At 36.4% G+C, this 72,089-nt stretch overlaps 4 protein-coding genes, 1 long non-coding RNA gene and 1 other non-coding gene across 18 annotated transcripts; 3 read left to right on the forward strand and 3 right to left on the reverse strand.

The window, feature by feature from the left end:
- Positions 1 to 12,466: 12,466 nt before the first annotated feature.
- Positions 12,467 to 15,765, reverse strand: LOC104596344 (uncharacterized). Of its 8 annotated transcripts, none has more exons than XR_016080694.1 (6): positions 15,457 to 15,763; positions 15,135 to 15,308; positions 14,896 to 14,947; positions 13,923 to 14,034; positions 13,746 to 13,805; positions 12,467 to 12,800 (listed from the first exon to the last, which is right to left on the reverse strand). It is a non-coding gene; the product is annotated as an uncharacterized LOC104596344 (long non-coding RNA). The 8 variants fall into 8 exon arrangements; XR_735030.3 differs by having other exon boundaries at positions 14,896 to 14,996; positions 15,457 to 15,762; XR_016080692.1 differs by having other exon boundaries at positions 13,923 to 14,947.
- A 693-nt stretch (positions 15,766 to 16,458) lies between these two features.
- On the forward strand, positions 16,459 to 28,231 carry LOC104596343 (uncharacterized). 6 transcript variants are annotated; one of them, XM_010257435.3, is made up of 10 exons: positions 16,460 to 16,666; positions 17,478 to 17,570; positions 18,140 to 18,264; positions 18,852 to 19,690; positions 20,394 to 21,817; positions 25,239 to 25,318; positions 25,404 to 25,499; positions 25,585 to 25,658; positions 26,074 to 26,206; positions 28,011 to 28,231. In XM_010257435.3, the coding sequence occupies exons 1-10, from the start codon at positions 16,582 to 16,584 to the stop codon at positions 28,089 to 28,091; spliced, it is 3,030 nt and encodes a 1,009-aa protein (XP_010255737.1). In that variant the 5' UTR covers positions 16,460 to 16,581; the 3' UTR covers positions 28,092 to 28,231. The 6 variants fall into 6 exon arrangements, 4 of the variants coding, with proteins under 4 accessions (XP_010255737.1, XP_010255738.1, XP_088751456.1 ...); XM_010257436.3 differs by having other exon boundaries at positions 16,461 to 16,666; positions 17,478 to 17,844; XM_088895330.1 differs by lacking the exon at positions 16,460 to 16,666 and adding an exon at positions 16,820 to 17,052.
- Positions 28,232 to 32,974: 4,743 nt separating this feature from the next.
- Positions 32,975 to 37,563, reverse strand: LOC104596342 (urea-proton symporter DUR3-like). Its single transcript, XM_010257434.3, has 9 exons — positions 37,156 to 37,563; positions 36,463 to 36,570; positions 36,260 to 36,355; positions 36,058 to 36,140; positions 35,593 to 35,813; positions 35,223 to 35,485; positions 34,825 to 35,063; positions 33,550 to 34,199; positions 32,975 to 33,383 (listed from the first exon to the last, which is right to left on the reverse strand). The coding sequence occupies exons 1-9, from the start codon at positions 37,339 to 37,341 to the stop codon at positions 33,109 to 33,111; spliced, it is 2,121 nt and encodes a 706-aa protein (XP_010255736.1). The 5' UTR covers positions 37,342 to 37,563; the 3' UTR covers positions 32,975 to 33,108.
- On the forward strand, positions 36,665 to 36,745 carry TRNAL-CAG (transfer RNA leucine (anticodon CAG)). Its single transcript has one exon. It is a non-coding gene; the product is annotated as a tRNA-Leu (tRNA).
- A 6,722-nt stretch (positions 37,564 to 44,285) lies between the features above and the next one.
- LOC104596627 (uncharacterized) lies at positions 44,286 to 47,265 on the reverse strand. The gene is made up of 2 exons (XM_010257891.1): positions 47,038 to 47,265; positions 44,286 to 44,855 (listed from the first exon to the last, which is right to left on the reverse strand). The coding sequence occupies exons 1-2, from the start codon at positions 47,263 to 47,265 to the stop codon at positions 44,286 to 44,288; spliced, it is 798 nt and encodes a 265-aa protein (XP_010256193.1).
- A 13,718-nt stretch (positions 47,266 to 60,983) lies between these two features.
- On the forward strand, positions 60,984 to 62,779 carry LOC104596341 (ubiquinol oxidase 2, mitochondrial-like). Its single transcript, NM_001302854.1, is given in 4 exon segments — positions 60,984 to 61,364; positions 61,442 to 61,570; positions 61,660 to 62,148; positions 62,638 to 62,779. Coding segments are annotated over 4 exon segments (1,035 nt in total). The 5' UTR covers positions 60,984 to 61,007; the 3' UTR covers positions 62,698 to 62,779.
- Positions 62,780 to 72,089: the final 9,310 nt, after the last annotated feature.

Raw genomic sequence — 72,089 nt, forward strand, 5'->3', positions numbered from 1 at the left:
AACATGACACCCTTATCTTTATCCTCAGTTTTGTATGTCCCTAAATTTCCGTTTAACCTTATGTCTATTAGTAAGTTGACCAAGTCACTCAATTGCTCTATTACTTTTTACCCTTCTTTGTGTGTTTTTCAGGATCTCAAGACAGGGATGAAGATTGGTGGAGGGCATGAAATTGGTGGATTGTATTATCTTGACGGTCGTGGAAGAACATCAACAACTCTCCAATCATCTCTCTCCTCTCCAATGGCACTGTCGATTTGGTTATCCTTCACTAAAAGTTTTGAAGTCTTTGGTTCCTTCGTTGAGTTAACTTTCTGTTTTAGATTATGAGTCGTGTCAGTTGGGGAAACATCATCGTGTTCCCTTTAGTCCTAGGGTTGATAACCATGCGTCGAGTCCTTTTTCTTTGGTTCATCCAGATGTTTGGGGTCCTTATAAAGTGATGTCATACAATGGATATAGATATTTTGTCATTTTTGTTGATGATTATTCAAGGATGACGTGGCTCTATTTAATGAAAGAAATGAGTGAATTATTTACCATTTTCCAAAAATTTTATGCTGAGATTCTCAACCAATTTGGTGTTCACATTAAAATTTTTCGTTTCGATAATGGCGGTGAATATTTCTCTTCATCATTTCAAGAATACTTGAACCAACATGGCATTATACATCAGACCTCATGTACCTACACCCCACAACAAAATAGGGTGGCTGAGAGAGAATCGTCATCTTTTGGAAATAGCTCGATCCTTCATGCATCACATGAATGTTCCCAAACCCTTTTGGAGTGATGTGGTTCTTACTTCTTGCTTCTTGATTAATCGGATGCCCACGTCTATCCTTGATGGTCATTCCCCATTCACTACCTTGTTTTCCACCTTGTCTCTGTTTCCTCTTTCTCCTCGGGTTTTTGGGTGTGTCTGCTTTGTCCATAATCTGAGCCCCGGGAAGGACAAGTTAGATGCACAATCCATTAAGTGCATCTTCCTTGGCTATTCCCGGACCCAGAAATTGTATAAGTGTTATCATCCTAGTTCTCGACGTTCCTTTGTGTGTGATGATGTTACCTTCTTTGAATCTACTCCGTTTTTCTTGGGGTCCGATGATGTTTCTTCCTCCTCATCACCTCCTCCTCTTCCTCTTCCAGTTGCGGATTATGTTCCTCTTGTTCCAGCTATGACCAAGTCCTTGCCTCCAGTGCCACCACCTGTTGAACGGCCACCTATCTGTCAAGTGTATACACATCGCCCACAGGTACCAGCTGCTCCTCCTCCAGCTCCATCAACGTCGACAGATCTGGCAGTTGTCCCCACACCAGCCCCAAACCCAGTATTTGATCTTGATCTTCACATTGCCTTGCAGAAAGGTAAACACACTTGTACCCTTCATCCTATTTCTAATTATGTTTCACTCACCCACTTTTCTGCTTCCCATCACCAGTTTATCTCTTTGTTATCCTCTGTTCTTGTCCCTAAGGATGTCCAGGAAGCCCTTGCCTCTCCAGGATGGCGCCGTGCAATGGAAGAATAACTCTCAGCTCTAACTCATAATCATACTTGAGACCTCACCACTCTTCCTCCTAGGAAGCAGGTTGTCGGTTGTAAGTGGGTTTATACTGTTAAGTATTTACCTGATGGTAGTGTAGAGCGACTGAAAGCTAGATTGGTTGAAAAAGGGTATTACCAAACCTATGGTATTGACTACACAAAGACCTTCTCCCTAGTTGCTAAGATAGGTTCGGTTCATGTTATGATCTCTCTTGCTGCTATATATGATTGGCCCCTCTATCAGCTTGATATCAAGAATGCTTTCTTGCATGGTGATTTGCTCGAGGAGGTCTATATGGAGCAACCACCGGGGTTTTTTGCTCAGGGGGAGGATGGTAAGGTATGCAGACTAAAGAAGGCTATTTATGGGCTTAAACAAGTCTCCTCGAGCATGGTTTGGTAGGTTCAGTGAGGTGGTAAAGAAGTTTGGTATGAAACAGTGCCAAGTTGATCATTCAGTCTTCAGACTCTCAGGCAGGAAAAATCCTATTGGTGGTGTATGTAGATGATATTGTTATTACCAGGAATGATAAAATGGGCATTGACAGGTTGAAGACTTTTCTGAAGGAACATTTTCAAACAAAGGACCTTGGTAAATTGAAATATTTCTTGGGGATAGAAGTAGCAAAGTCTAAGTATGGTATTAATTTGTGTAAGAGGAAATATGTGCTTGATTTGTTGGAAGAAACAGGTTTGTTAGGTGCTAAACCAGCTAAAACACCTATGGAAACAAATACTAAGCTGAGCAGTGATATGGGTGAAGTGTTTGAAGACCTTAGAAGATACTTGCGACTTGTAGGTAAACTGAACTACCTAACCATTACTCGGCCAGATATTTCATTTGTGGTTAGTGTGGTAAGTCAGTTCATGCAGAAACCTCTGGTTCCTCATTGGGATGCGGTTCTAAGAATTGTAAGGTATTTAAAAGGGGCTCCTAGTCGTGGTTTGATATACAAAAGTGGTGGAAAACTTGAAATAGAAGGATATACTGATGTTGATTGGGTCGTTCTATGTCTGATAGAAGATCTACCACAGGCTATTGCACTTTTCTTGGGGGTAACCTGGTGACATGGAAAAGTAAGAAGCAGATAGTCGTGGCGAGAAGTAGTGCGGAGGCAGAATATAGAGCTATGGCACATACTACTTGTGAATTAGTGTGGTTAACGAACCTTCTACAGGAGATATGATACAATGTTAACACTCCAATGAAGCTCTACTGTGACAATCAGGTTGCAGTTCATATTTCTTCTAATCCGGTGTTTCATGAAAGAACCAAGCACATAAAGGTTGACTGTCACTTTGTGAGAGAGAAGGTGCTAAGTGGAGTGATAGACACTGCATATGTTAACACAGGGAACCAGTGGGCGGACTTATTTACTAAAGGGTTGAGTCGGGGAAGAGTGGACTACATATGTAACAAGCTGGGATTATATGATATATACTCACCAGCTTGAGGGGGAGTGTTAGTGTCGAGTATGTAGGGGTATTTCTATCTTTATACTTATGTTGAGGTTGCTGATGTGTAATATTATGTTAGAACTAGTGTCCCTCACTTAAGTAGGGCAACATGTGTCTTTTCCATTATGTAAGTAATATAAAACACATTTGGCCGAATGGGAGAGGTAATTATTCTCTCATTCAAACCAGACTTTTCTTCTCTCCTTTTCTCCTCCTTTCTCTCTTTCTCTTTCTTTCTTCTTTCTTCTTCTCTCTTCTTGGCTGTTATCAGACTAACAGAACTCAAGGGCAGGCCGAATCATAATAAGAACATAAGGTAACTCGTATAAAAAAATCTAGGAAAACAAGTTTAACGAAGTTTTTTAATAAATATTGTTGCCTAAGCAATACTTAGGTGGGTGCCTAGTCACCTAGGTGAGATGTTCCATGTGACCCAACCTTGCTTTAGTGCCTTGACAACAATGTATCATACTATCATAATTTAGTTTGGACATGAAATATTAAAATAATCAATTTACAATAAGCTAAGAAATTAAATTCAAATACCAGTAAAAAACAATAAGCCGATTTATATAAAAAAAGTAAAACATATACTGTACACAAAAAAATAGTTGAAGGATAATAGACATGTGATAAATCATTATTCCCTAAAATAGAGATGTTGACCTGACACACAAGTACAGTATTGGATCAGAGCTGGCCTGGTTTCAAAATGAAATGCCCTTCACACATTCTAGGGAATGTTCACCTCAACTGGTAGGAAATGGATTGTGTTTCTATAATTTCAATAACAGATATTCCCGGTGGCAGTTTTCTTTTAAGCCAAGTTTATAATTGTTTAACTATCAGAATCAAGCACAATTTAGCTATTTATTTACATCCCAACCATAGTACCTGGTAGTTGTTTAAACAAAATCGGAGCTATTCAAATATAATAACCAAACACTATTCTAGCTCAGTGATTTAAAAGGCATGCCTGAGGTGGGCCTAGGCATAAAGGGATGGATATCATTCAATGAAACCAGGGTGAAACACCTTTATGTTTAGGAAAAAGATCAGTAAGGGAATTTTCCAAGTATAAGGCCTTTATTTCATAGACATGGAAAATTAACTGAAATGTAATGGATATGACCAAATGAATCAATAGAACCATTTTGGGAAAGACCAGGAAAAAAACTACAGTCCCAGAGAAATGTCAGAGGACCCAGGTATAGTTATTAAATCAACCCAAAGTTTAGCATAGGAAACCTCCTACCTTGAACTAATTGAATATGGGTCCCATACACCCTGCATGTACCCGTCATGCACCAGAATGTCCAAGGTAGATTTTATATAAAGCCCACTTTTAGAGCCCTGAGGTTTCCAAACTCCTTTTTTTTGCACCTTTTTAGATAATAAACCTTTTAAAGTCGAAAGTCACCTTTGTTGTTGTTGAATCAATGGATCCAACCAGATGATCTACACCACATTCCATGGGGCTTAGTGCAGGCATTGAAGAGGATCCCATCCAAATACCAAATTTATCTGCATTTTCAAGCTCATCTAATCCGCTTGCACAAGCAAAGTCTATGATGTTATTATTTTCAGGGTGATCCCAACAGTTACTGATATTGTTCTCATCTATGCTCATTAAACCCAATCCTTGCTCGCAGTTAGAATCATCCATAGAAGGGAAGTCCAAAACAGATGACCAGATCCTAGAAAGCTCTGCAGCTGAAGGACAGCCAGAGTAAGATTTGATTGTCTGCCTTTTATGTGCTGAACCTGAGGTAGAGTTTCCATGCCCATTCCAATCACAAGCTTGACAAAGTGAGATTTTCTCTTCAATGCACCTAACTATGGCAGACTGATAATTGCATCTTTCACACAAGAGGGTCCTCGAATGACGCTTTGACAGGGCATTTGCAGAATGGACGTTCCGATCACAGGACAAACATAAGCAAGCAGCATCAGATCGGCAGTATACCATGGACCGCTGTTCCCCACAGAAATCACAGAGTTGACCCATGTTTTAATACTTCCCTTCTCTGCAATCGAATCTGACCAAGCAAGGGAAAGGCTGGTTGTCAACTTCAAAACCCTTGAGATTACTTTCTTATGGGCACTGCAAGCTTGATGAATGCATCTATAACCTTCAGAATCACGTAGAAGTCAAAAATTAATAATGCCCCTGTAATAAGAGAAGACAGTTTGCAGAAAAACATTAAAAAAATATTATCAGTTAAAAAGATGGTTTTTCGCCCTTTAATCTATCAAGATCAGCTAATTGGCACACAATTTATTGTCTGGGTAACAATGGCAAATAAACCCCACTCAGACAACCCATATTGGTAACATTATTCCCTTCCCATTCAACGACCCCTACAAAAACTGGAAAAAAATAAAAGACTTCAAAAAATTCCAACGGAGGAAGTTGGAGGAAGACGGGAGACATAGGAGTGGGAGAATGAAAAAGTTGCACCAAATTTTGAACACCCAGCTTCAAGGTCTGAAAACCCATTGGAAGTTAAGATCTCCAGTTCTCCAAGAACTGCATTTAAACGCAACCTTTTCCTTCTCTTCCCGAAACAGAATTTTAAAATAAGAAAAAGACGGGGAGTTTATTGTCTTTATGTAAATAATGAAAGACCTTTCAACAAGATTAGATATTCCACACAGATGTTCACAATTTTTGTTTATTTAATTTATTAACATTAAAAAAATGATTAGATGTTTCATTCAGCTGGGTTTTAAACCCAGTTCCTTTTTTTTTTTTTTTTTGGGGGGGGGCAACAAGGACGAGAAGTAGATAATTTACACAATTAAACCACCAAAATTCATATTTAAATTTTTTAAATTCTCCTAAAAAATAAAAATAAACAGAATTTCCTTCCTGAAATACGAACAATTAGCTCAGAATAAAAGAAGACCTTCTGTAAAAGATTACATCAGAACCTCCTCTTTCGAGTCTCCAACAGATCATAAATCTAGATAGGAGATGTTCATCACAAAGTTCGAAATCTCAACCCAACAATCCTCAGACTTTTCACATAATAATGAAAAAAATATGAAATTCTCTTCATTTTAGCAGACAACAAAAAGAAAATATGGCATTAACAGAGAAAGAAGCTAATTGGACATTAGAATTTCGAAACCCATCATAAGGAGAAGAAATAAAAATCGACGAAAAGTTCGTTGAATCCGTTTCAAAAAAAAAAAAAAACAGAAAGAAAAAACAAAAAAGTAAGCAAATTATTAGAATTGATAGAGAGTTACCAATAAACAGAGATCTTTGAGCATGAAGTATAGAGATGAAAGAGGGAGAGATATGAATAAACAGGGTGAGAAAGAGAAAGAGAAAAAGAAAATGGCGGAAATGGAAGATATATGAATTAGAAAGCTAGTTGCAATTCGTACAAAACCCTAATCGAAGTTCGAAGGTCTGGTGAAGAGATTCAGGATAAAAGAGCAAGCAGGTGGTGAGCTCTCTTCGCGTAGGAACTGTGGAAGTTAGGCCCTCTCTCCCTCGCGTCGAGCTCTTCCTTTTGTTTCTCCTCCGCTCCGAGAAACAAATATAAATTATAAATAAATAAAAAGAAAAGGAAAGGAAAAATTATTCTTCCGGATAAGGGTTTTTTTGTATAGATCGTTATCATCGTGTGGTTGACGCAAAAACTTGCGATCAAACTTTAGAATTATAGTTTACAAGTGGGACCCAATCTTCTACGTCAAATGTCCCAGGCTTTAACCTTTAGATTGGGATCAACGTAATGTAATACCATAGTACGTCTTGCACGAGAATTATGCCTTCAAATGACTTAGATTTGGATTAGACAACTATCAACGCCTGTGACGTGTGACATAGCCCCACGATGTAGCAAAAAGATGCTTCAGAAGAACACGTCAGCCCAAAAAGCGAACCCAAGCATGCTCTAAATTACATATATATATCTCGTGTGTCGTTCTCTATTCTATTAGAATAAACGAGTGCGGGACCCACTGGTCCAGATTTCGGATCTTCATCTCCGAGATTCCATGGCTAAAATAAAAAAAAATGTTGGACAGAACAACAAAGCACATTGTCCCTTTTCCAAACCGAATCCTTGTTGCAAGAGAAGCACAGTAGTTTTGCCTTGGGCACACCAGATGGCGCCTCTTGATTGGGTAAAGCATCAAGTCTTGCACTTTTGACTTTTGAGAATTGGGAGAGAGAGAGGACTAATAGGAGTTAGTTTGTTGGGCTCATTTAAGAGGAGAGAAGGGAGGAGAGCAAAAGGAACACATGAATTAATGCTGTCCCATGTGGATATACCACTTCAACGTACCATGACGTAACCTTACCCTTCATTTTAGGGCAAACTTTTTGTCATTAAAAATGGGGTTTTGGGCCATTAACTAATTTCTGTTATTGCCGTATTGGGCCATTGACCGTCCTACTTGTTAAATAATCTTTCTTCTTGCCTTTTTGGCTTCTTTCAAATATATCTTTCACCTAGCCTCCACTCTCCACCCTTTTTTTTTATATTATTAATGGGGACTTATGGGATGCAAGGGCTTTGTTAAATAATAAACATATAAGAGTATATGATTATTTTATATTTTTAAATTTTTAAATTTTAATAACTAATAACTATTTATATTTTATATATTACTTTTAATTTATAATACAAAAATAATAATAATTAATTTCAGTTAAGATTGTTCATCAAACCGATGAAATCGACCAATCCAACTCAACTCAACTCAACTCAATCCGAGTTGATCGGTTTTTAATATTTTCGGTCAGATTTGGTTCAACGATTTCTCAATTTGACTAGGTTGGATCAGTTTCGGTTTGCCCATTTATAAACCGAAACCCAACCATGTTCCTTAGCATAAAATATTTTATATCATAAATTTATTTTTTAATAATACCACTATAATTTTTAAAATTTAAATTTGAATTTTAAGTAAATATTCTAAACCAATAAACCAACCTAAAAATTGACCCAAACCAATACAAGCCAAGTTTGTCGATTTTCATTAATGGTCAGTTAGTTTCAAGTGACCAACTCCACAACCTGACAAAGTATATTTGGTTGGCCAAATAACCTGCAAACCCATAAACACTCATAATTTCAGCTAAATTAAAAGTCTAATCTCTAATAAATAACAATAGTTTAATCTCCAACAATTAATGCACAATTAATGGAAATAAAATTATAATGAAAATACAATAAATATTGAAAATATATTAAATTTGTCAATAAATAGTGTAATCTCAAATAATAGTTTAATCTCTAATAAATTATAACAAAAAATACAATAAGTACAATAAATTAAATTTAAAAAGTTAAGTAGTAGTAGTTTAATCTCCAATAGTTATTGAATATTTTCTGTTAAATAAAAAAACAAAAATAAATTTATACACAATTATTGAAAATATATTTATCACAAGAAAAAAAAAGAGTAATTACTGAAAATACAATAAACATTAATTTTGGTAGATATAAATATATAATAAATATAGATTAAGATATAAAATTATTATTAATTTATTGAAATTTATTTTCTAAAATTATTAATTGATATAAACCGAATTAGTTTACAATATTATTTAGTTATTTAAATAATATCATTGTTTAAAATTTTAAAATATTAATTATTTATTGAATTCAATAATCTATATAATTATAATTTATACTAGGGAAAATTCCACTTAGTATCCTAAACTTTGGGGGTAGTGTCAAGTTAGTATCCGAACTTTCAAATGTGTCACTACAGTACCTAAACTTAAAATGTCAAGTTGGTCCCTGTTGTTAACCAAATGTCAGTTATCTATTGAAAATGTCAAAAATACCCTTGAAAATAATACATTGTTTGTTGTCTTCTACCTTGATACTAAACGGGTTATCTTCAAAGAACAAGAGAGAAAAAAACATGAAATATGATAGAGGAAAACAATAACTGAAAGCAAATAAATAACTAGACAACAATGTGTTTCAGATCTAAAGGTAGAAGACAATGACTTCATTAGTCTAGAATCTCAAACACCTTAACCGGTTCAATCTCAAGGTAGAAGACAATGAACATTGTCTTATTTTGAATGGTAGTTTTGACATTTTCAACAGATAATTGACGAATGGTAAACAATATGGACCAACTTGACTCTTTTTGAAAGTTTAGGTACTACAATGACACGTTTGAAAGTTTGGGAACTAACTTGACACTACCCCCAAAGTTCAGGGTACTAAAGTGGAATTTTCCCTTTATACTATTATTACATAATTTCATTATTAATTCTATAAAATACTAAATTATTATTATTTTGAATGTTATGAAATCTATTATAATTATTTTTCTACTTTTAAGTAATTTTTTAAATTTATTACATAATTTCATTATTTTAACTATTAAATTTAGTTATGTTAAATATTCCACTATTTAAAATATTTAGTTACTTAAACATTTAAATAATATGTAAAATATTAAAAATGTTTCATTATTTGAAATTTGTTTATTTTTAAATTTATTACGTAATGTTAAATATTTTGTTATATAATTATTTAGCTAATTTTAATATTTTGTTATTTAAGATATTTATTTATTGAAATTTTAAACAATATTTTGTTTTTGAATGTTAAACTTTTATCATTTGAATAACATTTAAATTGCATAGTCCATAAAATTATAATTTATATTGCTAATATATAATTTCGTGATGAATTTTGTAAAAAAATTAAGAAATTTTAATAATATGAACATTATTAAATCTATTATAATTATTTCTTGTCTTTTTAATAAATATTTTAAAAATTTATTATATAATTTCATTATATATTTAAATAATTCTTTAATTTGTTAATTCAAACTTTCTTTAGATAGATACAAATAAAAAGTAGGGTAGGGGATAAATAGGAAATAGAGATAATTTATGAGATAAATAGGAATTAAAGATAATTTATGAGGAAGTGGGGGATAGTGGTGCCATTGGCTAGACATTTGAAAAGCAAATCCCTCTTTCTCTATCTATTGGTTGTTAGAGATAATTCTTATTGATCTAATGGGCAATCATGTGAAATTAAATAAGTAAAAAATTAAAAAAAAAGAAAAGAAATTGGGAATGGGTTTGGAGCAAGGAGAGGCATGGTGACGTGGACAACCTTGCTATATATATGTGTGTGTGTGTGCTCAGTCCTCTATTGATTTCTCTATTTGGTTTGATCGGTTTCACGGTTTGGAAACGATGCAAATGGAGTGTAAATCCCAGTTCAGGGTAAATTTGCACTCTAGTTCACTTTTGCCTATATTTAGCAACATTACATTTATGCATTGATAAATGGCAGACCAATGCATATTTACATTGATAATAAGATGTAAAAGTAAATTAATAAAAAAGAAGTAAATTTGCATTCAAGTGGGCTTTTGATAAAAAAAAAAACATATGCTTTATTGGAAATTGTGTTTGCATCCATTACAACTAAAAGTCTGTTTGGTAAGACTCAATTTGGAAGGAGTACAAATACAAATATGTAGAGTGCAAATACATATAAAATAATACAAAATAAAAGGTTTTGCACTCTACATATTTGCATTCACACTTATTTGCATCGTTTCCAAATGCAGCCTAAGGGTTTTGTGTTTTCTATTTATTAAATTTCCTCTTTGCCAAAAAAAAAAAAAAGCGGCCAATCCACTATTTAGGGGTGCAAGTCGAATATCCCAATTTGAGGAATTTACACTACATTGGGCCCAGGATTTTAGCAAATTCGTAGCCCAAATCCACCCATTTTGCACTCCTAATAAATGTACCTTTTGCAATGGAGAGCAAGGAAATCGATATTAGATTTGATATCCACATGGCTTCCAACATGATTTACATGTACACATCTCAAGCATGTTTTGTGTATAGTAGATTTGGAATTTGGAAACCCTACCTCCCAAGTCGACTTCCAAATTAAAAGAATTTCAACTACATTAGGCTCAGGTTTGATTTCTAACCCATACAGAATATGACAAAACTAGGGAGGGGCGCCTGTGCTAAGCATGGGCGAATAATACCGAGTAATTGGGAGAATGAAAAATAAAGAAAAATAATAATAAAAGTTGTGGTAGTGGGACAAGTGAACTAATATATGGAAGATATATATTAAATAAAAAGAGAAGAAACACAAAATTTATATGTATGAGAACAGGCCATTCTAACAAAGTCATTAACATATAATTCGCAAAAAAAAAAAAATACAAATTTTATATGTTTCAGAAGAGAACTATGTTGCAAATTAAGTTATTAAACATATAATTCCCAAAATAACACCCTATCCATCCTGTGAACCAACCAAATGTTTGTGGAACAATGCCTTAAACGCCTGAAATGATTCTCAAGGGTGTCAACGAATTGCTAATGTCGCAAATAAAACCTTTAACAACCAATATGAAATATGAACAGAAAGGGGTGCCAATGAATTGGATTTAGATGGCATGTACCTAGGTGAGAGTGCAAGCATCCTTGAGGGACAACTGAAAGATAACATGTAGATGGCTAACAATGGGTAAAGCTAAAACTTAAACCACCCACTACAGGTATTTCATCCCATATATAGGTTGTAAGATTTTATTTTGCATTTATCTGAAAAAATTTCTTTTATTAATTCATATGTAAAATATCCAATAACTTGGCATTATTTTATTTACTTGATTTGACGCTTCATTTACCAATTTAGCTTTGTTTTTATTTTGCTTATAGCTTTCTTGTCACTATATAATGCTTTTTCTCCTGAATTAGTTTGTTGTCATTTAAGTTAGCTTTTTATTTCATTTATTATTGTGGTTGGCACTTGGCAGGTCAAGAATCTAGCTGAAAGGATGGCCAAATGGTTGAAGGTTGGAGGCTTTATTTTCTTCAGAGAGTCTTGTTTTCATCAATCCAAAGATTGTAAGTAGAAAAACAACCCTACACACTGTTATGAACCAAGATTCTACACAAAGGTGTTCATTTAATTATCCTATCGAGCCCATTTAGTTTTCAGTCCTAAATTATCCTATTCTGGTAGAATTTTTAAGATAAATTCATGTTTTTCTTTTGTATTGTCTATGCTACTTTTTATCCTTTGTTCATGGTTATGGTTGCTTTTTATATACAGCTGTGATTGGAGTTCAGAAGTTAATATTGATTTTATTCTCTATGTTCTAACTTCCAACCAAGTTATAAGTGTAGCCAGAAAATAATGATGTTTTTCTATTTCATCTTTATTGGCATTATGGGGTTGTATTTAGATTAGAAAACACAAGATCGTGATTGGATGGTCTTTTTGACAAAGTTTAGTTTCAAAGAGAAATGTTTTATATGGATGTTTTACTTACAATTTGACTTGCATTGCATGTATTTAAAGAATCACACTTGGATGATAGGTCTGGAAACTCATTCGAACATTCTCTTATTAGATGCAACTGCATTGGAGCATATGTGAGAAACAAGAAGAACCAAAATTAGGCAATGTGTCGATGAAGAAGTAAAGTATCCATTCATTCAAAGAAAAAGATTGAAATGTACAACAAAGGAGAATGCAAAAAAAATAAAAATAAAACATTCAGACCACCATCCCATTACAAACAGGCTTGCAAAATAAAAAAGGGACCTATAAAAGGAACTATCAATATTCAATTGTACCACAGACCAAGAGTACGGTTACTCCACAATTCTCTGCCACACTTCATCCTCTTGACATCTTTTGTTTTGGAACATCCTTGAGTTTCTTTCTTGCCAAATCAACCAGAAGTCCCTCACTATCGCTCAAGAGAAAATATGGTTGAATATTGATCAAGACCATCCAACCTTGGATATTTTCAAAAGATAAAATGTAATATCAAAGAGAAAACCAAAATAGATAATCCCGAAAACATATTACAGATATATGAATTCTGAAAAGCAATTAAAGAACACTAAATCTAATTAATGGGTAATGAAAGGCACCCACAGCACAAATCACAACAACAAAGAGAGACCTTGTTACATAGGAAATTTTAGGGCCAAGGAAAGATCATACAACCTATGGAGAACAAAGACCTGCCACTTATGTGGAAAGATCTTGTTACCTTGGAAAACAGAGAAGATCATTACCCATGTGCTTTGCTTGATGACCCATAAAAGAGATAACTTATAAAATGAATTTCTGTATTTTATATTTTAACCATTGTAAGATTTCATGTTCCTATAAGAACTGAACATTTGTTATACTCTACAGAAAGAAAAAAGAAAAAAATAATGATTGAATTCTCTATTAAAATTCTAATAATCCAAGTTGTCATTTCTATTACGAAATGTTTAGTAATCAGCAATTCTCATCATCCCAAGTTACAGTTTATCTAGGGGGAGTATTAGGTGGTGGGGTTTCTTTGTCATGGTTTTTCCTCTGCTATAAGCCTATAACAAATCAATATAAGTTAAAAGCTTATATGAAAGCTTTCAAACTATGCCATTAAATAGCTAGTAAATAAAAGTAAGAAAGTAGTACTTTAGATTACAGAACTAAATAACAAAGTTAAGTATTAGTTTAGATTATAAATATAACAAAGTTAGGAAAGCATGCCTGCCTAAAAGGCATAACTAAGAAAACATAACTCCAAAATGCAGTAGTAGTAAGGTGGTAAAAGGAAGAAAGAGATGCAAAATAAATAAATAACTCCTAGCAAATTAATCAGTAAATATTATTAAACAATGCTAATATGGCAGGTATTAAATCAAATAAAGGAAGAGAGAAAATGAGTTAGGGAGAGGTACCTTAGATTGAATTCATAACTCAATTAAGGTGTTCCAATGGAACCAAGCAATGTAGATAACCTACAAAAAATGAAGGTCAAAAAGTATAAAAATAAATAAATAAATAACTCAGCAAATTAAATATAATGGGTATTTTCAAAGTTTGTATAAAACTATAAAATTGAGGTTGTATCACACCTTTATGATACAACCATAGCTCAACATGAAAGAACAAACTTAAAAATTCTGATCGAACTTGAATTCATAACTCCATTGAGGAGTTCCAATGAAGCCAAGCAACGTAGATAGCCTGCAAAAATTGAAGGCAAAAAGTTAGTCAGTCATCACATAGAAGAGAACAACGTTCTAGCTTGTTAGCTTGGTGGGTCCCAAGTGGATGTACATGTTGTAGTGCTTGATCTTCCTATCAAGCAACAAAAGAAGCATTAGGAAAACAAAATGTATACCATGGTTATCTAATAGTGTTCTGTTATGTCAAGTTTCAGGTGGATGGTGATAGTAGTATCGATGTCGGCGCTGTATCATATCAAAGTTCTAATTCATTCCACACAAGCTCACATCTGGGTTTGCCTGGGATAACAACGGAGTCTTCATGACAATAAACTAAAATTAAGTAGGGTTTGTTTGGAATTCTGATAAGAAATCCTTGTGGGGAATTGATGAAAACTGCAACTTTGCAAGCAAAGCTATTATACAATTTCTCCATAGCTGTTGCTTCCATCTGTGCCTCAGGAATGTATGTTTCTTGTTATGGGTACTCTTATATTTCCTAGATGCATAGTATTTGGTTTGAAACATAATTAATGGTTGTTGCTTTTCTGTTGTATCTATTATGACTTGCCTCATCAACAACACGCCAGTTTTAATGGGTTTATGTTGTTTTGGTGTTTCTATTATGGCTTGTCTCATCAAACAGAATGTTTTCTTAGGTTATTTAGTATTGTTTTTATTTTCTCTCTCTCAACTTCTGGATGTAGAGTGTAGAATGAAGAGATAATGAGTAGGAAATAGCAAAACACCTAATCCATCAAGCCATATGTTAACCAAAATAAATCAGAATCCTAGCTAGAAAGTAGAAACAAATAATGAAAATAATAAAAGCAGAATAAATAAATATTAAAATGAGGAAAGTAGAACTGCCAGTCCCTACCCTTTCTAGCCCCTTCAACTTGCAACAAAGCACATCTTCCTAACGTCATCCACTTCAATTCCATTTGCATGCCCACATCAGTTGAATGCACGAATAACATCCTAAGATCATACACAAAACAGAGTATATACAAAAATTGAAATGCAGAGGGAACCTAACTTCATATAGCCATTTCAAGAAATGGAAAATTGGAAGAAATCTAATCCTCAAGAAACCCTTAAGTGAAAATGGGAACATACCAGGCTACCCTTTCCATATCAATCATTACAGACATGCAACGGTTTCACCTTTCTCTCATTAGGTGAAGCCACAGTGAAGACTTGTAGAGGGGAGGGGGGGGGGGAGACAGAGAGAGATCACAAAGTTGATTCCAATGCTGAAGGAGTTGGGAAACACCCCACAGAAGAACACCCCTGGAACAAATTAAAACCCATTGTTAGTTGGCTCTAAATTTAAACCAGATTGGAAAGCTCAGCAATCATGAATGGAGCTGAACAACCAATGGAACTGTTGGAACCTAAAACAAAAACATCAATCCTTACAGACATGCAACGGTTTCACCTTTCTCCCATTAGTTGAAGCCACGGTGAAGACTTGTAGAGAGAGAGAGAAAACCCAAAGTTGTTTCCGATTCTGAAGGAGTTGGGAAACACCCCACAGAAGAACACCCATACAACAAATTAAAACCCATTGTTAGTTGGCTCTAAATTAAAACCCATTGCTAGTTGCTTACCGAATGCGTTGGCCGAGAGAAACGGAGATAGGCAACGAGAAGATGGGGAGGGTGGGAAGAAGCATTTCGAAGAAGAAATGGGAGAAGTGATTCGAGAGATGATGGAGAGTGAAGTCCGAACACGTGTGTGTCATGCAATGCAAAAATGAGGGAGGGAGAGAGAAATGGGACGTTCTCATTATGCAATGAATCACACCACTCGAACTATTCACACGTGTCGCTACAGACTATAGTAAAACAATAGAAAGATTCCATTTAGAGAAAGGGGAAAACAACCCTCTCAAACACTCTGTAGCTTTATTTACACGCACGAGTTGGATACCGTCAATCTACTCGCACGAGTAGATTCCATTTACTGGATCGAGAGTACATTCATTCCGCAATAATATATATATATATTGATGCTCACAGAACGGTTCAGCGGCACATCGAGAACATCTTCCGTATCCTGTGTTGTATTCTAGGAGATGTTCTGGTACACGGTGGGATGTCAGATTTCCTGTGAGGTGAGACCGGATCTGTTTCTCACACAGGGCGCCTCACACTGACTTTACATGTACATCCTATCATGTATTGGGAACATCTTCCGTACTTATAAATTATTATTCACGGTAGATGTTCCCAATACAAGGTGGATGTGCCTATGAGGCGCCCATGTGAGAAGCAGATTCCATTCCCTGTAAGGTTGGTGCGAGGATCAAACCCCAATTCTAGCTTACGTGAGTTACCGAGGTTGGGCCGTTTCCGGGTCGCTCGGGTTCGTTCAACCCAAGTTCAATGGGGATATTTTTGTAATTTCGAAAAACAAGTACCTATATAGCGTTTCTATTATTCGGCGCGATTTATCGGGCAAGTAAGTAGAGGCCATCGCGTTTCGGCCCGTTTCAATCGTTGTTGCAGAGAACTCAGAAAGCTCGAATTCGTGATCTTTTCTGGGACCAAACTCCATATCGATGGGGAAGAGAAAGGAGCGCCGCCTCGCAGCTCTAAGCGCGGCTGGTCGAAGAGTAAAGCTCGATCTTTTTGCGGAACCCTCTGGTATTCACTGCGAACTATGCATTCTATTCTCCTCTTGGAATATATGGTTTTTTTGGATTTCTTGGTTGATTCTTGATTTTTGTTTTGTCCTTCTCAAGTTTTATTTTGGTAATATTAAGTCTTTTTTCTTTAATATGTAAGGGGTTGATTTTTAGGGTTTAGCTTGACTCTACGGACTAAGGTTCAATATATCCCCCTCCGGGCCCTCCCCCGGTCAGCTTGACGGGCCAGCCAACAAAGTTTCGATTCTGTTTCTTCTATTTAGGTTTCGAGCGCGTTTTTATTGATTATTTGTTCTTCTTATCGTTACTTCTTTTGAAAAACGATGCTTGGTCTTGAAAATAATGCTGAAAGGACGATTTTTCTTCCCCCTCTCAGATTAACAAGTACATACAATCAGTCTAATTTCGACTCTTGCCTCCTTTTTTTTGTTATCATAAATGTTGTAGCAAATTTCGGATTTTATGTTCTATGTGATTATATGCAAATAGTCGGGCTTGCTGAAGTTAAACTTCAGATGAACTTTTTGTATTCATTTTGGCAATTTTAACTTGATAACTATGCTAATTTTCTGGTGCTCATATTTGGAATTGATAAATGGGGTTCTGTTTTTCTTTATTTTTTTTCTTCTTTTTATGTTAGCCAAAAATCGGGGTATTCTGATTTTTCACTTTTTTGTTTACGTATTCTCGACGATGGTGCTTTTGTATTGCTAACACGGTAACTTGGATATGCCTAAGCGGTGACTACCGGTCAGTGCTAATTTGCTGAGTTCTTGTTTTAACTTGAAGTGCTTTTATAAATTTTCTAGGGGATTTGGGTGGCTCCTCTGCACATGATGAAGTTGGAGGGGATCTAGATCAGAGTTATTGTGATGGAGTCCCCAATTCACCATCTACTTCAGGTGGGTTCCGTCAGTTATCTTCAAGGACTATATAAAGAAGACATGCCTTCACAGCATATATTTGGTGGAAATTGGAAATATTGTACAAGTCATATTATTTGCCCAAAGAATTTGGTTTTCAGACTGTAGGGTGGTTGAGGTCTTGGGAACATTCAATGGTCAGATCAAGTCAGCCCCGCCACAATGAAATATTGAATGACTCCCAACCTGTTATGCCCTTTTTGGCAGCAACTAAGCGTTTTGGAGATTTCAGCAGGGAAATTTTGCCTTATCGGTTCGTATGTCTCTGTCTTTATTTGTTTTGTGTGTTCTAACAATATCTTCAAGTGTCTTCCAGGTGGCCATGGTCAAATTGTTTCTATGGATTTCATTATAGGCTTTAACAGCCAATAGTTACTATATTGTTAAAACTATTTATACTTGCATGGTTGCATCTCAAGTGATGATTTTTGCAGATTACTCTTGATAACTTGTGGCAATTTCTAAGTAGATATTCATTATGAAAAAAATTGCTAAGTAGATATTTTGTTTGTTGAGAAGTATGTAATGGGTTGCTATTCTGTCTTCAGCTCAACACCAGGAGAATCCTTTGCTGTTACTTGGACAATACAGTGACGATGAATTGGAGGATGAATCAAATAAGGGGCTTAAGAATGACGTTACTGAGAATTCATTGATTGAAGATAATGGACAGGTTAGCTGAATGTTGCATGGTCTTTACTTGATAGTCTAATGCATCTATTGACATGTATGAATACTAAAAGGGCCATTTCACAATGATGTTCCTGGCCATCTATGGTCTTAGGAAGGAAGACTGAATACAGGGCTAACCTTTGGCATACATTTTATATGAAGTGGCTGCTCTCATACTTGGACTTGCATTATCATGCATGACTATCATTGCATCAATAAACTGCCCCTATAATAAAAATAATAATCAAAGATGCGTGTCATTGTTTCTTTATGTCTTTATTTATTTGTGCACCAACATCCTTGTATTAATATTTGCTTTTGTTTTCAATTTTTGATTGTTGTTTGTGGATATCTGATAAAAAACTGATACTCACTTGGAACTGTGGCTTCTCTCCTGTACTTGTAGTAATTCTTTAATACATGCATGACTATAAATCCTAATTCCCAAAATCCCTGTCTTAAATGTGTTCATTATAGTACAGGCTCTAAGCTCTCCCATCTCCCCTAGGTATTGTATGTCTTAAATATGTAGTACTATTGCCATGTATAAAATGACAGCTAGTTTAACTTAAACATTTGTTTTGACAGGTAAAGGAGTCTGGTGATACAGAATCTGGAGTTTTAGAAAACAATACTGGCAAAGACGTTGCAGCTCAACAGGCCAAGGTAGAGGATGTGGAGAAGGATGCTGCTTCAAATCTGGATGATGATGAAATCAGAGGAAGTGATGCTACTGTTTCAGGAGAACCTCACAACCAAGCAGATGCAGCTGCACAAGTCTCTGATCCAGGGTCTTCTGGGGTACAAATCATTGGAGAAGTGGCTTCTGGGTGGAAAATAGTGATGCATGAAGAGAGTGGTCGGTATTATTACTGGAATACTGAGACCGGAGAAACTTCATGGGAACCACCTGATGTGTTGGCTCAGGGATCTGAAATAACCACAGAACTGAACACATCTCATATTACTGAAGAAAAGGAGAATGCTTCCCGAGATATGCATGCATCATCAAGCCCAAATTTTCATTCGAACATGTCTGCTATTAATGAACCTGAAGGCTCCATCTTAGCTCCTGAAACTCAAGAAAACTGTGAAAGTGGCTTTCATCAGAAGAAATGGAATGGACACAGAGTTGAAAGTCAAGATATTCTAAATTTAAGTTCCAACATAGAACAAATTGAATCGACTGAGAGTTCTGTCACACTTACTGTATTGCATCACCAAGCTTTGTCATTAGGTGATTATGTTCCTGCGCAGCAGTCAAATAGTGCTCTTTCTAGCACAATTGGTCCAGCTACGACAGTTTATGATGATAAGGATGAAAAACCAACAGTAGTCAATGAGCAGCATGAGTCAGCAGTGGCTCTTTCTTCTTCTCTTGTAAAATATGGTGAAAGCCTGTTAAAACGGTTGATGTCACTTGAAGGGTATTATATTATTGGCATCACTGTTAGTAATTTTTCTTTCCAAAATATGTATGCATGTATATGGTTAGGTCCAGAATTATGACTCAATTATGAGTGTATTGCCATACTCTATTGTTAGTTTTGACCTTATGATTGAAGGTCTCTTTGGAAAATGAATGTAGGCAAGCCTCTAATACTAGGATAGTAAACTCATGCAACAGTGTCGTTGGTATGGAAATTGGACACAATTAAGATTGGACAAAACTAGGCTTGGCTCTTTTTGAACTTTAGACTGCCAACTGTCCAAAAGTGAACTTTTATCTGCACACAAATAGTATTTTAGTTCTTACGGTTATTGCAGTTTGGCCAATCCATCCAAAATTTGTATATCTTCTATGTGCTGCAATGGAAATTACATGTTGGTTTTGTTCTGAAAAACACTTCTGCTGTTTATTATTTTGAATATTGGTACATGAAAAGATGTTTGTTTGCTTAAGTTTCTGTGCTTTCTTTCTTATTCTTTAAAGCTTTTTGCACATTTAATACCTGAATATGTTTGGTTTTCAGTTACAAGTATCATGACCAAGGATATGACTGGTTTTGTTCCAAAAGTTGCTTCTGCTGTTAATTTTGTTTTGAATATTGATTCATGGAAAGATGTTTGCTTATTCTTAGTGTTTAAAGCTTTTTGCATATGTAACAGATGTATATATTTGGTTTTCAGATACAAGGATCATGGCCAAAGATATGACTGGATATCAAAGTACACCATGGAAGTTGAGATCAGACTTTCTGATATCAAGTCACTTTTGGCTTATGGTTCCCCTCTTCTTCCATTTTGGGTGCATTGCGAAGCACAGCTTAAACGACTTGGTTGTGCCATTAATGATCAAGTTTTGCAATTTTATAAGTCTGAGCAGCTAAACAAAGTTGAGCATCATCCTGTTTCATCCTTCAGAGGAGATGGTATCTCCTTGCAAAGCATGGGAGGAGAATCTGAAGTGGGTGAGAAGGATCAAGTACTGACTTCTGCTAATGAAACACAACACATTTCTCCAGATGTTGATAAATTAAATCTGGTTCACAAAGAAGCTCATGGTAGGCATACACGTGTTGACAATATAATGACTAACCATGCATTGTCTTCTGGACTTCCCACTGAACTGAGCAAGGAAATGGAAGGAAAAATGGAAAAAGACAATGAGACAGCACTCCTAGATGCATTTATTTCTAAAAATGCAACCCGGACTGGAGATACAGACATGGATGTGGAAATGGAAGTTGATGAAGCTCCTGCAAATAGCATAACTGGAGATTCATTAGTTACCAAAGTCTTTCCTCCATTGGAGCAACAAAACCAGATGACTCCACCTTCTGTGGAGTGCCTAACCTTAGAGCCTGGAAATGAAATTGCTGCCCCACCACTTCCAGATGAGGAGTGGATTCCTCCACCTCCACCTGATACTGAACCAGTTCCTCCACCCCCACCCGATGAACCACTCCCCTCATATCCTCCACCCCCACCATATTCTGAGACTGTTACTTCTCTTAGTTATGCAGAGCAATACAATTTGGGTTATCCAGTTTCTAATTTTAACTACTATGGCACCACAATGACAGAAGTGCCAATGGCTAATTATTATTCTCATGGGGAAACACATCAGCTAGCTGAACCCCAGCCAGCACAGTATTATGATACAGTACAGAACACCTATCCCGAAGCTGCTCCTGCAATGGTCAATCCTGTGCCTACTGAACCTGTAGTGTACTATGACCTTCCTAATGGAACAATGCCTCCTGTAGCTGTGATCACTAGCTCAGAATCTGCTGGTTTCTACAATGAATCTGGACCTGTAGTTAGTAGCATGGAGTCATCGGGTTTCTATTGTGAATCTGGTTCTGTAGGTTATCATGATACTGCTGCTTCTGTTCAGATGGGATCTGTTGAGGCCCTTACAGAGTCTGGATCCAGTTCATTACCAAGTGCAAAGGTTGAACCTAATTTTTCTACCAACTCAGTCAGTGCACAGGTTCCATCTATACAACCCGCAGTTCAAGCATCAACAACCACTGTAGTATGTGAGAGTGCTCCTGCCCCAGCAGCAACCACTGCTTCTGCTTCAGCTGCTTCCAAGGCTCAATCTAAAGGTATGTACAATTTCTGAAAAACTTTTGCTACACTTGACTTCAAAAGTTCAACATTAACTGTAATGTCAGGCTAATGTATATCTGCTGTGCAGGCTAATCCTGGTTACTTTTAAGTAATTCTAAGGGTCTGAATATTTTTGACTAGTTTTAGGATGAACAATTGACATAGCTGTGCCATGGTTAGAATTCATGGAAACTGGAGTATCCAAGTATCTTGTAGGGAGTCCATCTTTTTTTTTTTGAAACGGTCACATGCCCCAAAATCAACCAATCTGGTATTTTTACTTACATTATCACATTCTTATTGAAACATGGAGAAACTATCTTGAATGAAAATGACTGTTTACGTTATAGTAAAGTGTCTACATCCAGTGCCCTGTTTCCAAGGTTCAAAGTATCAACACGATATGCCCAATACAGGGTGTATCAAATCGTATATACACCTGTGTACAAAAGTGTATCAATACTTTGAAAAAGAAAAAACTAAGAAAAAATAAAAGGTGTATGTTAAAATATCAATACACCTATGCCAATACACAAAAGTGTATCGATACTTTGAACCATGCCTTTTTCAAAATTTGATGAAAGGAACCAAAGATACTGTTATTTACTGAAAAAAAGAACCAACGGTGCTCTTTGTCCTCTTATGTGGCGTTTGATAACTCTGAAGTCTGATGTCTGAAAAGTCAAAAATCTATTATTCAGGTCTGAAGTCTAAAAAGTGGTAGATATGTTTTTTTTTTTTTTTGGCTTTTCAGAGCCTTTGAGAATTAGGAGTGTTTGTGTTGGGGTATTCTTTCAATATTTGATAACTGCCTACTTTACTATTTTGCCCCTGGAAATAGGTTGTTGGGGTCTCTGCTTCCTTTCATCGAACCTGGGCCTCAATCGCCAAAGCTACTGAACAGCTTCATCCTTCAGCGGCAAATGGATAGCAAAAGTGTGGTGGCAGGGATCAACATGGGTTAAGAGGAGATAGACATTTGGGCTAGAGAATTGGGGTGTGGGTCAAGCAATTGGCCTTTGAAATATTTAGGACTCCCTGGGCCTGGCCACAGAAGCCTGGTTCAACCACTAAAAAAAAAAATATTTAGGACTCCCTTTTGGTGCTAACCCTAGATCATTGAATTTTTTGAGATTCAATAGTGGAAAGATTCAAGAAGAAGTTTGTCTATTTGGAAGAGGAACTATATTTCCTTAGGGGGTAGGATAACTCTTATTAAATCCACTTTAGCAAATCTCCCAGTATATTTTCTCTCAGTGTTTGATATGCCTCAGTCCATTGTCAAAAGATTAGAGAAGATCATGAGGGATTTCTTGTGGGAACCGGGGGAGGAGAAGAGGGATCAATCGGATCATCTCATTAGATAGGATATTGTGTGTAAGGGGAAGAAGAATGGTGGTTTGGGGCTGGGAAGGCTTAAGGATAAAAATGTGGTGTTATTAGGCAAATAGCTGTGGAGATTCCCATGGGAAACAGATAGACTTTGGGCAAAAAGTGGTGGCTAGCATTCACGGGCTCTTTGAGAACATGTGGGTTGCTGGGGTTTCTAGCAGGACTTCCAGAGCTGCACCTTGGAAAGCAATCCACAAGGTCCTTCTGCTTTTCCTCAATCACATCAGGTATGACCTAAACATGGGAAATAAAGTAAGATTTTGAGAAGATCTTTGGGTGGGTGAAAATCCCTTGAAGATTTCTTTTCCCTCTTTGTTTGCTTTATCATCTCTCAAGGGTAGAACCTATTTGTGACTTCTTAATTCCTTCTCCCTTGCTCTCGGGTTTTGGGTGGAATTTAGGATTCCGGAGAAATGTCAGACTCAGAATTGATTCATGTATCCAATCTCCTTCTCTTACTGAATGGGGTGTACCTTGACGGTAGTAGAGGAGACACTCGGGTGTGGACTGGTAATCTTTCAGGGGTCTTTAGTGTTTTGTCCTTTTTTGAAGCCTTGTCTGCCCCACAATTCCCATCAGTCTCTTTCCCAGTTAAGGAAGTCTGGAACCATCCTGTTCCCCCCCAAAGTGGGTGCTTTTTGCTGGGAAGTTCACCATGGTGCAATCAACACATGCGATAGGCTGCAAAGGAAAAGACCTGGCTGGTGCCTCTCTCCAAACAGGTGTATCTTGTGCAATTTAGATGGTGAATCTGCCTTTCATCTTTTCATTTCTTGCCCCTTTGCTGGTTAAATTTAGGATAGAATTTTTGCTCTTTTTGGTTGCAGGTGGACTTCTCTGAGAAGTTTGGATAGGCTTTTTGATCCATCTACCTTTAGGTGGCCAAGAAAAAGGGGGAGGATGATGTGGAGGTGCACAAGGGCTGCTGTAATATGGATGATTTGGGAAGAAAGAAACTTCAGAAGTCAGAATATTCGAAGATAAGGAAAGAAGTGTAGTGTTTGTGCTCGACTGTGTGCTGGTGAAAGTAGTGCATTGGGCAAAAACAGTGAGCTTGTTGTTCTCTGAATTTATTGCTGATGATTTACTCAGAAACTGGAGGGTGATTGCAGGGTCCTCATCCTCCAAGAAAAGCCTTTTGTGGCAGTGGGGTCCACCAACATCTGATTTCCTCAAGCTGAATGTTAACAGGAGCAGTGTTGGTAATCCAGGCCCTTTTGGAATAGGAGTGTTGATAAGGGAGAAATCTTGGGGTTGTTCTTGGGACCAATTGGGGAAAGGAATTCCACAAGAGTTGAGTTGGAGGCAGTTCTGTATGGCTTACAAAAAGCAATGGAGTTAGGCATTCAGAAACTGATAATCGAAGGGGACTCTAAAGTGATCCTAAGCTGGTTGAGAGGAGAGAAAGAGTCCTTGGTGGTTCAGAAATGAGATCAAAACATTCAGAAGTCTGTCTAGAGATATGCAAATATCAATCCGGTGGGTTCCAAGGTCGGCAAACAATTTAGTATATCAATTAGCAAAACAAAGGGGTTAGAAGAGAACAGACTTTCTGCGCATGGTTGTAATTCTAAATAGCAAAATTCTGGGTTTGTCTTTCTGGTTTTTTCCTGTTATTGTCACAAGGGTAGTAGAGGCTGCTCTCCATAAAGCTTGCTCTGTTTTTACTGATAAAAAAAACTAATCCTATCTTGTGTTGGGGGGGGGGGGCACATAGAAGAGGAGTTATAGTTCCTATTATCTCTCTCTTCTCTGTACTGTTGGCTTTTCTCATTCTTTTCAAATTTTAACCAGTCTTCTTTTTGCATTAAAAAGTCCTATTTTTCCCTCCTTCAAGTTCTAATCCTTGGCAAGCAAAGTTACTGAAGGGCTAAAATTTCGTATTTTCTTTTCTCCCATTGTATCTGATCAACTGTACCACAGTTAAGTTGATGCTGCACCACTTAAATTTTGCAACCAAACAGTCTCTTGCTCTCTTAAATTTTTGTAGGCTAGACCTTAAGATTTTTTTTCCCATTTTATCAGCTCTACGTGGGAAGAAGCGAACAATTGCTGTTGCACCTACTTTGCGATCTAATAAGAAGGTCTCCAGCCTGGTGGACAAGGTGCATTTGCAATATATTTTTTCTCTATGTTATGATTTAATTACTTAATACTGTAAAGGATGAAACCTTAATTTCTCCTTACCAGTGGAGGGCTGCGAAAGAGGAGTTGCATGAAGATGAGGAAGATGAACCGGAAAATGCTTACGAGATGTTAGAAAAGAAGCGGCAGAAAGAAATAGAGGTATCTCCAAACTTGTTCCCATATTGTGTTGGCTCACTGTTCTTCCATGGGTCTTCTGTTTTACAATTCAGTTTGTCTGCTGTAGGAATGGCATGCACAACAGATTGCCAGTGGAGAGGCTAAAGATAATGCTAATTTTCAACCTCTTGGAGGAGACTGGTATGTTGGTTTTGGACCCTCCTTATCAGTCATTTATTTATTTTTGATGAATGATCTTACCAGTCATATATTGCACTCGTATATATTAATCCTCTGGTCATAAAAATACTTTTTAACATGCCTTTTAAAAAAAGTACTTTTAACATGTGAGGTCAAAGCAAATTATTGACAACAAGGGCAATTTCTAGCTGCTTACTACTAGTCTATGTTAGCAAGAAACATAACGCCTAGACAATCTTGGCCAAGGATTTAGATCATGTTGTTCAAATTTGCTTTTTCTTTTTTTCTTTATTTGAACCTTCCTTTTTTTTCAGCACTGTTTGAATCACATATCTGTACACTGGATTTGCTGTATATCGTCATTTACATTTCCATGCCTCTACCTATTACACTGATGTCTTATTATCTGGTTTAGGCGCGAACGGGTGAAGCGTAAGAGAGCCCAATTAATCAGTGAGAGTGTGCAGACTCAATCAGAGATACCTGCTAATGAAAAACAGCAACCTGATTTAGTTGAACTCTCGAAAGATCTCCCAGCTGGATGGCAGGTATGCTTAGAAACATGTTACAGCTCTCAATATCTGTTTTTGTTTTATTGCAAATTAAATAGTATCATAACAGAAAAGACTTGAAGAAAGACCTCAGTGCCCCAATCTGTGCATATTAGATGGTGCTCCTGCTCTGGGAGCTTGAACTCATACTTTCACAAGAAATATGTTATAAAATTGCATTCCAAAATGTTAGGATGTGAGTTCAAGATTCACTTCAATTACATTGTCACAGGCGGCCCACCATCATAAATGCACTCTACATTTCCGTCTATTTTTATCATTATATATAATGATAAAAATAAATGTTAAATGCACTTTACAAATGCTCCTCCTATAATAAACTTCTCTTCTTCTTCTCCTCCTTTTGCACATTGAATATTTAATGTCATATCTTCACAAATGTTTCTTGATCCATCAACCAAAAATGATACTCTTGATTGTGAGAACATGCCTACTGAGGTGAACACTGAGGGTAAAGTGGAATTAAGGATTCAAATCATGAGTGGGAGGGAGGACCACAATCATGTTGACCCTTGAGAAATAGGCTGAAAGAAAAATGACATGATTCCATCTTAAGTTTTCAAAATACTAAAACATCTTAATCATGATCCTTTAGGAGAGGTAACCCTATTCTATGATTGTACCTTGTTCTATAGTTGTTGAGGTATATTGGTGATTTTTGGCGACAGTTGAGTGCTTAATCACTTAGCTGAGGCTATGTAATTTTATAAAACAAAAAACTAAAATCTAGGTCTAGGTTAGTTCCATTGTTTAATAACCAATTAAAGTGCATATAAACTGAAAATAACAATTTCTTTATTAATATTTTCAAAAACAACACTATAATATAATAAATATTTTATCGAGTAATTGTTATCCATAAAAAGTATTCAATTGCGTAATTCCATAACAAATCAGCAACTAGAGAAGGAAAAGATAAATACAAATCCATAAAAGGTATCAATTGCGTAATTCCATAACAAATCCATAAAAAGTATTCAATTGCATAATCAAAATTTAAGATTTAAGATAAATCCAAAGGAAAAGATAAAAGAACAAGGGGTGGAGCCACAGTTTTATTATATAAAAGAGAGTGTTATAGAAAAAAAGAGGGAAAACTTATGATAAAAATAAACATCTTTTTTATTGCAAAACCCGTCTTCTTTCTTTCCTTTTTCTCTTATTAAAACCCTTGGATCTTTAAATTCCAATACTAAAATCTTAAAACAAAGCACGAGTGATATATAAAGGCCATTACCCAAATCTGGGTAGTGGAAGTAGGGGTAAGCATGGGCTGGGCTGGGTTTTGGGTCTAGTTATTTACTACACTAATAAATAAATAAGAGGCATCTAATTGATGCCTTGACAACTATGCCTATTCATGGAACCAATAAAAGGCAAGTGTACCAATTCCTAAAACTGGGAAGTAATTATTAAAAGGCTCATATTAAAAATCAAGTCACCCAAAACCATGACTTGGTGTGGAATCAGTAGAAAATTGTTATCTTATTCCGTGGTTTCTTTCATTTGTTTCTGTACTAACATTTTCCTTTTCATAATCAACTAAAATTATAGAATGATTGTAACCATATGTTCAATAAGGTTTTAAGTCTGCTTCTCATTTTGTCTCATCACGCATAGTTATTGAGGCCATGACTAAATTGTTTCTTTATTTGTTTACCCTGAGGTTCAGATGACTGGTAGAGAGGATGAATTGCCGGGGTTATTGTTTCTATTTCATTTGCTCTTAAAATTTGAAGATTTGAGTTACTTAAACATGTTTCCGGTTCTTCATCTTCAGGCGTATTGGGATGATTCCTCAAAAGAGGTGTACTATGGGAATGTGCTTACCTCGGAGACAACTTGGACCAGACCCACGTGATGCATTTCACTATTTTTCTGAGATCAGAAATTCCCTGTCCAAGGCTTCTTAAAATGAAAATTCATATTTCCAAATCAGGGATGTATAATTATTTCGATGTGCCCTTTTTTGGCATATAAAAGCTCGCTGCAGTTTTGTTATTGTTTTGGGTGTTTCTTTTCTTTTCTTTTTCCTTTTTAATTTTTAGGGAAAATTCCCGGTTAATAACCTGTACTTTGGGCCTAGTGCCACTTTGGTCCCCGGACTTTAAAATGCGTCAATTCAGTACCCAAACTTTCAAAATATGACAATCCAGTACCAGCTGTTAACCAGCCATTAAGTGACATTTGAAAGACACAAATGCCCTTCGAGTATTAGTTAATTTTCTTTATCAATCATCCAAGCATTGACAAAAAATTAACAGTTTTAGATCCTTGCCTCTTCTATTCAAGAAAGTTGGGATCATCAGAATGCTCGCTCAAATATGACCCCAACTTTCTTTAATGGAAAAGGCAAGGATTTGAGACTGTTAATTTTTTCTTTTTTTGTCAATGTTTAGATGGTTGATAAAGAAAATGAAGTAACACTTAAAGGATATTTGTGTCTTTTTCAAATGCCACTTGACGACTGCTAATAGCTAGTTAACGACAGGTACTGGATTGTCACGTTTAAAAGTTTGGGTACTGAATTGTCGTATTTTAAAGTTTGAGGACCAAAGTGCAGGGTACTAATCGAGAATTTTTCCTAATTTTTAAGCTTCAATACTGTCCATTTCTTCCCGATAGAAGCGACAACAAAGTACCGATATCAATCAATGTTGTTAGGACTGGACTAGACTGTTGGATCGTGAAGATTGGTATCCGACAACCGAAAAAAGATATTAGGCTTGTTCAAGCCTTTCTGAATTCTATCTCTAACATTTTTTTAAACTCCATGTTTTGATATTTAATGAATTAGAAAGATAATATGGAGCCATTTAGTATATATTATTAATTTTATTATTATGATTATTATTATTATTATTAATATTAATTTTTAAACGAGTCTAATGGTTGAATACTTGAATTGGACCTTTTGGACCGTTTGAACCATGGTTTAGTGAACAAAATGGGGGATGAATCGATGATTGTATCCAGTCTCCTGCTAATAACATTGGTATTAATGTACTAACACATTGAGGTGTTGATGTATTATCATCATCAATAGAATGTAATGTAATGGGTTCTAATTTATGAAACTCCAATTTTCTATTCTCAAATGTGAATCTTGAATCATTTTCTCTCTTTTATGAATATTGGTTTTTAACTAATATTTCTTTAAATTTGAAGACTATTGAGCCTTGGCATATGCGGCCAATATCGAGTTTGTCTGGATCCTCCATCCCCTTTTGCCTCCCTCTTAGCCAGAAGAAAAATCTGGCCACGAAATGAAAGCAAATGACTGATAGGGATCATATTAGATAGTTGTATGCCCTTAACTCCAATTAGAATGATGTACATTATGACATTTATTGTAAATAAATAAAGTATATGTTTGATTCATGTTATTGTGGTATGTTTCTATGTAATACTCTTAAACTAGACGCTTAATGAGACTTGTGTTAGTTTAGAATGTTTATAGCCGTTGGATAAGTCTGGGGAGATTTATCCTGCTAAGGTTGACACTGGTGTGTTGCCAAGTGTTAGGGTGGCCTGTCTCAACTGCCACGGTGAGACCCAAAGCACATGCAGTGTAGGTTTACTTGAAACCCTGAATCAGACCAGATTTTCAGTATTGCCCTGGACCTTGGAGATTAGTGGGCAAAACTGAAAAGTTACACCTGACCCCTAGACTCGATTATGATATTGCATTAGGTGTCGGATTGGACTGTTTTTGATATGCCAATTAGTGAGATTCTTAGAGGGGGTCAAAACCTGGGTATGTTGAGACAATCCAAGAATTCATTTGAGTGGGTGATCATAGTGATAGGATCAACCCCTTTGTCGGACAAAGGTAATGATCGGGGATGTACTCTCTCTGATGGAAACCAAGACTGTCGGCAGCCGATTTCAATCGTTGAGATTTGTTTTGCAAAATATATTTTATATACAGATATATATATATATATATATATATATATATATATATATATATTATGGTTTCAAAATGTTTGCAAAATGTTTTAATTCTCGTGATCCATGTGAGTAGAGAGTGCAACATTGTTCCTTGCAGCCGAGGGAGAGGTCATCTCTTGTCGGACAATGTATGATCATTATGGGCTGAGAGGTTAAGTGTAAGACCATTGAGAGTAATGCCTGATGGGCTAGTCTTGCATCTGCCCACAGTCCCTAGGTGTTACAAGGTGGTTTGGCCCAGGGACCACTTAGTGTAAGTATTGGGCCCATAGAATCCATGTGATGGGCTCAGGGGGTTCATTGGGCTTTCTAGTGAATTTGGCTAGGCCTTGTGACAAAGGCTGAGCCGAACCCTTGTGGCTAATGTGTAGATCAATGCTTGGGTCCTACACTATACAAGGAAACCCAATTGGGCAGTAGTTTGAAAGGCTAAGTGAGCACATACTGTTAATGGGCCTAAAGCCCATTTCGAACTGTGCTGATTTGATCAGTTAAAGAAGGGGCGAATCTGAGATTAGATTAGCAAATAGGATAGGGTCTTACCCTATCCACTCAGAGAGTCCAAATCTGAATACAGATTCAGATCTGGAAACCTCCTAATCAGATTAGGAAATGACTGATCTAATCTGCAGATAAGATAAAGGTCTATCCTTATCTCTTAAAGGGGAATTCAGATCCAAATATGATTTGGATCAGCAACTCCTAATGGGATTAGGAGTTGATCCCTTTAAGATTATAAAAGGAAAAGGGGGCGGTAGCTTTAGAAGATAATCACATTCGAAATTCAGAGAGAGAACACAACACCTAGTGAGATTGAGCTGTTTTCTCCTTGCCGCCTCCTTCCTGCCGCCGCCATTACTGCTAGTTCGATCTCCTCTCTTTCAAACAGGAGCAATCAAGATTGGATCTTGATATCAGCCTTTGGGGAAAGGCTGATCTGAAGTTGTGCTCACAACCCCAACGAATTCTTGTGAAGGGTTCAGTTCTTTTGAAAGAACACTGTTGATTCTGCTCCATCCTACACTACGCCATCTTTAATGGAGCAGTCTTTGGTTCCTACCTTGGGCGTGAACACCTCCATTGGGAGATACTGTTTCTTCGCATCAGGTATATCCCTCTCATGCTTCTGGTTTCAGATCTGTTTTGGTTTATGGTTCAAGATTGATCATTGAAAATGCTGATTTTTCTAAAACAGGGAATGCAATTCATAGAGGGGAGATGAAATTTTTGAAATTTCGCCCAACCTACCTGCAGGGTTCGGCCATCCATATGATGGATCTCTATTCCCTTCAGTGGGCCTATGACTTGATTTCTGGTGTTCTAATCTCTTATCATGCCCAGTTTTAGCATTCAGAATCGGCTATGCCCAGTTCCATACTTGTAGTCTGCAGATTGCTTAAGAAAATACGGGAGTATCAGCATTCCATACCCATTTGGGTTCCTTGGAAATAATTCAAATTGTGAAAGGAGAGAAGTTGGAAAACTAAACCTTTAATCCCCCCAAACTCTTATTAAGCTCTGGTAATCTAGAGGTTCTGGAGATATCATAACAAGGCCAGGTTCAAATCAATCACTGAATCTCCTGTCCAAGAACGCACTGCACCCCAAGGTCCCCAACACATTTTTGAGTATCCAAAACCCCATTGTTTTCAAACTGTTGATCCATATGATTGGACTGTTCGTTCCAGAAATTGTCCAGGCAACTGGTTCTGTTTCACCTATGACCTGGTCTTTTGCCAAAAACCATTGATTTAGTGACCCACTAACCCGGGTTTCAAACCGGCATCCTATTTGACCCAGACAATGGCTTGTGGCCATTTTTTATTTTATTTTTTAAATTAAAACATGTCATCTATTTGAACCAGACGGTTGAATTGCTGGCCCAAAAACCGGTGGCCAAAACGGTTCTGATTCCAAGTCAGTTTTTAAAACATTGCCCGAAACATATTTTTGGCCTCGGTTGTGACACAATTGCCTATATCATTGCTTACTAGGGACAATACTGTACTTCCCCCGTCAATTGCCCACTTGATTCGATTTGATGTTGTTACAATTGATGTGAATTAATCTCATTGGTGCGTATTAGGGGACTCTCATAGGGCATAGGAGCCAAAAGACATGATACATATATTTTGTTATTTTTTACCATTTTAGATTTGATAAAAAAATTGTTACGTATTGGCCCGTATCGGCCGATATGTATCATTCCGGGACCTCTCCGATACGCCCCTATAGTGGGTGTATCGGGGGTCTGACCGGTTCAGGGGGTGGAGGAGCCCTAAACTGGCTCCCCTGAACTGGTTTTTGAAAAAAAAAAGCAAAAAAAAAAAAAGCTATCGATATTGCCTGATACACCCCTATTGGCATATCGGGCGTATTGATATTTTGAACCTTGATCATCATCTAAGCCTTCTCCCAACCATATGCTGTCGGCTATATAAGAGTTTGGCAAAAGTTTTAGTCCCAGTTACCAACCTAACAAAGCCCTCCTTTTTCAGGCTTGGGACGGAAAGTGATTAGGACCCTAATTTTGCACAAAAAAGAGTTGACATGATAAAGAGATGAAACTCGTCCAATATGAGGTATATATATATGTAATCTTTCAACTAATTAATAAAAGCCAGTCTTACTATCTTTTTTCAAAGCTTGGTGGTAGAAAAGCCCAAGGATATAACATTTAACAGTTATTTCTCTCTAGAGTAACCAAGGACAAGAGCAATGATCACAAATGAGAAAACATAACGATTTTTAATCTGTTACTCTAAGATTAAGCTTTCAAGTGCACAACCCTTTTTAGAAGAAAATGATGCAAAGCAAGTAATCATACCACTTGAGTTTGCCACTTCAAAACTTAACCATCACCAAAATACGAGTTAACTGCAACAGTGTCTATGAGCTGGATTTTATGCTGAAACATAATTAATTCAATGCTCTAAAGCTTCTTGTTTCTTAGCCTTCTCTTTCTCTAATAAGTACATTTGTTCAGCCTCTGGTATCGCTAACATTATTGCATGCATTTTGAAATTCATTTCTTCAATCTTTTCAATTAGTCTGTCATTTGTAAACATGCCAACAAGGACACTTTGGATTGTTTCCCAGCTTTCAATCAATGGTAAAGCAATAATCACAGCAGATGCAATGGTACCCCAAGCAATAGAAATGACTGCCCAAAATGTGAAGTACCCCAAATTGAACTCTCCTGCATTAACAAAATCATTATTGACTCACTAAAATGATAATAGAAGATAAATAAGGATTTTAAAAGGAAATACCTTAACTGTCAACATTAACTAGTTCATCTGTAAAGGTAATTGTGTATTCATGCAACATCCAAGGAACTGAAAGCAGCGCACAAATGAATTTACCTGCTGGAAGTGAGAGCATAGGCCATACTATCACGATGACAACAGTAAAAGCAACACCCCATTTTACTATCCAGGCTTTAGCTTTTAACAGCTTTTCCTCTCTGAACTCTCCAGCTGGTAACTCGCTCTTTTCCTTCTCAACCATGGTTATCTGCTTGGTAGTCCCCCAATCATAGTTTTGAGGCCATAAAAGACTAAATATAGCATGAACAGCTCCACCAGTCAGTATAGAAACCAGATTTCCAGCAAGCATTGGTGAGTTTCGGCCTGTAGTGTCCAGATTAACCCGACCATACTGAATGCTTGTGACTGATAACCATGTAATAATTCCAAGAATACAGCCAACGATGGTTCCGACAATGGCACCTGTTGAGTTGGCCTTCTTCCATAGAAGCATGAAGGCTATAGGGAGAACTGCTGAACCAATGAGTACTCCCATGGCTAGATACATCCAACCAAGTGAAACTCCTGCCTTATTCAGAACCACTGCTAGCACTCCCATGAAACATCCAAACCCTAGAACAACCCCCCTTGAAATTTTGAGAATTTGCTTCCCAGTTGCATTTGGGTTTATATAGGTACGGTATATGTCATATGTGCATAAAGAAGAAACAGCTATTAGCTCAGAGGAACCAGCAGATGTCACAGCCCTGAAATGCAAGAAAATCCAAGTTAGCTTCTTTCTCATTATCAGGATTGCCATAGGAACCAAATAAATCCTGGGAATACATTGGGCCAGAGTTCTACATGGTTTAGATGTTACTTTTCAATGCCACTTTACCTTGTTTCTGATATTCCTTATATGGAAAATTTGGTGTAAAACTCATTGATGTTCTTGCCAATAGTTGTAATTGCAACATATTGTACATTTGCTGACATCTAGACTTTTGTTTACTTGCATTGATATTCTTGTTTTATTTTTTCAATAGACCACACTCAACATGTAGCTCATAACACCCATCAAGACTGTTTAACTGAAAGAAGCATGCCAAGAGTTTAAGAGAACAGGGAGGAAAAAAGGTTGGGTGCGCTACAAATAGAAAATTTTAATTATGAAAATTTAATTAGAAAAAACTGAATGAATTATATTGTGAGAAGACTCTTCAGATTGGAATGACTTTGGAGGCCAATTGGATATAGTTAGCATGCATGCACCATTAGCTCAACAGAGGAAAACATTTTCAGTTTAGCAAGAAAACTGTATTTATTTTTTGTTTCCATTTTGTAATACTATAGTTAGCTAGGTTGGCTGCTACATAGATGCAAGAAACTCACATAAAAAGCATTGTAAGAAGTAGGATGGAACCCCCTTTTCCCATCAAAGCTATAGCAGTGGCAGGAGGGACAAGTCCATGACTGGCTTCACTTGCTGTTATTGGTAGATCAAGAGCTAGAGCTCCTATTCCCAATGATGTTGCCAGTGAGAAAGGTACAGCAAACCAAACCAGCCCACCCAATAAATAGCCTTTATGAGTTGATGAAGGCCGTGCTGCAATGGCACTAACCCAATATCCCTGTAAAACTTGACAGAGGAAAACATAAATATACCTGAAAATATTAGTTAGTTTAGCAACTACATTTTGCAAATCTAAACACTTCGGAGATAACTAGAAATTGATTACTCTAACAACTTATTGCCATATTGAAATTGCCAAGAGGACAGTAATACTTACATTGTCGACGAAGACAGTACCGAAGTTGCCAACAATGTTGATGATTCCGAAAACAAGGCCACCAGAACTCAACATTGTCAAGTAGGAACCCTTGTGGTTTCCACTAACAGGTCCACAAGCCTGTCCATCATGAGAAAATGTTTCCTGACACATTCTTGATTTGCTGGCAACTTCCAAGAGACGATCATATACAACATGTGGGCTGCCAAGCTCACTACTTGCCGTATAAACAAGGTAGACAAAGATGACCAGAACCACATGCACTGAGAGTAGAATAAAAAGCAGAAAATATTTGTAAATCCAGATATTTAGACACTATATAGCATTTGATATATGGATGCAGCCTAAATCTAATGTGAGGTAGGACTACCTATAGCAGAATGTATGTAGCTGGCCAAGAAAGTAGCTTTTAGTCCACCAGCTAATGTGTAAACTATCACTCCCAGAGGAATTAAAAAGCTTGCAGCATAAATGTCCACCCCAGTAAGTGCATTTACCACAGCAGAACCACCAAGAAGAAGCATGGCCGTCACAATTATATTTGTCAGAAAGCAGAAACAGAGGAAGACAATATGAGCAGCAGTCCCCCATCTGAAAGGAGGTTTCAATTGCATTAAAGGAAGAGTAAATCCATCCTGTAAGACTAAATAACAGGTACAGTACATCCATCATGTGAAACCTATTTTTCCTTCTACATAGAGATTGCAGACTAAACCCTAAATTGTGTGCATTTAGTGATTCATAATCATTAATCAGTCTGCAGTGGATTTCACAGTGGAATTCACCTCCAAAATATAGACATAGAAGTAGGAAACCCATGTGACTAATAAGTTACCTGGCTCTCACAATTTCACAGACAGTATGAGCATGAGGAGCTTTTCTTTTGATCTCTATAGCCATAATGCCAAACAAGAGCACCTACAAGGCAGAATGGAATAAGAGCAATTGAATTGTTTTCTTCCTTCTTGCCAAGAAAGAAGAATACAGAAATGTAGTTAATTCTATAAAACAAGAACAATATTTCATACTAGACAGACCTGGATGGTAGCCCCACTTGCATACCAAAATGGCCCACTAATACCATATTCCCAAGCAACATTAGAACTTTGCAGGATTGTGGCAGCCCAGGTCCACTGCAAATTCCAAGATCAAAATTGTTAGTGAAGAGTAGTCCAATTTAAACTAAAATTTGGAGAAGATTCAAGAGTGTAGGTGCCTCTAGTTAAAAAGGAACAAACACCTGGGATACAATCACACTGGCAATGAGTCCTGTCTTAACATTTCTGCCAGCCGTGTTGAACCATTCAGATGTGTGGCGAGATCCCACATATCGCTTTTCAAGCCATACCTGGTTAAGCCAGATGAAGTGCACAAACAAACAAGCCATGGATTACTAGGAATGAGCTATGTAAAGACGAGGGACGCATAAAAAAAGCGTGGTTGTCAAGATGGCCGAGTTGGTCTAAGGCGCTAGTTTCAGGTACTAGTCCGAAAGGGCATGGGTTCGAATCCCATTCTTGACAAATTTATTTTTTGCCCATGTTTAAGGCCTAAGTAAGCGCTACCATTACCAATTTACCATGCATGCGGCCGGTGAGAGAACTGAACCCAACATGATGCCATGGGCCCCCATTAAGGAGCTTAGGATCTGCTCGATAGTGGGTCCCACAGAAGATGAGTCAGGTTAAGAAAGAGCCCAAGCCCACTTGGTGGGGCCATGTCTCAGGCTCTCAGCCAACAGCCTTATAGGACAAAGGCCAACCACGACGTGTTTATCTCTCTGTAAGTCTGTATGTACCTTGCTTTTGTTAAGCGCTCATCTCAACTAGGCGGGGCCTTCTTGAAAAGCCAACCACCACACCAGTGCCGTAGTGCAGAAACAAATTAGCGGAGACACAGAGAGAGAGAGAGAGAGAGAGAGAGAGAAACGTACCAAGAAAGAAGTAATTACGGCAAAGAAAGCCCCAAAACCCAATATAACGGAGTAGCCAAGTCCCTGATTAAGAACAGGTTTGCCCTCAAAGAAACTACTCTGCCGCACGCACCCACCTCCATCCGCCACATGGTAGTATTTGCCGGAGAATCCAAACGGCGGACACTGAGAAGAAGAAGAAGCCATGAGCGAGGGTGGGGGGACTGGGGAAGAGGGGAACTCTTAATTTATCTATCAATTATCCATCTCATCTCCCTTCATCAATTATAAATATAGTTGGACGTGGACGGAGGAAAGCTGTAGGCTGTGTTGTGTTGTGTAGTGTAGGTAAGAATACAGAGGAAGTCAAACAAGCAAAAGTCTCTTGGAATCTTGGCTTGGCGCTACCCGCCTACCCCTCACTCTCATGTCTCATCTCAATCTCGCAAGTGGCAAATTGGAATATTCACGTCTTTTGTTCCTCTCCCATAATATGAATACCATCCTTCTCATCACTTGATGGTGGGCCCATCATCCATGGTTAAATCAGTTTTGGTTGGGACCTTATCATGAAAATATACAGCCTGGATTTTATTGTTCTTCTTGAGTGGAACTGTTCGATGGAACACTCCATAGTTTCCATTTTTTGTTCAACTAACAGCTATGGTCCTAATTTTCGGCACATCGCATCCCATTATTGACATTTGACAAACACTGCTTGTTTGGATTACCTAATTTTATGCTTTCATTAAGTTATTTGTTTATTCATGTGAACTCCATTTGTATGGGTGAATTAATTATTAGTTTAAAATGAAGACATTCTTTAGTCATTTACTGAATTGGCAAATCTTTTATACTTTCTTTTTTTCTTTTTTTTTTGGTAAAAGAGAGAGCTATATTATTATTATTATTATTATTATTATTATTATTATTATTATTATTATTATTATTATTATTATTATATATTAACGGGGATCCCATGGGGTGGGGATCGGGGTCCACGTGGGGCAGGGAGTGCTCTTCCCATCGCTGCACTGTCGTCGCCAACGGGGATAAAAATTTCCCCATCTCTGTCCCGCGAGGAAAATCATCTCCATCCTCGCCCCATTCGAGGCATATCCCCATGGGATCAGGGAAATGGGGAAAATTGCCATCCCTAAGTTTGATAAACAACCCTATCTCAAATTAATTATTGTTATTTTTGTATTGTAAAAAAATATTAAAAGTAGAATATAAAATATAAATGATTATTAATTATTATATAAAACATTTGTATATAGGGATGTCAATGGGTCGGGTTAAATGGTAAACCCGACTTGACCTGACCCTATAGGGTCGGGTTAGGGTCAAATATATTTGGTTTAGGGTCGGGTTAGAGTTTGATTCTTTGACCCGAGTTAGGTTCGGGTTTTGACTAACCCGCTCCGCCGGGTCATGATACCTTACATATATACCAAGTATTCTTGCATTTTTTTGACTTCTAAGTTTATAGGCTTAAAGTTTATAATTTATTTATATGTTGATTTTAATTTTCTTCTTTTTTTTTAATGAAAAAAAAACACCTTAGAATCTATAAAACAATTTCATTATTTAAATTAATGTATTTTAGGTCTTCAAAATGTGTTAAAAATATATTTAAAACTATATGGGTCAAGTCGGGTCGGAACCGGGTTAAACCTTATAGTGTTAGGTCGGGCTCGTGAATCATATATTTTAAGCCGGGTCGGATCGAGTTCGGGTTGGGGTTCTGGAGGATCGGGTTAGGATTGAGGCAATCTCATGCCGGACACGACCCATTGACATCCCTATATATACTCTTACATGTTTCTATTATTTATCTTCAACTTAACAAATCCCGTGCATCGCATGGCTCCCCGCTAGTTATTATTAAAAAAGAGGAGAAGCAATTTACCATAAAAAATAATTTCACTAAAAAAACTAAAACAAAACAAAGGTTGAAGTTCTGTTCGATTCCTTATATCAAAGAGAACAGCCGGAATCTCATGAATACTTGAATAGTGGTGGAAGAGGTAGGAGATGTTTGGCAAACCAACCAGCATTTCCAAGCTTCTCCTTCATCTCAAATTCTCAATTGATATACCATGTCATGACTAGGGATGATCAAGGGCCAGGCTAGGCACCACTCACCGCATCCATATAAATGAACAAAATTAAATATATGAGTTTGAGTCCAATTCAAAATTTAAGAAATTCTCAACCCAACCTGACCCAAGTTGCATGCCTATATGATGGATGGGATTTATAGGAATGGTCGAATGCAATGTTCAAAATTTTGATACAATACATTTTATAGTGGTCATATCATATCATATCTTTTGCTTGACGATATGTCAATTTTAAGGTATTTTTAGAAACTCTTTTTTTAATAGATAAATTACATAAAATGCCACTTGTAAAAATACAAGAAAAAAATAAAAAATAAGGTTTTTACTCACCTGAAACACTTGACACAAATATTTGTGCATATCAGGCATATCGATATTTAAGACCTTGGAGCAATGCTTAGCCTCTCAGTCATTTAGGTCATATTTGGTTCAATTCTCATTTTTACCCAAGATGAAACTCTAAAATAGACAAGAATGGGTAAAAATAAGCAGAATGAGAAAATATTGTTATGAGCCTAACACTTTTTTCCCAAGAATGAATTCTTTTGAGTCTGACAAGTTTTCTTATGCTGTTCATTTTCATTCTTCTTCTTCAAAAAAAAAAAAAGTGTTAGTATTCATAAACCCCCAACCTAGGTCTCCAAAACTATTGGCATAGATGTGTACCGATGGATGATTGATCGTCAATGTTTACCAGTTGGCATATATGTTTTGTAAAAGTATTTCCGTAAAAGTGCTTTTATAAAAGTACTTTTGTAAAAGTGCTATCGTAAAAGTGCTTTTTATAAAAGTACTTTCGTAAAAATGTTTACCAGTTGGCATAGATGTTTTGTAAAAGTACTTTTGTAAAAGTGCTTTTACTTATTAAAATACTTTGTAAAAGTGCTTTCGTATAGAAGTACTTTTATAAAAGTGCTTTCGTATAGAAGTACTTTTATAAAAGTGCTTTCGTATAGAAGTACTTTTATAAAAGTGCTTTCGTATAGAAGTACTTTTATAAAAGTGCTTTCATATAGAAGTACTTTTATAAAAGTGCTTTCACGTAAAAGTACTTTTGTAAATGTGCGCTTTCGTAAAAGTACTTTTGTAAATGTGCTTTCACAAAAGTAAACATCTATGGTAATAGTTTTGTAGGTAGAGTTTCCTTAAAGAATGAAAATGAGCAAGATGGGACATGATTATTTTTCATGTTGTAGGCTACTCAATTTTTGTGTCATGGGGCTGATTTTTTCTTCTAAAAAGAATGTAGCCCATGACAATAATTTTGTAACCAAACACTCTAATGTTATTCATTTTTGTCCATTATTGCCTAGAATGATCAAGAATTAAAAGAACGAGGCCCAGAGCAATGAACCAAACATGAGCTTAATTTTCCACCCCAGAAAAACATATAAGATGCTCTCTACCTTTACTTTTCCTTTACTTATTTTTTTTCGGGCCAAAACATCAAAATAGAAGTCATAAGTATGTACGACTTAGGGATTTTTCAATCCAAATACAGCTTGAAAGGTTTAGGGGCTTTTCACCAGTATGTATGATTTTATTTTAACAAAAAACATGGCAATTAAAACAAAATTGAACAGATTTGGAAACAATTACACATATATAAGTTGGTTAATATTCAACTTAAAACTCTTAGAATACTAAGGCCATATTTCATTTCTGTTATACTAGTGAGTGGCATGTAATTCGTACATGGCAATTTTTTATGATAATGGTGATATGATGATACTAAATAAAAATTATTTAGAAATGCGTTACACTTATTTTTGTTTGTTACACTTATTTTTGTTTAATATGGTGAATATACAATATTAGAAATGCGTTCAAATATTTTCTATATTTTTTATTTTTATACTTTTGACTCAAAATGTTGAATTGTTTTTTGTCACACTTATTTTTCTTTAGTATGGCTAATTAATATAGGATTCAATGAAAGAATAGGAGTTAATACATAAAATATAAGATTTAATGAGAGGGAACCAAAAAAGGAGAAATGTAGTAGTTTAAATTACATTTTGTGACTTCAGAGAGGGATTAAATTCAAAACTAGGGATATTCTAGTCAAGAATTGGATTCAATGAATATTAATAGAAGCTTATAAGACTTAAACGAATAGAAAAGTGATTGTTCAAGTTATATTTCTGTCATTACAATTAAAGAGGGACAAATTCTTTGTTATACATATTTTAGTCAAACAAAATTTTCACACTTTTAATAGTAGTATAAATATTATGACATTTACGAAAAATTATTAAGTATTGGCTAATGTGACAATGAATAATGAATAAATGTTAGTAATAAATATGAATCTCAAAGTCAATACGGAGGAACTAGTAAAAGAAACTCGGGCAAAACAGGTGCTGTGAGAGATGCAGAAGGCCAATGCTAAGGGGGTTTCACAAATCACAATCCAAGTGGGTACCACCATCATTGAGGTCACTGGACTGTCGGTCATCACGAGAGGACAAAAGGAGTCATCATCAGATCTGACTGGCTCTCTTTCATGTATCAAAAAAAAAAATCACCAAACTGGAAGGTCACACATGTCTTTCAAAGGACTGTGGAATTTTAGCAAAGAGGGAGGTCACACTCACACATGTCCAATTTCAACATTGCTACAGGGAAGTCTTAGCAAATAGGAGCAAATAGGGCAGTAATACAGTAGTTATAGATTAGTTGATCTAATATCTAGTTTTGATAGAAACAATTAAAATAGAACAAATCCCCATCAGTCTTTTGGTAGAATCTATACTTCAATTTCAAAATGCATTAGATTAAGAGCATGCTCTTACCATCATGTTTCAAACTTGATTTTCTTGATCCCTTTCATTTTCATATATAATCATCTAAACAACAGTAAACTTTTAACCCTTGACTGACCAAGAATCTCTCTCTCTTTCTCTGTTGCATGCTACCTCTCACTCTCTCAGTAGTCAGTATAATGGAATGAACTATGAAATGTTTGATAGAGATGTGCATTCTCATTTCTCAACCATATGCTGGATTGGAGGGAAGAAGGGTTTGTTTACAGGAATGGGATTTTGATGTAGAAGATGAATGTTTCTTGTCTTAACGAAGGGTAAAATTGTCTTTTCATTCAAATTGTCGAAGATAATAGTGGAAAGACAAGATATATTTAAGTCTACTTGCAAAACTTTAAGGTACGTTTAAGTCAATTTATGAAACCTACGGGTATGCTCAAGTCTTTTATCCCAAAAAAAAAATTAGGAATCAGTTATCCTTGCTCCTCGTTTCCCTTTTGGGAAATTTTTAAGAAATCAGTTATCAAATAACAGAGAAAATTAGAAAAAAAAGGTAAGAAAACTGATCAAAGAAATCTTTTGGTGCTTCTTGGTGTAAGCTCAGAGATATGAAGATTTTTATCAGATTCTTTTTTTTTTATACTTCTTTCTTCATAGTTAGTTCTTTTTTTATTGCTTCGATAAAAAAAAATTCTGAGGGGGGTATCTAAGAGGTTTTGAAAAGTCAGGTTTGATTTAAAGTGAATGGGAATTTTTAGATAATAACTTTAAAAAAATTATAAAATTTAGTTTTCAGATACTAACAATTAAAATGGGTTGAAGGTGTGCTTGCAGTGCATATGACAAGTTTTTTTGACATCCAGTCCAAATTAGATGATCCGAGCTCATGTGTGTGTGGGCCGGACCAGGTCTAATGCGGGCTCATGGTGGTATTTGGTTGGACTTGTGGCCTAATGTGGGCCTGGCCTGAACAAAAAACCTAGGCCCAAGTCTATAATTTCTGAGCCAGGCCGGGCAGGGGTGATTATGATCGCTACCAGCCGTAAGAGACATGAACTAGGTTAGGTTGCTTCTTTGATGCGGCTTGTGACACACACTTATCAAAGGAGATGGGATCAGGTCACCTGCCAACAAAAGATGTTCCAACACCCTCCCAACATCATCTCACACCATACATCTCATATAAGGCGGGTCCTACTTTTTTTGGTAGGTCCCAATATCATGGTAAGATGTGTGGTATTAGATCATGTTGAGAGAGTGTTGGAACGTCTTTTGTTGGCAGGTGATTCCGACTCTCTTTTTGAAGCACACATTCTATGAACCCTTTGATCCATCATTATTTACATTAACCATCCAAAACAAACAAGCCACACCGAACAGCTCCAACCTTCCTCTCTGACCCAGGTAACAAATTACCTGACAAGCCATACGACCTTAGGAGCTCAGAGCTCTGACCTACGTGGCACTTCTCCCTTTATCCGTTTGCATTGCTTGATGCCTTCAAAACGCATGGTGACATGTTGTCCACTTGGCAACAATAAGCTCGGTTCCTTCTGCTTCACGGGGAATTAGATAAGGGCCAATGCTGCGCTATGTGGGAGTACTTTGTAAGTAATGGACAGGTAGGGCCTATCACCTCTGAACGTGTAAGACACACTTTGACTGAACTTCACATTCTATATAAGGGTGATTCCTCACCCTCCAACGATACACTTACACTATTACTCTCTCTCTCTCTCTCTAGCTCTCTGTTCTGAATTCCTGCATAACCACTTTTGTTCTTTTTAGTAGTCCAGTATTAACTTGACCATTGGAGTCCCCCCGCCCGGGTCATCCCCCCAGGCTCTTCATCCAAGCTGTCATACCCAACAGGGACTCAGCGCAATTCGTGCATCATCATAAACTATCCCATTTTCCATCTCTTTATTCCTCTAGACAAATATGAAGCAGAGTGGTGAATCCTCTTTCTCTCTCTTAATCCTAGTTCAATCTAAACTCTAATCTTCTATTAAAAAAAAAGGGATTTTTGGACTACAACCCCCCCCCCTTAAAATCTGAAACCTGATCTGCTATTAAAAATCTTCAGATCGCCCATTCAACTTCTGAAGCTACCTTATACGGTTATACCCTTATCTCTATGTGTCAACTGTCACTTCTTTCCTAGAGCACTGCTGCGGTCCTGGAGATTTCTTTTTTTTTTGGTAGAAACTAGCAAGAAAATATATATTAAAACTAGAAACAACAGAACAAACAATACAAATTAAGGTCTAATTAAGTCTTGCTCGGCCATATCTTGGACCCACCCAGGGGGATCATGGACAAACAACCCAGACTCTTTTACACCTTTTCTAGCTAGTATATGTGCAACAATGTTACAAGATCTATTTACATGCTTAAAAGAGATAGATAAGTCTTCAATAAGTAATTTGATATCCATGCACAGAAAGTTTGCATCCAAAGCCAGATCAAAGTGTCCTGTCTTCAAAGCCTGCACCAGAGTTAGGCAATCAGATTCCACTAATATGTCTTCTTCCTTGAACATACTCAAAACTTCTAAACTGTTGAGAATCGCCATCGCTTCGTCTTGGATGGAAGATGAAGCTGATGATTTTCCAAAAGATGCCGCTATCACTATCCCATCAGCATCCCTTAGCACTGCACCAAAACCTGAATTCCCAGAACACAAAAAGCTCCCATTTACATTCAGCTTAAGTCTTCCTGCTTCTGGTGCCTCCCAAAAAGTGGTACGCTGATTTCTAAGGTCTAGATATTGAGGAGAAGAATCTCGCAATTTTGCTTGGGAAATCATCACACACTCTCTCTCCACATCCTGTAAGATACAGCAAGGGTGACTCTAGGAAAAGGATCTGTATTTTCAAAAATTTTGCAGTTCCTAGCCTTCCAGATATTCCATAATAACATAAATGAAAAAGAAAGCAGTTCATCCTTTCTGTCTTTGTCTTTTGAGCACAAATCCAACCAAACCGAGAGCCACTGATTGAAAGAAGTGAAAGATCCTCCCCTAAATCCCAAATAATTAATATGAGATCCAAACCAAGTTGCTTTAGCATGCTCACATTCAAATAAACAGTGTAAAATGGATTCAAAAGATTGTTGTAAACATGCTGGGCAATTGCTATCATTAGAGAGCTTTCTTTTGTGGAAGTTTTCTTTCACAGCTAATGCATTTTGTGAACATTTCCAAATGAAATTTCTTATTTTCGGATCAATTTTTTGCTTTCCAAATTTCAGCCAACTGTTTCTTCCCCATACCCCCTATATTGCCAAATTCTGCACCCCCAATTGATGGTTTGCTACAGTTTGAGACTAAAGCATAGTACCCAGTTTTAACAGTGTATATCCCCTTCGGATGATAGGTCCATTTAAGCTTGTCTTTCCAGTTGCCTCTAGCTAGGTTTACACTTTGGATGTTTTTTGCAATAGCCTCTCCAAAATTCTCCTCAACCAGTCTGGTTTTCCAACTTCTACTATTCTCGTCCATTAGATCTTTAACCCAAATCAAAACAGGGTTATTTGGTCTAGGGCCCATAATTCTAAAGGATACTATCTGTTGTAGCCATGGGTCATCCCAAATTCTAACTTTTGTTCCAAAATTTACTGCCCAACAAGTTTCTTTTTGGAGGACCTCTCTTGCTGCTACCATACTCTACCAGCCTAAGATCCCTTGGTAGGCAGTTTATCAGTTAGGAAGTTTCTTCTTTTTAGGTATTTAGCCTTAATAATCTTTACTCAAAGATTATTCTCATCATTACAAATCCTCCAATCTTGCTTTGCTAGCAGAGCCAGATTGAGTTTATAAGGATCTCTGAATCCTAACCCTCCTGCAAACTTATTTTTATTGAGGACTTCCCAGCATACCCAATGAGTTTTTCTATGTTCCTTTGTCCCCCACCCCCCAAAAAAAAAAAAAAAATCTAGTTTGGATTCTTTTCAGCTCATTAAACACATCTTTCAAGAGAAGAAAGTAGGGCATGGTATAGTTTGAAATGGCATTGGCCACTGCTTTTATCAATATTTCTTTTCCAGCTTGAGAAAGTAGAGATTCATGCCACTTAGAGTGTAATCTTCCAACTCTTTCAATGAGAAAGTTGAAGAGGGCTTTCTTTGATTTTCCAATTTTTGTGGGGAGCCCTAGGTAAATAGAGGGAGATTCTACTTTTTTCATTTTAAGAAATCTTGCCAATAATCTTTGGAGTCTATGATGTAAATTTCTACTAAAAAAACCTCAGATTTTGAGAAATTTACCTGTTGCCCAGAGGCCTCCACATAAGATTTGAGAGCATCCAGTATACTTTGCCCATCCCCCAGCTCTGTTTAGAAATTATGTAACTGTCATATGCAAAAAATAAGTGAGAGACAATTGGACAGTTTCTGGTAATTGAAATGCCATTTATTTTCTTTTGGGAAGCTAGCTCTATGAGCTTTGAAGACAGAGTTTCAAAGGAAAGTAAAAACAGGTAAGGAGATAGGGGGTCTCCTTGTCTCAGCCCTCTTTCTGGGAAGAATTATCCAGTTTCAAAGAAACTCTTAACAGCAGTGATCGCATCACTTCCTACACTTCCCCAAAACTTATGGAAAAAGAAATTTGGGAATCCATCCAGGCCTGGGGCTTTTTTAGGGGCCATTTGAAATAATGCTTCCTTAATCTCTTCATCAAAAACCTCCCTCTCTAAATTTTCCTTTTCTTGTTCACTCAACTTTGTTGATACACTATTAAGGAAATCATCTTGCAGTTTTGGTTTTGAGGAGTTGAAAATATTTCTAAAGTGGTTCTCTAGTTCTATTGAGATATCCTCCTCTGAAGACAACTAGTCCCCATTTGCAGCTTTGAGAGATACTATTCTGTTCCTACTGCTCCTTCCTTTTGCAACTGAGTGAAAGAATTTAGTATTTTTGTCCTCAGCTTGCTGCTAGTTCACCCTTGATTTCTGCAGCCACATCAATTCCTCTCTTCTCAGCCAAGTGTTCAGATTAGCTTTTAGCATATTAACCTTAGTTTGACTAAATTCCATCCCTGATTTGCTATCCTCCTCACAGAGAAGATCTTTTGCTTCCTGAATTCCCTTTCTCACATTTCCAAAAGTTGTTATGTTCCACACTTTGAGGTGACCCATTAAAGCCCTACACTTTGCTCCAAACTCCAATTGATTGGATCCCTTTATTTTTATCCCCCAAGCTTTCTTGAGCAGGCCTTGGAAATCCTCATGATCTGTCCACATTTCCTCAAATCTAAAAATTTTCCTCCTTCTTTGGTTCCTAGTTACAGTTTCTAGTAATATTGGGAAGTGATATGAGCTCAGAGTAACCACTGTTTTAACCCTGAAGTTAGCAAACTGGTTTTGCCATTGAGAGTTATAGACCACCCTATCAAGTCTTGCCCTAATGAACCTATTCCCTTCCCTTTTATTTGACCAAGTGAAGGCTGGGCCTTCACTTTGAACTTCTTGTAAACCACAATCCTCTATAAAACTCCTAAATTTCTAGAGTTGGGATTCATTGTAGATTCTTCCTCCCTCCTTTTCAAAGCTGTGTAAAATGAAATTTAGGTCCCCAATACAATCCCAAGGGCTTGTTGCAAGCTTAGCTAGGTTACTCCACTTATTCAAAAAAATATTTCTTTGACCTCTTTTTGGCTCTCCATAAATGAAAGAGCAATGCCAGATCACCCCCCCCTGATTGGTGAATTTAACATGTATAATGTTTTTGTCAGCAATAGTTCCAGCCCTTAACCCACTTAAAAGTTTTTTCTTTTTTTTTTTTGCTTTTTAAAAAGGTAGTTTTAGTTTCCATTAAAAAGATAACATCTGCTCATGTGTTAATACAGGTCTCTCTTAGAGCACGAATTGTCAGGGCAGACGGGTTTGTTGCGGGACAGAACCCCAAACCCACTTATTTTCCTTATTGTCCATAACCGAAAACAATCATGCTTCTATATTATGGTCCAGATGGTGATTAAAACTGTCTTGTGGCACTTCGACATTACACGTGGCACGACCTCGGCTGTATGCTTCTCGACAAATCAGCTTATGCCACCTAGGATAACACCGATCTCGCTTAACAGTAGATCGACAGATCGACATGTGGAATCTCTTAGGCAGTCCACAACAACTCCAACCTTCCTCTCTGACCCAGGTAACAGATTACCTGACAATTCATATGACCTTAGGAGCTCAGAGCTCTGACCTACGTGGCACATCTCCCCTTATTCGTTTGCATTGCTTGATGCCTTCAAAACGCATGGTGACATGTCCACTTGGCAACGATAAGCCCGGTTCCTTCTGCTTCACGGGGAATTAGATAAGGGCCAATGCTGCGCTATGTTGGAGTACTTTGTAAGTAATGGACAGGTAGGGCCTATCACCTCCGAACGTGTTAGACACACTTTGACCGAACTTCACAGTCTATATAAGGGTGATTCCTCACGCTCCAACGATACACTTACACTATTAATCTCTCTCTCTCTCTCTCTAGCTCTCTGTTCTGAATTCCTGCATAACCTCTTTCATTTTTTTAGTAGTCCAGTATTAACTTGACCATTGGAGTCCCACCGCCCAGGTCATCCTCCCAGGCTCTTCATCCGAGCTGTCATACCCAACAGGGACTCAACACAATTCGTGCATCATCATAAACTATCCCATTTTCCATCTCTTTATTCATGTGGACAAATATGAAGCAAAGTGGTGAATCCTCTTTCTCTCTCTTAATCCTAGTTCAATTTGAACCCTGATCTTTTGATTTTTTGACTGAAATCCCCCTCATACCGTTATACTCTTATCTCTATGTGTCAACTGTTACTTCTTTCCCAGAGCACTGCTGCGGTCCTAGAGATTGCATCTCCACATTGACTCTCTTTAATTTAATAGCATTTTAATTTTCAAAAAAAAAATATGTATGTAGAAGAACGAGGGCTCATGTGTAATCCAAAATTATTTAAATAAAAGTGAAACTTCTTTTGGAGTTTCGTCTACGGCGAACGGGGGTGAGCTTCGTCTACGGCGAACAACGTTGATTTTGCAATAGATCCAGTAGTAACAGTTGTGGGTTGTGGTAGTAACAGGTCCGGCGACCAACTTGCAGTGGCAGCCGACAATTTTGCAACTTTACCTATACTAGCGGTGATGGTATATTTCCTGCCCACTATTCTCTCATGCTTGTTCTATCTGCAACTTTTGGGAACCACCCGACCTTCAATCCTTTGAGAGTGAAGGTATAAAATTCAAAAACAATGCTGACGATGCGCATTTTGGCAGCTCCCCGGTTGGCAGGTGACTCGGATGCCTGGTTGAATAACTCCTACCTGGAATGTGGCTTGGATGCCTAGCTGAATGGTGACGAGCTAGAGAAGTGGCTCTGATGCCTAGCTAAATGCTGACGAGCTGGAGAGGTGGATTTGATGCCTAACTGAATGGTGACGAGCTGGAGAGGTGGCTCTGATGCGACCTGCAAGAAAACAATGTCAGAGTGCCCGAGTTGCTTTACCCGGGGTGGGAACTCCAATGCTTAAGTTAGCGAACCAGAGATTTTAAGATAGCTAAATGTGAGAGAGCTGCGAGAACTAACTTGTGCATCTCCCCCCTAGGGTTGGAGGTACGGCCTTTATACAGGCATTGTTTGGCGTGAGCATCACGCAACACGTTTGGGATCTCCGGGAGGACGTGCCTAACTACTCCGAAATCCTCAGAGGTAGTCATGCACGTAGGCCAATCTTTGCGCCTTACTTGGTTTCTCCCAAAACATTCAGTGTGAGAATTCATTTCCGAGAGACCGGGGAGTGATGGGATGCATGTAGAAATCGACGATGATAACGTCTCGTAGGTCGCTAGGTCGGCGCTAGAGGCAGGTCGCCAGGTCGGCGCTAGAAGCAGGTCACCAGGTCGGCAACAGGGGCAGGTCGCCAGGTCGACGCTAGAAGCAGGTTACCAGGTCGGCAACAGGGGCAGGTCGCCAGGTCGGCGCTAGAGGCAAGTCGCCATGTCAGCACTAGAGACAGGTCACCAGGTCGGCGCCAGAGGCAGGTCGCCAGGTCAACACTTGAGGCAGGTCGCCAGGTCAACGCCAGGGGTAGGTTGCCAGGTCGGCGCCAGAGGCAGGTCACCAGGTCGGCACCAGAGGCAGGTCACCAGGTCGGCACCAGAGGCAGGTTGCCAAGTCGGCGACAGTGCCAGATCGCTAGCTGGAACTCCATCATTTTTGCTAAGGCAAGTTGTCGCCCAGGTGGTTTTGGGTGTCACCTAGTTGTTCCGAGATGCCATGTGTCATGATGTTAGTGGAGGGCCAAATCTGCCCTCATCAATTGCCCCCCACTCCCGAGCTGAGATCAGCTCAGCGAAGGGAGTAGATTTGTGCTTCGTTGTAGGCCCTTAGGCCTGTTACCAACATATTTTGATGTCGGCTTAGGGGTCCTTGATGCTGAAGGCAGTTTGGTTTCCCTTGTGATATGTGCGTTGATGTTGGAATTTAAATAGCGGGTCGGTGCCACGGTTGCCAGCTCGCACGGGAACCTTGAAAGGATCAACCCGCAACGGCGATTGTAGTCTGTTGGCCGCCGACTCCTGCGGGAGCCACAAAGGGCTCGACCTATAGGTGCGACCTCGTGAACTGAGCTGACAAGGCTCGTCCAGGCTGATTACGTGTGTCGCCAAGTCGGCGGAAGCAGGTCGCCAGTTCGGAGGCAGGTCTCTAGGTCGCCAGGTCGACGGAAGCAGGTCGCCAGGTTGGCGGAAGCAGGTCGCTAGTTCGGAAGCAGGTCTCTAGGTTGCCAGGTCGTCAGAATTTTGACAGTCTAGTTTTGCTCTCAGCACCTCAGCCTACAAACTCCTCATCACCTCGGCAGGACTGACCTGCGAGGGCGGTTCCACAACCCGGTGGCCATCAACTCCCTTGTAAAGCATGGAGGGCTCGATCTGCGATGCGACCTCACAGTTTGTTGGCTATCAACTCCCACGGGAACCATGGAGGGCTCAACCTGTGGGGTGGGCTCACATTCTATTGGCCGTCAGCTCTCGTAGAGAGCACGTAGAGCTCGGCATATGGGGGTGGCCTCACAGTTAGGGAGATTCTGTCAGGGCAAGATTGTGTGAACTCATCTAGGCTAATCATTTTGCTTCTGCCCCCCCTAGGGGGTTCTTTCGACCAAGCGTTGTTGTTGTTGCTTGAAGATGTTATTACTTGAGGCTTAGATATTCGGGTGAGAAAATAGCCTTTTGTAGCGTTTCCCACAGACAACGCCAATTGATGTAGCGCGATCTAACTAATTCCTGCTGGAGAATGATCTGGCTTCCAGTCGAGCGACGAGCTAGGTGAGTCTACAAGACAGTGGATCAGAGAACCTGGGGTGGCTAACCCGGTGAGGTTGCTCCGATGCTTAAGTCAGTAAATTGTGATGCGAGCTAAAAGTTTTGAGAGCTTAGAGAGCTAGAAGCTAGAGAGTAGAAAAATCACGCGTAGCTTGTGTCATTAGGGTAGGTGCCTTTATATACTAGAGTAGTCGTGGGACTCACGAAAGAGCTCTAGGACCTCCGGGATGTGGAGATAGAATTCGTTCCGCTTCCGAAGGAGCAGTATATAGATAAGGCTTATCATTCCACTTCCGACTCTGGTGGAACTGGGATGAGTTCTCATCGTGATCTCGGAAAAGTCGGGATCAGTTAGCTCATCGTGATCTCGAGAGATTCGGGATCCGTTGGAGAGACCTCTGGAGTTGGTTACGTGCTGATTCGGGTTGTTAGTCCCGAGCTGTTACTTCGGTTCTTTAGTTCCGAACTGGATTGAATGCCAAGGTGATCCTATGCCAAGGTGACTCTATGTCGAGGTGACTCTATGTTGAGGTAATCGAATACCCGAGCTCAATTATTGCGAACTAGGCTTGCCAAACTGAGCTGTCATCTCTTAGTCAGATCGTGTCCACGTGTCCCATTTTCACTAAGCGGGCCAAATTACCCTTCATCAAATACAAATCTTTTGGGTTACCAAATTGGTTGGGAACCACCAATTTCGAGCCTGACAGGCTGACGCTCAATTGGGAACCCAAAAGTTTTGTATTTTTTTTTTTTTTGAATTTTATACCTTCAGGTTCGAAGGACTGAAGGTCGGGTGGTTCCCAAAATTGAATATGTTTTTTTTTTATTTTTTAATTTATTTATGATGTCACGGGCTGAACTGTTCTGTTTGCAGTTCGTTTTTAAAAACCTTGCTAAATAATACTAAATACAAAAGTTTTGACCTCTACATATTTATGTTTATACTAATTCCTAATCGAGCCTTAAAAAAAATAGAATACCCATGCTTACGATGAGTGATTTTCAATATATAGAACTCTATCAATACCTTACCAGTTAGAGAGAGAAAGGGAAAGAGAGAGATGTCACATCCTTTGCCCACACCTTTGTTGTAAAGATTTCCTCATCAGGTTGAATGAAGTTAAAATAACCTAATTCTTGTCTATTATCTTGCACCAATATCACCGGTACAGAGTACAGACACAACACATTCTCACGAATCATGATTCGTACCCAAACACGTTTTTTTGTCACCCATTTTGTCCACTGCGCGCCATTATTGTCCTTAGATACATATCAAGAAAACTGGTAATAATTAATCAGGTGGTACTTATCATGCAAGATCACAGGAGGTTTTGATCGGTGATAGCTCTTCCGGTATCATGTGCTAAAACGAATCGTATAAGCCATTATCTATGGCAAAGAGTGTTTGTTTAAACATACAAAATGGCTTATACGACGTCCTTGTAGCCCCTTTAAGGCTGCGTTTGAAAATGATGCAAACGGACGGTTCAGGATAAATTTGTACTTTCATTCATTTTTGCTTGTGTTTGATAATATTATATTTATACATTGACAAATGACAGAAAATACATTTTCCAATGTATATTTATATTGATAATAAGATGTAAAAGTACATCATTAAAAAGAAGTAAATTTGCATTCAAGTGGGTTTTGATAAAACAGGCATATGCTTTATTGGAATTGGTGTTTGCATCCATTGCAGCTAAAAGTCTATTTGGCAAAAATGTAAATTTGTCAATACAAAACTAACCTAACTTTGTAAATTTGTCCACTGCTATTTTGGGTATAGTTGTCACCGGCGACCTTAACCTCCCACGAATACAAAGTGAGAGGAGGAAGACGAGCAATGCCCTTTCTTGATATATATATATATATTTTAATTTACCCTATTTTAGTTATTATATAAAAATATTATCTCTTTTTTATATTAAAGGCAAAAAGTTGCCTTTATCTGCTAGAAACCCTATAATTTTACTTCCTTTTGTATCCTTTGACTCACTCTTTAGACTCTCTCTTATTGCACATGCAACAGTCAATGGAGTCCACAGTATGATATACCAGATCTAACATTCAATCCGATTACTTTGAATTCGTATTATTCATTTACATAATTGGATTGGGTGTGGATTTATATTTATATACATTCATTTTATATTTATAAGTGGAAAAAGTCTTTTTTTTTTGAAAAAAGCGGAATTGAGTTAAATTCAAAATCCTATCTGAAATCTAATAAAACATATGAATCCGATTTAAGACCACTACATCTGATCAGATTTGAGATGAAACTCGGATTTAAGTTTTGAATAATCGGATTAGATGTGGATGTGAGCCATGTGGCTAAATCCAACCCAATTACAGCCTTACAGGCAATATACATATAAAATGGTTATTTAGAATGAAAGTATTTAATGGTTGTAAGTTGGGGGGTTGGGGTGACCATTTCAGCCCGGCCTGGTCCAATATTCTTTATATATTTAAATATATGTATTTTATACACAATGTATACATGTATATGTGTTATTTCATGTAATATTATATATTTTGTATATAAATATTATAATATGTATTATATATAATAATATATATCATATAATGTAGAAAATAAAATTATATGCAAATTATGTCATTTAATATAGAACATTATATGTCTAATATTTTATATAGAAGAGCCTAGGCTATAGCCCTTATCATAACTACAAAGCCAAGCCCAAGCCATGACCAGCCCTAGTTGTGGGGCACAAACCATATATATGATTTTTTTTTATGGATCAGGAGGTGCTACACAAGATAGGGGGTAGCACAGCCCCAAAAATCAGAAGCATGATAACTTGATTTGCCTCTCTAAATGCATGATGATAGTCAACTCTACCTTCAAATGCAACCTAATGCATCAACATCCTTCTATGATGTTCAAAACCCTTCATGGGATGGATCCCTTCAGATACTAAGATAACGAATGATGCCAATGTGGTCTCTAGCAATACACACTATTGCACACTAGGGCCGGCAATCTTGACCCCAACCCATTTGACCCACCCAACCCACCCACCTTGGAACCCACCCATACCTACCCATTCTATTAGCAGGTCAATATAGATCGAGTAACCCATTAGGGTCAATGGGAAAGGGTCAGGGTGGGTTGGGTTGAGGGTACCCATTAGGAATAGGGTGGGTTGAGTTGAGGGTTTCAATCAAGCGTCTATCTATATTTGCCAACTCTCATAAAAAATGCACTTACAGAGATTCAAACTCAGGCCACTTAGTGCGTCTAGATCTCGTTGCAATTCCAAACCACATTTCATTTTGTGATTAAAAGAGAAATAACATAGATTTTATTAACTTTTGTTTTCACATGGAATGTAAACAAAAAGCACATATTTATATTTAACAACTCTAACTAAAAATTAAAAAATATTATTTTATAAACTAATAGAATAAATAATTTCATCAAATCCACATTTATATAAAAAGATGATTTTTAATATCAAAAGATTTATACAAATAGAATATTAATAATAGAATAGTTATTTTAATACTTAAAATTTATATATTTGCACATGATATGTCTTAAAATTTTTATAAATTATTAACTAATATTTTAATTTATAATAATAAGTACTAACAAAATATTTATTATTTATAAAAAATAAAAGTATTATAAACAAAGTATTGAAGAATATAATTATTAAATTGAATCTATCAAATCCACTAATCTACATTTATTTCATAAAATTTATAGAAATAAAACTATTAATAGTGGAATTATTATTTTAGCAATTAAAAACTATGAATTTGTATATGATATGTATCTTTGAAATGTTAACAAATTTGATATACTCTATGTTAAGATTATATTTTTATAAATTATTAATTGATATTTTAATTTGAGTTGATTCTTTGTTAGTTTTAAAAATTTAAAATAGTAAAATAAAATAATAATTGATATAATAATTAAAATATAACATATGCATATGTTGTGTCTTGGACTCTTGATTGATCCATTATAAATAAAATTATATAATATCTATGCATCTCGGTATATGAATTGTAATACATTTCTTCATATATATCATTAAAATTTATATTTTCTATGTATTTATATACTATTTTGTGATTATTTTGATCTTAAATATACTGTTATTAATGTATTTATAAAATTTGTATGTATTTCCCTAGCGTATCCATATGTTTCTATATTTTTTGTTCCATATCCATGCATTTCCAAAGCGTATTTGTATCCGTATCTATGTTATCTGATATAATACTTGATACTAATACTTGGTTTTAGTAATTCGAAAGTCTCTGTTCAGGTTGAGGGTTTTTGAGTAAAGGTTGAGGCTTACTCCTACCATTTTCTGCCATGCTTTTAGGGAATGTTTTCATGTTTTTTGGTGTTTTTATGCATTTTCTATAATTTTTTTGCTATTTTTTGTATTTTTCTGCAAAAGTTATGCATTTTTTTGCATTTTCTGAATTTTTCTGGTATTTTTTGCATTGTCTACAAATTTTGGTGTTTTTCTACATAATTTTTGCATTTTTGGTGTTTTCATGCATTTCCTTCATTTTTTACATTTTTTTTCTGATTTTTTTTACAAAAGTTCTGCATTTTTTGCATTTTCTGAAAATTTCCTGCTATTTTTGCAACTTTCTATTATTTTGTTTTTTTTGCATTTTTTGCAACTTTTGATATTTTCTGATTTTTTTTGCATTTTTTTGCAATTTTTTTGCATTTATCAATAATTTTTGCATTTTCAGGTATATGGGTTGACCTGACCCGTTCTATCATGTGGCAATCTTGAGAGAGATGGTTCTCTCAAAAATGTTTTTTCAAATATACGGGTTGACCCAACCTGTTTTTGTCACGTGGTAGTCTTGAGAGAGATGATTGTTTCAAAAAATGTTTTTTTTTCCCGATACACGGATTGACCCAACCTGGTTTTGTCACGTGGCAACCTTGAGAGAGATGATTCTCTCAAAATTTGTTATTTTCAGGTAATACAGGTTGCCCTGACCCATTTTTGCCATGTGGCAGCCTTGAGAGAGACGTTCCTCTAAAAAATGTTATTTTCGGGTATGTGGATGACTTGTTTCTGCCACGTGACAATCTTGAGAAATGTTCTTAAAAATTGTCATTTTGGGTATATGGGTTGTCCCAACCCATTTTCGTATTTATAGGTGAGGGTAAGTGGGTCAATATGGGTGGGTGAGGGTGGATAAGGGTTAATATGGATGGGTCAAGTGAGTCCATATGGTTGGATCAGGGTTAGGGTGGGTTATAACTCTTTAACAATGATTGATGTTAGGTTATGGTGGGTTGGTGGGTCAATATGGGTGCCACCCATATTGCACACCATCCACCAGAATTATGAGATGCAACTAAATTTAGTTTTATAAACCCATTAAAAATAATTTAACGGGATCATCTTATTATTAAAAATAATTTAAGGGAATCATCTTGTTACTATTCTCAATCTCAGAAATAATTTAATGGGATCATCTTATTATTAAAAATAATTTTATTTACTTTTTTCCATATGAATCATAAAATAAAAACACACTTTTCAAGATAGAAGCTCCCTTTGGCCAAACCAGATGATGCACTAAAGATCAACAGCATGAGAATTGAAGTATTGAAAGAGGTTAAAAACGGGAGAATGAAGATTCAGTCCAGGGTCAGAATTCTTAGGCCCAAAGTAGAATTGGGGTAGGTGCCAATTTATATGCGGGCATTAATACATAGAGTGGGGGTTTTTGACATTTTGAATTTTTATAAATCTGCAATGAACCTATCCGTACTTTTCTAGGTTAAAAACATAGAAAAGGGACTCATTATTTAGGGTGCGTTGCCAATGTCTATGATTTATGTTGTTTCAAAAGACTACTAGCATGGTGGTCGATATATATTCACACTTCAATTATGGTCCATTATATTAATATCCTTTACCTTTTATGTCATGAGATCAAAAATATTCCATAGTTGATGAATATAATTCTCTTGCACTAATTTCTCCAAATAAATGAAATGCAAAATCAGCTTGAAAAGGTCAATTTCCCAAGGTCATAACTCGATCTGTGTGTGATGGAGCAGTCAAATTTGAGACGATTCATCATCATCTATCGAAGCCATGGTCGATGACCCAACCAGTTGGGAATACGATATGATGTAGCAAAGAGCACAATATGATGTAATATATATTTATAGCTCAAAAAATTAATTTCATTTTTAATAAATTAGTTTTTAAAAGTAGGATTCTTAGTACATAACCTATATCAATTAATTATTGTTTCTTTTTCCTTTCAATTTTGTTTTTTGATATTTTGTTAAAGGGTTCAACTATGATACGGAAAATTTATGATATTTTGTTAAAGGTTCAATTATGATATGGAAAAGATATGATATCCAAAAAACATTTGATCAATTAACTGTAATCGTAAACAGATGTTATTGATCAAAATTCATGGATGGATTTTGATTGGTCAAAATTCTTTTCATACCACATCTTTCCCGCATCATAGATTTTCTCTTTGTTAAAATGTGTGTGAGAGAGAGAAGAATCAACACCCTTTGATTCCTGAGCGATACCTAATTCTTGTACGGTGGGTTGCACCGGTAGACCACCACTCTTTCCCAAAACCTGCATAACGTTAAGCTTGTCTACTTTTTGCTTCGTTATTTCCAAATTACATACATTTCTCCTTTCGGATGTCACTTTCCTTCCCTTTTTCAACCCAAACAACCAACCTTCTTTTGTAAGATGATAATTTCTATCCTACTTGATGGGTATATGGCTTTTTCTTACCTGAATGATAGATTTTGGCCAGAGACGGGTTTTGAAATTCTACAGCGCGTCTAAATCCAAACTTTCCTGACCCACGTATTGTTGGAAAGTATATAAAACCTATGTATTAACTGTTAAATTTAGTAATATTTCGAATTTTATATGAAGAATTATTAATAGTTTATGTGTTTTTTTATATATTTTAATCAAATAATTTCTTATTTGTTTTTACTATTTATATATAACAAAAAATAATAGGAAGTTAGATGTGGGTTTTAAACCCAATCCGCCCTATGCTTGAATGTGGAGAAGGTTTTTGTATTTTTATGTGTAGGAAAGATTTGAATTATCAAAATCCAACCCCTATGGGTTTTGGGGTGAATACTGATTAGGAGGTGGATGGGATATGGAATTTACAAAACCCTCCTTGTTACCATCCCTCCTCACTTGGGCCACTCCATTTCTTTCAATAGGTAGAGGTGTATTGGTATATGTGCCCAATACAAGGCATCTCATATTGAAATTTTGATCCTTGATCCAAATTACTAGACTACCCAATCTGAATCATCATGGTCCAAAGTTCGCTTTCACTACAAAGACGGTTATAGTGTTGGAATAAAACCTACAACGACTTTGATGCAATGTTTTCACCCGACCGGTCAAACCGTTCGAATTGTCTCCCGATTAGTATTCATGGTCTGGTTCAATCAAGACCTGTTAGATGGTCAAAACTCAAAGCGTTGACTTGGTCAAGAACCATTCGACTCGGCCGGTTCGACCATTGACCTGTTCAACATAATGATCGGGTCACGGGTTGCATACTCAATGCATGTAAACTTTCGGAGGCTATAACTTTGCACTCCAATGTCTAACTAGGGTGATTTTTTTTTTATTTTGAGTAACTTTTCAAGATCTATGCATCCCAAGGCGTCATAATCCCCTACAATTTTTGCGAAAAAACCCCTTTTTTGGCCTCAAATTGCAATTTTTATAAATAAAAAAAATTAAAAAACTGAATTAAAAAACATAAATTAAATACAAAATAATACATATAACATATCTAAAACATATTTATACATTATTTACTGTTAAAATATATATTTGTAGACATACAACCTGGCCAGTCGAACTGGTGACCCACGACCCAGAGGCAAAAGCGGTTTGGCCTTCAGGTTGGTTTTTAAAACAATGCTTTGATGTAATACAGTGGACAATGGCCCCATTAAGACCTTACTTCATCTAATTCAATAGGGATATAGTAAGACATCAAAGGCCTTTAGCCTTGATTTCGTTGTTTTAGGGCTATACAGTGCCGTAACAAATGTGGGTTGGGTTTATTATTATTAAGGGGGCATTCTGTAGTGTTGATGAAAAATTGGTGGGTGTGGACTGGTCATAAATGTCTAATTTTTGCATTTTTATATGATAAATATATTGAAAAAGGTATTGATAAATTAATATTAACCAATAAATATTAGTTTTAATAAAAACAATAATAAAATAATTAAAAAAATATTTTAGATATTAAAAATATTATTTTATTGATAGAAACATTAAAAATTAATATTTAAATAAATAAAAAAGAATGGAGAAGGAGCATCCCTATAGTTGTGCTAGAATTAAAACTAAAAAATATTATTTTATTGATTATATTAAAAATTAAAATTAAAAATTATTATTTTAAAATATAAAATTAAAAAGAAAGAAAAGTATGTAGAAGAGATGTATTGTATCAAAATAGAGTGTGGAAATGCTGTGGACCGGCCACATCGACAAGAAATATGCATGGCTGAGATTTTGGGTTGTGGACAGGGACAGTCTATGATACAAGATTGGTCTCATCCACGACCAACCGAAATGGTCCATCCACGAGATGAACACATTACCAAATGCCACTTAAAACTCTTATATTGTAGAACAACCCTTTGATGTATGTGTGCGTTGTTCCTAGAATGCAATCAGGCTTATGCCCATTTCATTTGCTAGCAAAAAATTCTCTCTCTTGGGTTTGGGTATCCATAGGCATCGGATCCACTTGACACAACATAGGAAGCACATTCAATGAACACTTTATTAATATTCTGACAATTGTTAAAAGTTGTCATTAATCTTTTTAAGGGTTGGTTGGGGGTATTTTAAAGTACAGGTGTCAAAATAATTTTAAAGTGCTCATTGAACATGCTTACAATTCCGTGTCTATCTGATCCGAACTCGTATCCATAATCCATGTATATCTAATTCTCTAAGGCCTCGTTTGATTTCTAGGAATAGGGGTCTGGAATCAGAATTGGAATGGACTATTCTGATTCCAACGGTTTGGTTGGGCGAGACCGGAATCCCATTTCTATATTTGCTAGAATGGAATTTTCTTGGGAATGAAATCTCATTCTTATTGATTCTCATTCCTGTATAAACCAAACAGACTATAAGTATAGAATGGGCCAATTCCATTCCGATTTCAATTCCGACTATGAACCAAACGAACCCTAAGATCTATTGTGCTGAAAGGGAATATCGAAAAGTTTGAGGGCAATCTTTGTCATTTGAAAAGATAGAGAGGTTTAAATAAGGTCTAACATCAAAATATTCTCGTGCCGAATTTGAATTTCCGCCACACCACATGAAACTAATTAACCTTGCTGCCTGACCCTGGTTATGTCTTAAAATCATAATGATAACACTTTACATTAACCCATGCTCTGCTCTCTGCCTATCTCTTCTCATCTTCCTTCCTTAAATCCCCACCACTGTCATCGTCCCCATACAGAAAATCGGAAGCGGTACTACATTTTCTGATTTTCTCCTCATTTATGCTACTTTTTCCTCCCCCTCTTCTTGATCTTGTTCATCCTTCATCCATCTTCAATTCAATCCACCATAATGATGAATTCTAAGTTGGCTGCACTTCTGCTGAAGCAACTCGGCTCAGCGACTGTTCGGACGGTGATCATGGAACCTTTAAATGGAATCACGACTGAGTCTTCCTGTTTTCTTCATGCCAGCGGGTCTGTTGTGCCGGGGCGAAGAACTTGGATCAGGTTTTCCGGTCTGGGTGTACGTAACGGGAGTACCTCGGCTTTGAACAACAAAGAAAAAGAAGAGAAGGGCGTGCGAACCAGTTCCACCGTGGGCGGTGCCAATCGCCCGGAGGATAAGATGATTGTGAGCTATTGGGGCATGCCTCCGGCTAATCTCACGAAGCAGGACGGCTCGGAATGGAAATGGAACAGCTTTAGGGTAAGTCGTAACAGTTTACTCTCCATGAATTAAATGGTATTATTTTAGCATTTGTTATAATTATTTCTGTCATACAGCCATGGGAGACTTATAAGGCAGACCTATCGATCGATCTGAAGAAGCACCATTCACCCGTTACGTTCATGGACAAGTTGGCTTACTGGACCGTCAAAGCACTCAGATACCCAACTGACATTTTCTTCCAGGTATCTTTCACTCGGGAGAGTTGAATTGATCTAAAAAGAATGGCAATGCCTTTAACTTGTGGTTCAAATTTTTTTTTTTTTGTGTGCAGAATCGGTATGGTTGCCGGGCAATGATGCTGGAGACGGTTGCCGCCGTTCCGGGAATGGTCGGAGGGATGCTCTTGCACTTGAAGTCCCTGAGGCGATTCGAGCATAGTGGGGGTTGGATTAAGACTCTGTTGGAAGAAGCAGAGAACGAGCGGATGCATCTGATGACGTTCATGGAGGTATCGCAGCCCAAGTGGTATGAGCGAGCTCTGGTCGTCGCCGTTCAAGGAGTATTCTTCAATACGTACTTTCTGGGCTACTTGATCTCTCCCAGATTCGCTCACCGTGTGGTGGGGTACCTGGAAGAGGAGGCCATACACTCCTACACCGAATTCCTCAAGGAATTGGACAAGGGCAACATCCAGAACGTCCCGGCTCCGGCCATCGCCGTCGATTACTGGCAGTTGCCACCCGACTCCACTCTTCGCGATGTTGTAATGGTCGTCAGAGCCGACGAGGCGCATCACCGCGACGTCAACCACTTTGCTTCTGTAAGCATCTTATTTTCATTTTATTAATCGCGTTCGCAACTTAACTAGGAAATAAGGTTGCGTTTGGATAAGTTTCAGAGTTCGTGTTTTTAAAACCCAAATTTTTATTGGTGGGGGTTTTGTACTTTTAACTTTTGGTTTAAAAACTTTATTCCTTTTAAAATTTATCTTTTTAAAATCAAGTCTTATTAATTGCCCCAAACACTTTTTGACTCATTTTTGCTTCACATATCTCAATGTTTTCCAATTGGAAAGTAAGGTTGCATTTATGTTTTCAAAGCCCAAAAAAATTGTTTTGGCTTCAGATTACAATGTTTATAAAGCAACTCTTACAAATTGCTCAAAACACTCTTTTGTTCTACTTAGTTTCTCCTTTTTCATAGTCCAAAGCTCAAAAATAAAAACTCATCCAAACAGAGCTTAAATCATCAATTGAGACTGAGAATTGATGAAATAGTGCTTTGTTAATTCTTAGAGTTTGAATTGCAGGACATACACGACCAGGGATATGAGCTGAAAGAATCACCAGCCCCTCTTGGGTATCACTAGATCCGAATTAATGAAGGAGATAGTCATCTATATTCTATATTTGATTGTACATTAATTAATGCTTAAAAAAAAGAATATCATACATGTCTTTTGTTTGTTTTAGTAAGAATATAACTAAATCTATTATGGTTTTTAGATATAATTAATATTTTATGTAAGAACCTTTTTGCCAATCTAGCAATTTTATGGGCGTTTGAGACAATGATATTGGCTTCCATTTTAGTGATTCTCATTAATTTTCAGTAATCATAATTAAAATCATGAAAAAATTGTTTGTGAAATATCATGCTGGTTTGGTAATTTAAAACAATTCCTTGCTTTGGTTGCAGTGCAATTTTATTTGCATTAATATAAATGCATCGGAGTATAAATGAAAAGAATGCAAATTCTGGTTTAATTTTGCTTTGAGTTTTACTCTATTCTGTTTGAGGTCTTATTTTACTTCATTTTTACTGCAATCAAATAAAATAAAGTAAAATTTAAAATAAAAATAAATTAGAATTTGCATCCAAATCATTTACACTACCATAGGTTTGTATTAGTATAAATAAATTTGCATTGCAACCAAGCACATCTTTGGAAAATTAGTTGCTTTTACAAGACATACAAGAGAGGTGTAACGTGGGCAAGATGATAATGGATTGGACCACACCAGACTTAACACATGATAAATGATATAACTTAGACCAAGGCCCGGCTCGGCCTGTAGATCAGATTTATAATTTTTAAAATATAAGCTCAGTTTGGAAGGAGCACAAATATAAATGTGTAGAATGTAAAATCTTTTATTTTATATTATTTTGTATGTATTTATATAGTATATATCTGTATATTTATATACTTTCCAAACTGGGCACCATAGGATTCAACTATGGTACCAGAAAAATTTATAACCAATTATCTAGTATCATAAAATTGGTTGGTAATATTGGATTGGACCAAATTTAGTCTAATTGACAGTCCTAATTGCCAGTCATCCATTAGTAACATCTATGCTAACAGTTTTGGGAACCTACACTGGTGGTTTATGAATACCGGCGCAGTTTTTTTGAAGAATGAAAATGAGCAACATAAGACACTTGTTAGACTTTTTAGGTATTCCATGTCATGCACCATTAATAGCTTCCCCCTTGACCCCTTTTTCTCCCAAAGTATTGATTGTGGGATTCGTTTCCGCGTCAACACTGGAACAAACCAATTAACACACCAACAAGCCAGCCCTGGGTTGGTGAATATACAGAACTAAAAATAGCAGCAATAACAAAAAAATAATAATTTCTTGAAATATGCTTATAAGTTTTGATAAAATCACATCATGAACCATTTTTTTTTTATAAAATCATGAACCAATTTCGATCATAGACAGATAGATTCCAAAATATTTTTATAAGTTTTGAAAAATTGGGCTAGAAGTAGAGGTATAGTTTGTGTTAGCTTAGCTCCGGCCAAACTCAAAAAAGTTTGGTTGGGTAGAATTGGTTCAGGTTAGGGTTGAAAGGTAGGAGCCTGACCAGTTGACATAACGTGAGCCCAACTTCTATAGTACATAAATCATATATTTGTCTTGGATTTTGTGTAAGTTATAAAAAAGGGTTTTTTACTGTTCAGTCCATCTCCAGAAATCTTAACTCCATCTTATATTTGGGTGTCAACTCAGAATTGATGCAAATTTACCGGTGGATATGGGTGTTATTTAGGTAAATACATTTATTCATGTAAATATTTTTTGAAAAACACTTTTACAAATAAAAATATACAATAACCGATTTATCCAAATAAATGATACTATTGAAAGTACACTATTGTCCCATCACTAATTAGCTATTTTCAACACGTATGGATAAAAAATTTATCCAAATCTAAGGAAAGCATTACTTCCCCACTTAAATGAGCTGCTCTAGTATTATTTTTTTCCACGTAACCCACTAATACCAGAAAACGAATATATCATACACCATGGGACCTACCAACTTACCCGCCCCTACTTTCTAAAAAATTTATGAGGCCCAAATATTATATATCATACATCATGGGTAATGTTTACATGCACACATGCTCTTACATTATGTCTTAGACATGAATGCATATGGATCCATGAACCTATATATTTGACAAAAATTTTGTAGTTGAATAAGTATAGTACTCCTAAAACACTGACTACCACTCCACCTTAATCTACTAATTTTAAGTCTCGCGAAATAAAAATTAGTAAAAGGAGATGAGTAAATCAGGTCAACCTGATCTTAATCAAATCCAAAGTCATTGAGTCAGGACTTCAAAATTCAGATTGGGTTATCAATATATGTTGGGGATTTATCAATGTCTTGTCACATTACACCTCAAATAGCAATTGTATGCAAAATTGTAACCCAAAACATTTCAAATAGAAACAGTAATGTTATCAAATACAAACCTTAGAAAACAAGAGCAAATTGCAAATCTTGGAAAACAAGGGGAAATAATGGGATGGTTAAGATATACATGGATATAGTAGGAAACTACACATAAATCTTAGGGTAAAAGATTTAAGCCTCCCCTAAGATTTCACCTAAATATTGAATTAAACATCCCCTAATTTTTCAAATTGGACTTAAACCTCCCTTCTTGGCTAATATAAGTGGACAAAAACCTCCCATCCATCAACTCATCTCTGTCCACATTTGTCAACATGTGGATTTAAGTTTAAAAAAATATCTCAATTTTGCTCGTAATATCTCTTTGATGAGTTGGATAAAAAGAATTTTACATGCATCATTGTTCTTCAAATTCTCTAAGAGAACAAACTGCGGATTTACATGAGTTCTCTCTCTCTCTTCTATGACTTTTCATTTGTTTATTGATTTGAACAAACTACGGATTTACAGGTCATACATTAATCGCACAAATTACTTAGAGGTGTAAATTGGATTGTGCTGTCTACGGCCGAGCCCAATTGTTCACGGGCCATGTCGTGGCATGTCACGATTGTATGGGGTATTTATGTGTTTTGGCTTTGGGGGGAGATAAAATGACAATAATGTCCCCCTAACAATTATATAACAGTTAGTTTAGGGGGGTATTTAGGTAAAGTGATAAATGACTTTATAATGAAAAAAACTATCCAGTCCCTACCGCCATAGTAGGTGATCTACTAACCCCTCTTGTGTCTACAGTTCTATCGGAGTCTTGTTTTAGTGCAGGTACTAAGGTGCTAAGCGACAAGAGAAGCTACATGAACTACGAAAGTCTAAACATGTGCATTTACCTTAAAGATTGATTGGATGTTGAGAATATATTACAAGACAAAGGATGACATGATGTTACACCTGATATTTCACCTAAAGTAGATGTTGAAAATCAATGAGATGATAAGATGAAGATGCTAGTGGAAGTGGAACTTGAAGAAAAATGATGAAGTCAATATTTTTTATTTTTTTTGTATACTCACTATTTCAATTATTATAATTTTTTCCATTTTTAAAATCATTGTAATTTTTCAATTTTATTAAAATTAGTTGTTATTTTTCAACAATGTAATTTTTTATTTTCAATTTATAATTGTATTATATATTTTATATTTTGTTCCATTTTCTATATTTTATTCATCCATTGACCATTGTATTGTTCAAATTCAAGAAATAAAAGTCCTATTTTTTTTCCAATTTGTTGTCCATTTTGTATTTTGTTAAGTATTTAAGTATTTTTTTCATTTCTTTGTTAGATTTTTTATTTTTCCAATTTGTTCCTATAGCTCAAAGGAATTAAGGAAAGTGAAGTATTTTACTTCTAGTGTTTACTTAGTAAAAAAAATAAAAAAAATATCAAAATGTAAAAAAAAAACAGTTTGGCCCGATACGGCCCAGGCCCAAGGTCCAGACCGTAGCCTAGCTTAACATGGGCCAGTCCCAGGGCATGGCCCGCAGCCCGCAGCATGACACAACAACCTAACACTGTCTTGCACGGGCTCAAGCCGTGGGTGATGTCAAGCCGACCCCCCGTAGTATCCTTGGGGAGGGAAGCACAACCTTGCTCAACCTGATTTACACCTCTAAAATTATTTTGAAAGGGGCACCAAACCCGAAAAGCCAGAACCACACCATGTTTACCTCCACAATTAGTATTTGTTTTAATGGAGAAGAAAATATACTTGTATGACGCTACTAGAACTTTGTCCACAATATGATGATGGATTTTTTCTCTAATTAATCTAATCCCAGATTTAACCAAGGGATATGTTAGTCATTTTTCTTCCTCCATTAGAGATAATGATTTATAAATATGTGAGGGGAGGTATATGTCCAATTTAAAAAAGTGGGGATGTTTCAATATTTAGCTGAAATCTTAGGGGAGATTTAAGCCTTTTACCCTAAATCTTACAAATACATTAATAATCTATATATACTATTATTAAAAGTTGGGAATGAGAGTGTGTAACTTTTGTTTAGCTAAAATACCCAAATTTTTTAGTTTGGTCCCTCCCTCAATGTAAGGGAAAAATATAATTTGGACAATCACTTTCCTCATTCAAATCTCTCACTTTAAGTTTTATATTTAAGGTATTAACCCATTAACATTCATTGAATCCTATACTTGACTAGAACGCTCCTATTTTTGGATTTGGTTTGTGAGGGCACAAAATGTAATTTGAACTACTACATTTCTCATCATTCCTCTCATTAAGTTTTAAGGTATTAATTTCTATTCTTTCATTGAATCTTATATTAATTGACCATATTAAAAAGAATAAATGTGACAAAGAATATTTATTTTTATTGATGATAGAAATAAAATGAAAATTAAATCCAACCCAAAAAATAGAGCTTCTTTTGTTTATTGGCGAGACAACAATTCAACCATTGGGTCAAATGTGTAAATCCTTGAAGTCATAATAAAATAATACTAAAAATTAAAAAAACATACAAAAATATAAAAAACAAAAAATTGTTAAAAACATTTGTACACATCTCTAACATTTGTGATAAATAAGAATAATTTTTATAAACATACAAATGTAAAAAACTTGTAAACATATTATTTACTATCATCATCATCATAAAAAATTGTCACATGCACACTTACTAGTACATTATAAAGCTCAATTGGCTATAAATTATAATTTGCATTTATAAGCAAAATACAAATAAATCCATTATAATTTCTAAACTTATAAAAATTTACAATTTAATAAGTAAAAATATAAAGACATAAGTTTTATTGGGGGTATGGCTTGAATGGGACACTAATCAATTAAAGCCTTGTTCATTCATGAAGAGGCCATTTACCCAGGTAAGTGCACTTACCCTGTTCTTTTTTGTTAAATTTATCCAAGTAAGCAAGGCCTCTCAACTTTCGCATGTTCTTTTGCTTCACTTGCTTTTCCGGGTAAGTGGTTAATTTTTCTATGTTTTATCATTTTTACCCTTGGGCCCAAGTCCAAGCTTTTTTGGATTATGTTGTTTTAATGGGTATTTTTGACATATTATATTTTGAGCATTTACACTCCACTTGGGAAAGTTAACTACCCAAGTGGGAGAAGGGTAACACTTCCCCAAGTAAGTAATACCCGGGAAAAACATATTTACTGTGGGTCCCACTTAATTCTTGAAAATGAACGCGAGAGAATTGGTCAATGGGAATGGTGCAATCCGATTAACCAACTTTCCCCCTACTAAAACCTGCAAAACGAACGAGGCCTAAGAAAGAAAGAATATAGAAAAAGTTAAGCAAAAGCAACCTTTTTGGGGAGGTGTCTTTTTTGAGACCTAATTCAGGAAACTAACTTGAGAGTTTCTAGGAGAGGAGTAAGTATTTTGAAAACCAATCTTCATTTTTTTTTGGAGAAAGGTATTTTGGCTTTTGGTTTTGAGGTTATCTTTTTTTTCATTTTTGGGTTTTGAACACTTGTAAGAGAGGTGTCTTTTTTTTATGTTAGAAGAGATTTTCTTTTGTTGATATGGGGGATGCTTTTTGGCTTTTTTTTTTGTTTGTACTGTATTTATAATTTTCTCTTGGATTTTTAGTGGATTGATTTTTTTATTCAACCTTGGACATAGGTAGTTTATCGAACCACGTAAATTTTGTATTTTGTATTTATTTCTTATTTTTTTATATTTGCCTTTTGCTTGTGGTGCTATCATCTCTTTGATTTAGGTGGCATTTGACAAGTCTTTTTGCATGGTCTTCTAAGCTTTGGCAAGCTCAAAAGACCAAAAGTCGCTCTTTTTCCATTTAGTAACCAATAGCCATAATGATGAGAAGGCACATGCTCAAAAAGACCCAAAAGACCGAAAACGCCAAAGACCAAATCCAAACCCAATTTAGTTAAAGTGTTGTTTGGCAAGTCTTTTTTAGAAGATCTTCCAGCAAAGTTGACATCCAAAAGGCGATGTGAGCTTTTGCATTAAGATCTTAGCATCTTGAAGATTGTTTGGTTAAGGCATGTCTTTTCACGCAAAGACAAGTTGAAAAAAAAGGTAAAAAAAAAAAAACTCCATTTGGAGCTTCCCAAAAATAGCCCAAGACGGCTTTCCACATCTTTTCGGAGCTGCGACTTTCGGTGGCTATATTTTTTTCTCAACCAAACGGGAAAAGACCAAAATGTGGGCTGCTGAGCTTTTAAAAAGTTAACAGCTCGTGCAAAAAGACGTGTCAAACGGGGCCTAAAATTCTTTTAAGTTCTACTTAAACAACCCAACTTGTAAATCTAGTCTCAAGGCCTTTGCATGATATTGGGGGATTGAGAAGGATTGCTTAGTAATCTTCCCATGCGTGTTTTAATGGAAAGTAAAACCCTATTAAGAGAGATACTTAGAGGAATATTTACTAAAATAAAGCAATCTTAAGGCTTTAAATAAATAAATAAATATGATAAATTACTTAAACCACCATATGAAGGCAAAACCTATGGTGCATGAATTGTATTGTGAAGCAAAAAATGTGAACCAGAAATAAAATGACATGTCATAACTGATATCTTTTACGTTCTTAAAGTTTTAGAGCCAATGAAAAGTATAAATCGTCTAATATATTTTAATGTAATTGATTGAAATCTTGATTTAATATGCAACAAATACGTGATAAAACAAGTAGAATTTATTTTTTGAGGACAATCAATGGATAAAGTTGATTTATAAAATATTGCACAGTTTTTTTTTTCCATTGGTAAAGGTGAAAAAGATAATTGGAACATAACAATAATTCCATTGTCTCCACGATGTCAAAGAAGAAATTTAAAGAGGTAAGTATAAGAAGATTTAAAAAACTAAAAAAGTAATTTATTATAGTCAATCATGAATTTTTATATTAAAACTAGTAGAGTGGCCCGTGCGGTGCACGGGGAATTTAAACTAGTAAATGATTAATCATAACCAGGTATAGAATTTATTAAGTTGGGTGTGGTCACTTAGGTTGATTCTTGATTGGCTGTGTTGGCATCGATTTGTTTGGTTATTGAAGCTTTGACCCAAAATGAAACTAAACTTCAGTTTCTTTAATCCTAATTGAGTAGGACTAATAAGGTTAAGAAAACAGAATTAACTTAAAACATGATTAATGATTCCACTTAATATATAATGTAAATGTGAATATATAAAAGTATGCAAAAAGTGTAAACAGGTACCATAATTGATGCATCTGTATTTAGTTTGTGATTGTAATTGTATATGCACAAGGAGACAAATAAATTAACAAAAGGTTAAGAAACTACCACGTGCAGGTAATTCCAATAAGAGCAATCCCTCCACAATAATTTGTATGAACCATGTGAATGTTTAACTTGTATCTGGGAAAGAAAATGAAAAACAAGACAATTGTGTGATATGTTTCCTTTAAAGTAAGGAAAGCAAAAATAGTAAACAAAAGTGTATTTTTATGGATCAAACAAAATGTTGAGTGGAATTGAAAAGAAACTTCAATGTATTTTTGTTGAAAAATTTGTGTTGCCACCATTCTAGAGTAAAGGGCCAAAGAGCCTAAACCATATAAATTGTTTTCAATATGCAGAAACCAGATGACCCACTGTCACATGGGGCCAAAAACATGAAAGAGATGTGTCCAAAATTTTCAGTAATTAAAGGTTAATATTAACATTGCAAAAAGGGAATGGTTGCTAATGAGATTCATCATTAGAGTTATAAGTGCCCTTTATAGACTGACATATCTGCTTTGTCTATAGGATTTATTTCTAACCGATGTTTGTATGGGCTTAATGTAATAGATAATATATCTAAAGGGGAAAAGAAAAGAAATTGAGGAATGACCAACATTAGATAACATTACCAGGACTCAATTAAGTTAAGAAAATCTCAAGATATGGCACAGTTCTGAGCTCAAGTTTAATTCAAAATTCAGTTTTCATGATAATTTTAGTTCATACTAATTTTCATGATATTTTAGTCCATACTAACTTTAATTCAAAATATCATGATATTTTATTTCAGCTCCACGGTTCTCTACTTTCTATGCTTTACTTCTGGCCCCAAAAAATTGGCCAATCTGGACTAATAGCACAAAAAAGTAGCGTATAAATAAATTCTATTCAAAAAAATTAAAACAATAAATTAACTAAATAATCTTAGAGTGCAGAGAACTGAAGTTCAAATTCAGTTTTCATGATATTTTAGTTCATACTAATTTTCATGATATTAACCCAACAGTTTTAAATTGTCATATGATGAGTGCAATTTAAGTTGTTGAGTGATGGGAGGGAGGGCTAGATGTTCAGGTTCCACATTCTGTGGTGATAAATCAGAAATCTTTATTGGAAAAAACAGACCTGAAACATAACAAGGCAGGAATATTAGAGGTGATAAAATCATTAACTGGTAAAAAGTGATAAAATCATTAAACACTCCAGTTGTTATAAGTTATTTTGTGTCATTTTTTGTTTCAATTTGTTCATAGATCTATCATCTATTAGTTGAACTAATGTTGTCTTGCTGCTGGGTTGGTTAGGAAGTGATAGCTTAGTGAAATCACAATACTAGCATCATGAGGAAGATAAAGGCTATAAAGGGATTTGCATTGCAGTTTTAATTGGGTAGCAAGAATAATCAATGCAATGACAGATGCATTGGCTAAGCAAAGGGATAAATAAACAATACTTGTTCTGGGTGTAAGTTGGGTATATATAATGTATGTCAGCCTTATGTTAGGAAAAGCTGATATATTTGCAAAAGCCGGAGGAAGAGTGATTTTTGAATTCAGTCTTTTTATGGAATTGGGTCATAGGGACTGGATTTTGAGTATTGGGTATTGGATCTACCCTTCTTACTTTCCACAGCTTCATCCATTTCTCCAAGTACAACTCTCTCTCTCTCTCTCTCTCTCTCTCTCTCTCGAGCTGATAGTTATAATGGTGTCACTTCTGGTTCAGGTTGTGCAGATGGAACTATGCAGAACTGAATAGCTTGGGA

The sequence above is a fragment of the Nelumbo nucifera genome, chromosome 1, assembly GCF_055504915.1.
Source record: "Nelumbo nucifera cultivar China Antique chromosome 1, China Antique-T2T, whole genome shotgun sequence".
In the NCBI taxonomy this organism is placed as follows: Eukaryota; Viridiplantae; Streptophyta; class Magnoliopsida; order Proteales; family Nelumbonaceae; genus Nelumbo; species Nelumbo nucifera.

Bases quoted from the DNA above. Each gene is read 5' to 3' on its own strand.
- LOC104596627 (XM_010257891.1), bottom strand. From the start codon at position 47,265: ATGTGGACAGATCATGAGGATTTCCAAGGCCTGCTCAAGAAAGCTTGG. The intron at 44,856-47,037 runs GTTAATATGCTA...TGTATCTTACAG, and splicing joins TGGAATTTAGTCAAACTAAG to GATGTGGAGAGAGAGTGTGT.
- LOC104596343 (XM_010257435.3), top strand. From the start codon at position 16,582: ATGGGGAAGAGAAAGGAGCGCCGCCTCGCAGCTCTAAGCGCGGCTGGT. The intron at 16,667-17,477 runs GTATTCACTGCG...TAAATTTTCTAG, and splicing joins TCTTTTTGCGGAACCCTCTG to GGGATTTGGGTGGCTCCTCT. The intron at 21,818-25,238 runs GTATGTACAATT...CCATTTTATCAG, and splicing joins TTCCAAGGCTCAATCTAAAG to CTCTACGTGGGAAGAAGCGA.
- LOC104596342 (XM_010257434.3), bottom strand. From the start codon at position 37,341: ATGGCTTCTTCTTCTTCTCAGTGTCCGCCGTTTGGATTCTCCGGCAAA. The intron at 36,571-37,155 runs GTACGTTTCTCT...TGGCTTAACCAG, and splicing joins CCGTAATTACTTCTTTCTTG to GTATGGCTTGAAAAGCGATA. The intron at 33,384-33,549 runs GTAAATTCATTT...TTGTTAATGCAG, and splicing joins TATGCTCTCACTTCCAGCAG to GAGAGTTCAATTTGGGGTAC.